This window comes from Polistes dominula, unplaced genomic scaffold, assembly GCF_049000335.1.
Source record: "Polistes dominula isolate Pdom_NZ unplaced genomic scaffold, Pdom_raw_medaka contig_332, whole genome shotgun sequence".
Lineage (NCBI taxonomy): Eukaryota > Metazoa > Arthropoda > Insecta > Hymenoptera > Vespidae > Polistes > Polistes dominula.
This window is the reverse complement of record NW_028301134.1, coordinates 54,502-126,590: the sequence shown is the minus strand read 5'-3', so window position 1 is coordinate 126,590 and position 72,089 is coordinate 54,502. Positions and strand designations below refer to the sequence as shown.

The window sequence follows — 72,089 nt, the reverse complement described above, 5'->3', positions numbered from 1 at the left end:
ACCAATTTTTTGTTACTTGTTACGTCTCGAGAAGAGATTTCACGAGTGGCCGCTGTCACCAGTTCCTACTTGAAGAGTAAGAACGAATTTAGAGATTTCTTAACCGGTCACGACCTTGCAGTCGTTTACTCGGATAAGAGAAAGAAAGTCAATGCCTGTTTTTGGGTCAGCCTGCTTATCCAGTACTTTACCCGGGATAGGCTTTACTCGCGGATACCGGAGCGTCGGACGTCAATATGTCAAAGAAAACTCAACCCTGGATGTTAACCAAATCTTTAATTCTTACCTGGTTTCCGGTGCTGGCCAATGGGAGATGTAATCCAAATATGCCGACTGAAATTGGCGTTTGAAGGAAGGGTGCAGTTGTTAAATCACAATCACAATGTAGAATAACAATATAGTATATTTTAAAATTTAAATTTAGATTTAAATTGTTACACAATAAACACCTTGTTGCACACACACAATTATTAATGAACAATGTTAACGGAATATTAATTTGGTAATAAATAAATGACTTAGGCTTGCCAAGATTTATAATAGCAATAATAACTAAGAATAAAATTTTCAAAGTCAATGACTAAGTTCTATTAAACAAGAGAGAGAGAACTTAGTAACAAAATTTAAATAAATTGATTGTAAATCAACCTAAGTTAAAAAAAATACCAAGTTAATATTCATAAATCGTCGATAATCGAATAAGATCACACCAGGCAAATACCGTTCAACTCACGAACACACGATTTAGATATACGCAGTAGTAGATTAATATAATATTACTTAAAATCAAAACTAAACGAACATCAGACAAATTTAAGAAACGTACTCAATAATTATATAAGGTGGACTTTATAAGTACACTTGGAGTACTAGAACAAAACTTAAGACAAATTTTTGACAAGTACCAAATGATTATATGAGATGGACTTATAAATGGACTTAGAAAAATATTACAAAACTAGACTACTCTTAGACAAATCTTAGACATTAAACGTACTCAATTACTGTATATGGTGGACTTATAAATGAACTCAGAAAATTAGTACAAAACTAGACAATCTTTAGACTAAGTTTAGACACGTACTCAATTACTGTATATGGTGGACTGACTTCATGGATGAACGCAGCATCGCAAGAAGCGTCCGTTTCGGAAGAGTGGGAGTACCTCCCACTTACGCAAAAATGCTTCCCCCACTACTGACTTCCACACCGTGAGACCGAAGTCAAGGAGAAGAATTCGCTGACAAAAATATTAGTTACTATCAAGCGCGAATTCTTCGAAGAGAAATAGGTATTACTTACATTGGAATTTTATCAAGCGCGAATTCTTCGAAGAGAAATAAGTATTACTTACATTGGAATTTTATCAAGCGCGAATTCTCCGAAGAAAGATAAGTGTCAGTTACATTGGAATGCCATCAAGCGCGAGCTCCTGGGACTGCGCCGTCAGCAAAAATGCACGTGCAGACAGAATATGAGTAACGAATATAATATTATAAAGTATGAATATTTTATGCACATTGAAACAATAATTTAAAAGCAATCATTCCAATATAACGTCGACCGATAAGTCAGTACTGGAAGAACGCAATGTCGGTATTACCGACATTTACTTATCGACTAAACTAGTTACCGACCGACACTGTCGGTAATGCAGATTCCTCTATGAACGACAATGGATTTTCAATACTCTATTTTATCCATTCTACAAAAGACAATTTATCGATGGTCGTTCATAAGAAACACAGAATTATCCTTACAAAGAATAGTAACAATAAAGAAAAGAAAGTGTAATTACCAAATATTTAAGTATATAGCGTGAAAACAAGGTACATTAGCGCGAACGAAAATTATCCATTATGATTGATCTAATAACTAATGTACATACGAAGTATCGAATTTATATACTAAAACAAACAGTAGGAGATATATGTATATATATATATAAAGAAAAAGAAAAATTTATCTCGCAAGGTTTACATAGTACTTATAGAACTATTTTCACGCAAAATTATACGAACTAAGGTTTAACAAATTACTTTTACACAAAAATTAAACAGACTAATAATATTCAAATACGACAGAGTTTACCAAATTTAAAACTTTTGGGTGTTGTGCACGAAATTCGAATTTAGACGTCACTGGACGTGACAGATGAGGACAATATCAGGTTTTTCCTCAGAGCAGAGCTGGGTTAGAAGGTTGTGAGCCGTCTTGCTCCTATTGAGGTTACCCTGCAGTACTCTTATCCTTTTTTGTTAGCTCTTGCAAGGGCCTCCCGGAACGCTGTACATGCCTTTGACCCGGTCAAGTGCTTTTTAGGGTCCGTTTTTTTGGAGCACAGGAAGCAAGTGGGCTCGCCGACTTTACAGTCTTTGAGCTTGTGCTCCGTGCCCCCGCAGAAATAGCAGAGCTTACTGCGGTCGGGGCCCTTGCAAGATGTGGTATGATGGCCATAGTCGAGGCAGTCGTAACATCGCCTTACCTCAGCTCCTCGCCTGACATTGCAGCTGACGAAGCCAACCAGCAATTGGCCGGCCTTCAGTAGCTTCGCAGCTGCATCTTCCTCTATTTTGACGAGGGCCAGGCGTTGCTGCCTCACGTAGGGATTCGTCAGTCTGACCTCAATTTTCCCCGAGTAATCTGGCAGGGTCCCGTTTAGGGCTTCTTTGACGTCAGCTATTGATGTGCAGCAGCCGCAGTCTCTAATCTCCAGCGTGGCTCTGGGGACCAGTTCTGTGATGTTGCTCGTGTTGCCTACTTCTTTTTTCAGGGTTTCTGCAAATGAAGCCCTGATCTCAGAAGTAGTCTTTTTGAGCTCGAGGAGAACCCCTCCCGTTCTGGTCTGCCGGACCGATTTCACATCTACCCCTGCGGCGCTGGTGTTGATGCGCTGGTGGATAGATCCGACTACGTCTGTGTAGGTTTTACCCTGCGCAGGTTTCAGGAGTATCCCGTCCGATTTTATCCTCTTCCTCAGCCTGCCCTTCGATTTGTTCGACTTCTTTTTCTCCTGCGATGGGGGTGTCGTTACCTTCTTCCCGGATTTTTCATTCTTTTTCTTTTTCTTCTTGACGACCTCCGTCCATTTAGTGGCTTCGGTCATCAGCGCCTCTTGCCTCGGTCTTTTGAAGCTATCTTCAGGGAGCTGCGAAGGGCTTGTGGCTACTCTTTTGCTTGTGCCAACATCTGGCACAGAGTTAGCCGGTAGCCGCTGAGAGACTCGCGCGGGGATCCTCACTCCCTCATTGACCCTTGCTCGAAATTTATGCATAAATTCGAGGCTGTCAATGATCTCCTCTAGTTTCGGGAGCCCTTGCTTGATGGCATTATTCACGTTTGGCTGTCTCGTCACAGCCGCCCTCATATTAGCAAGGAGGGATCTCGCTTGCGCGAGTTTCTCTCTCTCTCCATCCTGTGGTGTCTCCTTCGCAAGCTGCGAATCTCCACCTTTTTTGCTTTGCTCAGCGATCTTTCTTCCATCTTTTTTCATTTTTTTTATTTTGATTTTGATTTTGTTTTTGTTTCTCCATAAATTATATTATTACTCCAGAATGTCAGGCCGTCTCCGAACGCGGTGTCTCAAGAAGTGGGGGGGGGGTGATTACCCTCGCAACTACCCCCGTTGTTGCGAGAGCTTTTGGCTATAAGGGCGGAAATTTATCATCCGCTCTTGCCGTTCCCCTACTTCCTTCATCGACATCCTGACACTCCCGTGGGTGCGACGCGTTGACGCCGGGAGTTTCCACGGGAACTGCGCTATACGAATCATCCAGCACATCCCTTTCGGGTAGCGTCAACGTACCCGCTGGTCCTCGTGACCCTGCCGTAAATCTGGCTAGGAGCCCTTACAGGGTGCTGGCATCCAAGCCAGATGAGCCCTGGTTCTTTTTGGGAGGTTTTACTCCTCCTCCTTACGTATTTGAGATTTTTCCTTGTCTATCCCCAGACAAATTCTGTAATAGTTTTCCAAACGTTTGATTTCAGCTGAGTCGTTAAATTTAAATTCAGTGTTTGTTTGTTATATTTACAGTTTCTTTTAGATAAACATTATTAAACTGTAAGCTTTGTTCTTCATCTATTTATGTATTTAATTGTGATATGTTCTCTGTGAATGTTAACCATGTTTACCTTGTTTGATGTTTTTCTCATTTACATAGTTTGAGGTATTTATAATCTCTTTGTGTAAATGTAACGGTTGGTCGTTAACTGTTATTTTGAAAATTCTATCCATCAAGTGTAGTTATTGAAATTATGCATATAATATCTGATTTTTTCCATCTGCTTTTGGTTTCAAATATTTTGTAAAATATTTGTCGAAGATATTGTATTATAATGAGTTTTTCATTTGGCTAGAATCTTTGATACGTTATCTTTTCAAATAAAGACAAAGCGTTACTCACTTTGCAATCCTTTCCTCCTCCTCAGCATTAATTTTGTGTGGGGATTATGTTCACTTTTTTTACCTTTTTCACATTTCACATTTCTTTTTACGCGCCTATACTCGTTTCTTTGGCAGCAAGTTACGTGATAATTCTCGAATAACTTTGACGAAGAGTACGAAGTTTTCGACTCGACGACAAAGGACTTTAAGCAAATTCTAATATTATTATATTTGTTGTTAATCCTCTTACGTGACAATATGTTTAGAGGAATTTTAAATAAAGCTATTGTTATCTTCAACTTACTTTGTTTTACAGCTTTATTTAAATTTTGTTATTATAATTATCAGTTAGCACTAGGAACTCGATAGTTCATTGCCGCAAATACCAAATTCCGCCAGTGTTTCCGTCCCAGAGCGCGATCCATCTATTCGCAGTCTTCATATCCTATTTCCTTAAGACCTCTCCTAATAATATCCTCATATTATCCTCTCATTTCCACGCTTATTTTTAGCCTCAGATCTTTAAAATTATCTATTAGTATTTTAATTTAGTATCCTAATAATATCCTCTCATTTCCACGCTTATTTGTAGCCTCAGATCTTTGAAATTATCTATTAGTATTTTCACGTTATTATTAATTGATTCTTTGTTGTCTCTTAACAAAGAATACATTAACAGCAGATGACAAACTTCATTCAAAAGCAAGTAAATTACTGCTACATTTAAATTTTCCTTATTCATAGAATATATTCGATTAATTAAGAATTAAATACGTCTATTAAATTTAATTTTTATTTATTTTTATTAAAAAATATCCAAAGACATGTATTAAACCAGGCATATAAGAAAATTATATTATTTATTATAATTTACGTAATAAGGAAAATAATGGTAATTTTTTAATTAAATAAAAACATTTTTAACAAGCTAAATGCACAGCGTGAATCGGAGAAGTTTACAACTGGGCCCAAATTTGAGACTCGTAGTGTACACAGTTTAATAACCTGAGAGAGCGATACGATTCAATGCATTTTTTAGATTTTTCGTTGTTCAGATCTTTATTTAGACGAAAGTATTTAGAAAGATAAGTTTGTGGTCCAAAGAATAAAGACGAGATATGTTATAAATAATAAGGGTCTCGCCATGTAGCAGGCTATGGAGTTGAAAGAACATTTCTAGAAAATATCTCTATTAGATCTGTCATTGCATTTTACCATAACCTTTTTTCAGTCCAGCAGTATTTTCTATATGTTTTTCGTAACGTCTTTATTTCGTCTATCTTTAAAATGTTTTTTAGCAGCGCAAGAATGTAGATGTAAACAGGAAATTGAAAACCATACTAACATAAAGAATTTTATATCTGAGTTTCAAAAAAAGGATTATTTATATTTACTTTGTTTCCGACGAATTATATTTCCGTTGATAAGCATCCTACGATTTCGGTGTTTATTTAGAATAACTATCGCATTCAGCATTCCATTTTTATTGCTTGAATTTGGAAAAGTGTACTTATTATCAGATACTCAACAAAGAGAAAATACCGGTGACCTTTATTATATATGCTAATAATATTATAACAAATAAATCCTCCAATTATCGTACTCTTGAAACTGTGCATTCGTCTCATTCTCTCGAAACTTAGATTTTTGAAGGTTTCACTTCGAACACGTGTGATTAGCGCACATGGTTTTTTTTATACATCGGTCTTTTTTTTGTATTGGTATCCCAGCTCTCCTCCAAAGTTTGCGCACTTCTTGTACAATTACTAAGTAACTGGCGGCAAGTGTTTTTTTTTGTTGTCTGGTATGATAATATAATAATTTCAGAACTTGATTATTGTTTGGTAATTTGTGACCGCTAATCGTGTCACTCGTTTCACTCAAAAGAAACATTTTATCACATAGAGTCACTGATTGATTCATTTTTACTAAATTAATTAAATTAATAAATTCATTAGGTTGATTAATTTTAAGTTATATAAGGATTTATTTATTTAAATTATAATTCTGTAAGCTGAGCGTAACTGATAAAGGTTAGAGTCGTATAATTTGTCAATTTAATAAATTTTATAATTGAATCCAAAACTTTTTAATACGTACAAATGTATTAAAATAAAATAACTAAATAATTTAATTCGATACAAGTTATAATTAATAGGGAAACTACTCGAAATTTGCTTATTCTTTTTCATTGAAACACATGTTTACGAACGCTGAAAGCAATGAAACAATAACCTTTAACTATAACTTTGATCTATTGATAATAGATGGCGCAATATTAGGGTTCCATATTAAAGTTGGTAAAGGAATATTGTTCAGGATTGACATATATTGTTAGAAACCCCCTTTTGGGCTATGTAACAAGTGTGAGTGTGTCTGTAGTGGTATTGTCACTACAGCGCGTTTGTGAGTCAGGTGTGTCTGTGTTGCGTAGTCCGCGGTATTGTCGCGGGCTAATTGGTGCGGGTCAAGTGTGTGTTAATGCGTGAGTATTGGGCTAGCGAGCTCATCACACTATGTGCATCGCGCCGGTAGTCGCCTCTTGTAGTGCCTAACTGCTAGACTTGTTGCCTAACGTCATTATCTTACTTCTTTCCAATTACTATTATTATAAAGTACACATGCATTAGTATTGCTTTAACTATCAAAACATCCTTTTCAATAATTAATAATTGTACAATTATTACAATTTACTTATTTATAGCTCTTTCTGTTTTGAGTTAATAAATTAGTGAAAATATAAAGAGTAGTGTAATACCATTCGTCCGTTTAATAACCTATAATTTATTAATTCACCCTCACATACACACAATTTCCAGCGTCTTGCTCTTTTCTTAACTCAATATTATACGCATTCACTTCATAATTTTTCAGGCAGAATAAAAAAACAAATTAAATATATAAAAAAATCTACAGTTTCATTCAAAAAATAAGTGTAAGTGCATCTAGCAGGTGCATCAATGCATTTAAAAAAAAGTAAGTTCATAGGAAGGTGATATGTGATGTGCCACATAACTTGTTCTTTATGATTTTTCTCTATTGTTACTTAAAAAAAGTTATTACCCGTCCCTGTTACAAAAATCACCCTGTATATTTGTTTCTATCTATAGCTATCGCATTCGACATTCTATCTTAATTGATAAAATTTGGAAAGTGATAGCTTTTATCAGCTACCCCTATCCCAAGATCATAAAGAAGCCCTTTTATAGATATGCTAAAAATATTATAATAAATAAATTCTACAATTATCTTACTGTTTATACTGTGTATTCATCTCATTCTCTCGAAACTTAGTTTTATGAAGGTTACACTTCTAACACGTGTGATCTGCACACATGATATTTTTTTTAGAATTACCCCCACTCTTAAGAAGTTTTCATTTCAAAAATGGAAAAACAATACGCGTATCACACTTTTACCAACGTGCTATAAGACCTTATCGAATATCTTACTAGCAAGGACAGTACCGTATGAAGACGAGATAATACGGAATCACCAATGCGGTTTTAGGAAATATAGATCTTTACTATTCGGCAGATCTTGGAGAAAAAATGAGAATTTAATCAGCCGGTACACCAACTTTATAAAAATTTTGAAAAAGCGTACGATTCGGTAAAACGAGAAAAAAAGCTAGAAATCCTAATACGACAGGGTCGTACCAAGAAAATTCTACAAGGTAATACCAAGAAAATTGGTCAACCTAGTTCCAATTTGTCTAAAGGAAACTAGGGGTAAAGTGAGGATAAGTAACCAAATGTCAAAAACTTTTAGTATGCATAGCGGGTTTAAACAAGGGGACGCACTGTCACCTCCTTTGTTCAATTTAGTACTGGAATTTGCTGTCAAGTAACTGCAGAGAAGTAAAGGTGGTCAGCAGTTGAACAGGAGACAACGCAACTGTTGACATAAGTGGACGATATTGCTTTGTTAGGAGACAATAAAGAGTCATTAATTAATAGCGCGAAAATTCTAATAGATAATACAAAAGATCTGGGGTATAATTAGGCGTAAAAAAAAACCAAATATATTGGAAATTTTGTCGTCTGGAATAAAATTTTTGAATGGCTCAACAACTTCAGGTATTTAGGATCAATCATAAGCTTAACGAGCGAAATAAAACTACTGCCGGTAGTCCTTTATGGTAGCGAATTGTGGTTGCTTGAGTTACGGGACGAAAAGAAATTTAGGGTTTTCGAAAGCAAAGCTCTTCGTTAACTCTTCGGTGCATAACGCGATGAGGAAGAAGGAGAATGGAGAAAACTTCATAACGTAGAAGTACACTGACTGTACAACAAACTGGAAACTTGGAAGTTTCTTTAATTTTCATAGGGATATCGAAAAGTATTTTCATAATAATATGATTATATTTTAGGAGAAGGTTGAAGAAATTGGCAACTGTCTACTTTCTGAAGAAATTTTACGAATTATTTATTTTGTTACTCATTAGAAAGAAGCATAATTTTTTGTTCATAAATAAAAACAATACAATTTTATATAAGTTCTTTCATTTCAAACATTCATATTAGCTATTTAGAAAGAAAGTTATTCGATCAAAGAAAGAACGGAAAAAGTTTTTATATTCCTTTTCCTTTTCTTTTTTCTACGTCAAAAAAAACCGAGTTTACCTGAAGAGTTGGAAACGATCTTTTTCTTTAATTTGTTACGAGCTTTCGAGAAAAGCTCAAGCTGTTATCGACGAAACCATGCAAGTACGAAAGTTTCGAAAATTGTTTCAGTATAATCGAGTGATTTAAAATCATTTTTACAATACTATTAAAAGTACTAGTAATTAGGAAAAAAGTAATTTATTGTATTTAAAAATAAATCGATCAAATATGTTATTTATTACTTTGCATATCAAAAATTGATATAATTTTGAATAAAAGATTTTTAAAATCCGTGAGGGATTTCATTTTTTAGGATCTTGACTTCAGTGAAACTGTGAGAGTGATAGATTTGACGAAAAGTACAATGACATGTGCTGGAATTTGGCCGGAGGAAGTTCACGAATCAAAGTTTATATTCTGAACAGCTTATCTGACTATTCATTGTTTATTAGCGATCATTGATATTGCGATGAATATATCAAATGTAACATATATCGTTGCGTGTTCATTGGAATATGCATTCAACCTGATGGCTCTTTTGAAGATATGTATTTGTAGGATTAGGAAAAAATCATTAACGAAACTTTTACAAGACATCAGAACAGATTTCATCATTGATAATTACAAGAGCAGAGACGAGCAAATTGCTTTTTGAACTTACAACAGTCGTGTTTAGACACTCGATCCGATCGGTCGTGTTTGTAAACAACTGCGTAGTAGTAGTGAAAGTGTATGGGAAGCTTGTGTGTACATACATGTATACATATAATACCTACGGATATACTTATACGTATACTTATATACATATATATATACAAGCGAGTATAAAAGTTTAACCGTCAATATCTTTTAACTGACTGGACTGCCATATGGCTAGTCCAATCAGTTAAAATGGCGGAAATATCAAAACAAAAAGATCTAAAGTTAAAAATTACCAAGACTGGTACTAAATTCCGAATAAACAACGTTAATTCAAAAAACAATAACAACAGCGATCTTGAAATGGAAACAGAGCACGAAACGACCGTGGCAAATGTTCCCACAACAAGCAACAGGAAACGTAAAATCGAAGGACCTGTACAATTAAACAACATATTCAGCATGGACTACGACACCGAGGTGCAATGTAATTGGCTCTCGAAAAAAATACCGATCTCAAACTCATTCAGTCCGTTAACCGTAGAGGCTGAAGAACCTTTAGAACCTGCTAGCAAAAAAAGTACCTCTCCACCAAAACCACCTCCAATATTTATCGAAGCCCAGGTGATAGAACCACTGATTGAATTCCTAAAAGTAACTGTAGGCGATAATTACACGCTCAAACAACTCCAAAACGATCAAATTAGACTGCAAGCTGATACAACAGAAATTTATAGAAAAATTGTAATAGCTCTAAAGAATAAAAATACTAATTTGCACACGTATCAAGCAAAAAAGGCTAGAAGCTACAATGTAGTGTTAAGAGGGATTCATCCTACAGTGAAAACTGATAGAATAATTGAAGAACTCAAGGTTCATAACCATAAGGTAAGAAGGATAAATAACATTGTCAAATACGACACTAAACAGCAGTTACCATTGTTCTTTATCAAACTAGAACCCAATATTAATAACAAAGAGATATAAAAAATAGTAAGACTACTAAATACGGTTATTTCCTTCGAACCGCCCAGAAAGAAACGAGACATTCCCCAGTGTTTGCGATGTCAAGCCTATGGTCATACGCGAAACTATTGCTTTAGGATTCCTGCTTGTGTTAAATGTGCTGGTAAACATCTAACCAACAAATGCCCAGTACAAGGTAAAATAGAAAATGCAAGGTGCTCCAACTGCCAAGGCAACCATCCCGCTAGCTATAAAGGATGCATTGTAAGAAAACAACTGCAACAGAAATTATATCCTCCTCTTAGACAAAAAAACTATCCGACAGAAACTACCTTGCAAAATCTCAGTTCTAACCTTAACAATAACAACACAAACAAACAATATATAACACCTAACAAAAGTTATGCCGAAGCATTATCGCCGCAAGCTAAATCACCCTCTTTAAACCAAAATAACGATCAACACAATGAAATATCAGAAATAAGACAACTAATCATACAATCAGCTAAAAATACGGAACTTATAACAAATATGCTTGTTGAGCAAACTAAGCAATTACAGCAACAATCACAACAAATTAACACACTGTTACAACTATTAACAAACATGTTAGCTATGATGAATAATAAAAATGGCTAAAGAGTTAAGGATAGCAATCTGGAACGCCAATGGACTTCACCGAAGAACTCAGGAATTAAAAGTATTTTTACAAATCAACGAAATAGACGTCATTCTCATCTCAGAAACACACTTAACAGCTAAGTACTTTATAAAGATTCCTTACTATACAGTTTACGATACCAAGCATCCATCTGGCAAAGGCCACGGCGACTCAGCAGTAATTATCAAGGATAATATTAAGCATCACTTTCATAGTAACTGGTGCTAGGTAAAATTGCAAGCGACCACGGTAACCATTCTAACTAATAACGGTCCTTTCAAACTCTCTGCTGTCTATTGTCCTCCAAACCACATGTTAACTTTTAAAGACTACATCGAGTTTTTTAAATCCCTAAGAAATAAAGTTCTAGTTGGTGGGGATTATAACGCTAAACATTGTTTATGGGGCTCAAAAAAAGTCTCGCCCAGAGGAAAAATCCTTGAACAGGTCATACTAAAACTACACCTTAATGTCCTCACTACAGGCGAGCCAACGTATTGGCCAACTGCAATTGACAAAATACCTGATTTAATAGACTTTGCTGTAATCAAAGGACTAAATCAATCACTCTTTAAAATTAAATCAAGCTTAGATCTTAGTTCTGACCATACTCCAATTATTATAAATTACACAGGCAAACCTATAAATTTTACAAGTACACCTACACTTTGCAATAAAACCACAAACTGGAGTCTTTTCAAACGGTATATCAACGAAAATTTAACTTGCGACGTATAGCTTAAAAATCCTCTTGAAATTGAAACTGCAACTGACAACTTCACTATATTGATTCAAGAAGCTGGCTGGTTTGCTACCAAGCAAATAGAGACCAATCGCTGAAAAAAATTCCTATCCAGAACTTATATTATCTAAAATTAAACGGAAACGCACACTAAAGTATATATGGCAAAGACAAAAAACTCCTAGTAATAAGAGGAAATTAAACTCCATCACTAAAGAAGTCAAAAGACTAATATATGAGTACAATAACAAAGAATTCCATTCTTACATCAAAGGACTATCGCCGAATGACGACACCAACTATTCCTTGTGGAAAGCCACTAAAAGACTGAAAAGACCAATTTTAACCTTACCACCTATAAAGAAAGCGGATAACTCATGAGCCAAAAGTTCACAGGAAAAAGCAACAACTTTTGCCGAACAGCTACACAAAACATTCCAGGTCAATAACTCAGATCGTAGTTCATTAGATAATATTACAACCCTTGAACAACCTCTTGAAGCAAGCACGGAAGAATTTCAAAACATCAGACCCACTTCAGCAAAAGAAGTTAATAACATCATTAGAGGCATTAAGATAAAGAAAACGCCAGGATTTGACCTTATTAACGGGCGAGTTATAAAAGAACTCCCTCCGAAAGCCATTAGGATGTTAACAATTATTTTTACCGCGATACTTAGAAACAAATATTTCCCGATTAGCTAGAAATTAGCACAAATAATTATGCTACAAAAGCCCAATAAAGACCCACACTTGGTTACGTCCTACAGACCAATTTCATTACTTCCATTATTGTCCAAAATATTAGAGAAAATAATTTTAAATAGACTCCAAACTATCATCTCGGAAAAAAATATTATTCCTCCACACCAATTTGGTTTTCAAAAAAAACATACCACAATTGAACAAGTTCACAGACTTACAAATAAAATTACAGAAGCCCTCGAACTTAAACAATACTGTGCGGCATTATTCCTAGATGTAGAGAAAGCTTTCGACAAGGTGTGGCATGAAGGCTTATTAAATAAGATTAAACTCAATTTTCCAATCAGCTACTATCATTTAATCAAGTCATATTTAGAAAACAGAACTTTTATAGTAAAAATTCAAGACAGTACCTCTGATAACTAGATAATGGAAGCAGGCGTCCCTCTGAGCAGTGTACTAGGGCCTACCCTATACACGCTTTACACAGCAGATATCCCCACCACAATAAACACTACACTATTCACATTTGCAGACGATACAGCTATACTAACAACACATGAAGATCCCGCTATAGCATCTCAAATATTACAAAACCATATTCAGCTGCTTGAAGAGTGGTTAAAAAAATGGAAAATAACAATAAATACGGATAAATGCGTCCATATAACCTTCACGTTAAGGAAAAAAGCATCACCTTATATCACACTGAATCATATCGTAATCCGACAAATGAAAGCTGTCAAATACCTGGGTTTGCACATGGACTCCAAACTTACCTGGAAACAACATATAAATAAAAAAATCCAGCAAATTAAGCTTAAAAGGAGAGATATGTATTGGCTTACCAGCAGGCAATCTAAACTATCACCTGAAAACAAATTACTGCTATACAAGGCAATAATCAAACCCATTTGGACTTATGGTATACAACTCTGGGGTATGGCAGCAAAGAGTCATATTCAAAAACTAGAATCACTACAAGCTATAATCCTTAGAACAATAGTTGATGCCCCGTGGTACATACGCAACGACGAGTTACGTAAAGATCTAAATATATTATCGGTTTCTGATGAAATAGCCCGATTATGCGAAAATTACAAGAATAGACTTGATCAACATCCCAACGTTACTGCAAGTAAATTATACTTATTCGATCAACCCAGAAGACTTCATAGAAAACATGCAATAAACCTACTACGTAACATATAATTAGTGTGTAATCCATTAAATCAATTGTACTAACAGATATATTCGATACTTCTCTGCGGGTTAAGTATCCACGTGCTATATTTACATTGTAATAAACTAATTTACCGAATGTCCAAACTGGACAAATTGTAAAGAAAAGTGGTCGTAATAAAAAAAAAAACTTACAACAAATTTAGTCAGAAATTTGTAAAATTGACCTTGATCGTATGTTTTCTTTCCTCTTCGACGTACTACTTTATGTCTTTGGTGATGAATGTAGAAATGGGTAATGAGTTTTATATCCATGTTAATCAATACATCAATAAATATGCTTCCTTTACATTCCAATTTTATTCATGTGTAATTTTAATCAAGCAACATATTGTGTTTGTTTTGAAAAAGATCTGGTCTATTTTTTTTTTGATAATTAAAAATATCTTAACGATTGACAAATTAATATTTTTACTGATATATTATCATATAATGATATATGATATAATATGTTCCCTTCTTTATTAATATAAAACAATTATTTTATAAACGTGTTACCTCATTAAAAGATATTAATAGGAGTATATTTTTATAAAAAGTGTGAAAATAAATGACGGTCAGAATCGTACAGTTTTTATTTAATAATGGAGTCGTTTTAATTGATTAAAGCTTATAAACAGGGTCATATTTTAAAAGTATATAATACTCACCAAAAAAGTAAAAATTGTTTATTTATTACAATTTTTTGTAAATAAACTCAGTATTTGTTAGAGTTTAATATTGTAAGCAAGTCTTTTAACAACATATTGAACGTACACAATTTACTTATAAATACATAATTCAAGATTTTCAAGATAAGCTTATTATGAAAATAAGTAAACATAATATTTAAAAATAATATTATTGATATCTAATCTGTTTTTCTTCCATTTAATGCAGTTTTGAATCATAGATTGACGCACACTTTTAAATATTCCTTGAACTGGTGTATTTCTAATAAGTGAATTTCTCTATGTAATTTCAGTATGTTATCAAGAAACTCGCTAACGATATTAAATGATAACAAATAATAAGAGTCTATTTATATCGATAAGATTGCTTTTTGGATTTATGTCAATTAGTCAAATAAAGAATGATATAATTAATATGTCGAATATAACTATCAGCTCAATACGCTACTACATTTTCGATTATATCTAAAATTCCCTTACTCGTTACATTTAGTCATTCAACATTTGTTCGTACATATATTTTCTGTGAGACTCATTCGTTTCTTAAGATTATAATTTCTAGAAAATTGTCGATTTTCATCGGGCATATTTGACTTTTTGCTTTTTGGCCGACTTTGGCGGCGTTCGATTGTAGGGGTTAGGGATTAGATAGGTGGTCCGGGCCCTATTATTTAAAGCTTATTCTATTTGTTCAGCGGCATCGGCCTTAAGGTTATTCTCTGAGATTTTAGAAAGAATCCTGTTTTTTAGAGTTCTATCTGTATTATAGTTTTTGTCTTATCGCTAAGTTCCATATGACTGGGAATAGACGGAAGTTCCCACTGCTATATGCATGACAGAAATCTTTAGTAAGGATTTTATTTCAGTTTGATACGTTCCTTTGCCTATGCTCTATGAAGTTTATGATGCTATTAAAATATACTAGTTTTATTCATTTATTTTCTATTTCCTGTGTTCTTCTATCTTTCTGGTCCTTATACCGAAAGGCAAAGGTAAAGGATGAAGTTCATTTAGTGTTTGAAAAATAATGTTTGTATGAGGAATAATTTATAGTTATCTTATATGTCTTGCGAGTGATATTCCTGCTAATAGTTCGCTGTAATATTTGGGATAAAAATCAAGTATTGCGCGTAAATGATTAATTTTGATTATGTAATACTTTAGTAAATGTTTTTATTTACTTTTATATTTACTACTAAAAAACGATTTCTATTGTCATTTATGCGAACTACTAGAGTAATGTTTTCCGTAACACAACTTGTACTATTGCGAAAAAATTTAGGTAAAAGAATCGTGGCAGGACATCATACTATAGATTGATTGACAATTTAAAAGACAAGACAAATTAATAATAAAGTAATTAATAAGTAATACAATGTAAAAGTCAACGGTGGAAGTAAGTTTGTATAGATTTTTGACTAAACTGAGCAATCAGAAGGCTGACGAATGAATGTCGATTTTTTCCCTTCCATCGAAGAGGTTTTTATCTTCGGCAGCAATATCCGACGTTGTCATCGTAATTTTTTCCTATTAATTGAATTGTTTGCCTTCATTCCTGATTTTGATTTCGTTTGCCTATATTAGTCGACGGTTTTCGAATTTCTCGTTATTTTAGGGCGACGAATAGGCACTACCTAAGACAACGTAGATACATAGTTAGAAATATTAGTGTTCTTTATAGTATCATGCCGTGTGAGGTTGAGGGGGACCTTCTGATGGATTTTTTTGTGACAGCGTAATTAGTGGTTTAAATGAGCTACGCTACAAAACAATACTGTGGCAATAATAATGAGATATTAGAAAGAAACTCTCATATTTCGACTTTTGATAAGATAGAAACTAGAATTTTAAGTTTGCCTGTGTACAATTAAAAAAAAAAGGTCACAAGTATTAATATTTTAATGTTTTATAAATATTTTTTTTCAATTCTCAGTTTCTAAAAGAAAAGATCGCACAATTAAAAAATTACAGAAATTAAAAAATAGATAAATTTTTATAGGGGCTTGGGGCAATATGCAATATTTTTTCAGGAAAGGGGACGATTGGACAAAAAAGCTTAGGAACCAATGAACTAGACCATGAGTAAAACCATATTAGTAGTTTACATAAAAAACAATTATTTACAATAAATTAGTTCAAATAGAAAACTATGTTACGTAGCAATAAATAAGCAAATGTACGAAAAATCTAATAATTTTATAATCATCATTTTTTCACTCTTACTAATTGTTTAGTGAGACAATTTTTACCGTACAAATTACGCATTTGTACCTCTTTTAATTAAATGACTTTATTAAAGGTATATTAAATGAATTTTATTTCTTTACACACAAATATTTTTTAAAAACTTCTTAACATACAGTGCAAATTAATAATAATAATACCATACAATTATATTTTATAGGTACATGATCTCTCTGATTATTTAATTCTGCATTCTCTTTTTATATTCACTATTCCATGTTTCTATACCTACTGTTCGGACCAAAAGATTCTTCAATGAAAATTCCTCTGATCACTACTTATATGCTATGAAGTGGAGAATAAAGGATTAGATTAAGGTGTAAAATAAAACACGTGGTTGAGCCAAACAAAGAAACAATGTCCTTTTTATTGGCTCGTCAGGGAAAAGCCTTGCGGCATAAGAACCCTGGATGTATTTTAATTATAACAAGAAAAGTCTACCACGTGGTGTAACCACGTGGGAAAAATATCGTTGATAGAAATTATAATAGTGGAAAGATCTCACCTCTCGCTCTCCTGAATTATAGCAATCACGACCTTAAGGGTTGTGATGTCGAATAGGCTTGCCTTCACAAGACTTAAAGATTAAGGTGATCTTTCGTTGTCCTTTGTGAATTCTTAAAGCCCTTTGTCCACTGTGGCCTCTATAATCCGTGAAGATGTGTATTCGTAAGCGTCCGGTGAAGAAATAGAAAGAATATCCCTTTGTACCGTCCCAGCAGGGCGTACGCACTAGTGGATGGAGAAGTGGGGAGGCGAGAGGTGGGGGTAGCTAGAGGGGCGCTTCGGTGGCTACTGGTGGTTGATCGATGCTCACGATGAGTATCGATCTAGAGTTTTGATGGAGGTGGACGCGCGCGAAATTTGAATACTGCTAATTACCGTATGATCCTTTTGGATCGTACACCTACACACATATTAAAATCGTATAACTAAACCAGTAACGTATTTAAAAGACAGAACTAATTATCCTATATTCTTGCCAACTATTCTAATATGTAAAATGATGGATAACTTACTTATTTTTCACTATTATTGTTTTTAACGTTCTAAAAAAAAATATGTTTAATTTCACAGTATTTGATTTTTTATAAAAAATTTTATTCAAAATTCGTGACTACACCAGTTTTGCTAAATTTTACAGAATGTAGAATTTTTCTTCTAAAAAAAATGTGAGTTCAAAAAATGTAATATTAATTCAAATAACAGAAAATTAATAGAAGTTCTCTAGTATATTGTTAGATATTAAATAAAAAACCATTGATTTATATTTCTCTATTTGAATTGTAATAATTTAGCATGATTTTTTTTTTTTCAAAATTGATCGATGCTTTAGGTACAGGTAACTCTCCAACAACACGGTAGATAGGTTCCTAGAAAATGCCGTGGTTTGTGCAACCGTGTTGTTTAAGACCCAGAGCCAATGCGAAAAGGGGGGTTACGTTCCGATATCTTTAAAGTGAAAATTTCTTTAGAATAGAGAGTGATTTGCAAAAAATGAAACACGGTCGGTCAGGAAACGGAGTGGTAGACGGCTAGACAACAGCTAGGATATTTACTAAGAAGAGAAATAGAGATAAACATATAGGATTGAGCCTGCGAAAGAATGAGACATTATATAACTATACAGTATTTTTCCTATTCTCGGTCTCCTCTTTATGCTATGCTTCGTAGTTATCGCTCCTGGTTGTATATGTATGTGTTTGTGTGCGACTGCATACTACAAAGCGTGGACACATATTATGTCGATACTCGAAATGTTTTGTAGGTAGGAGCGATAGAAGGGTAGAAGAATAAACAGAGATAAGCACGTAGGTATGCGACAAAAGTATAAGGACTAAACCAACCGACGGTCGAAATAAAGAAAGCAGGTGCGTGGTCTGTTTTTTTTTTTTTACCAAACGTGTCATTTTATTCTAGTTAAAAATGTTTCTTTTTTATTGAAAAATTAGTAGTAAATTCTTTATTTCGCAAATATTATAAATATTTATGAAATATATAGAATATATAATAATTTTATTTTCTAAAATATTTAAAGAAAAGAAAAAGAAAACTTTACTTAAACTTCTTGCATCTTCTTCCCTCTTTAAAAAATCTGTAATTTTACTTAACTTTTTGTTTCTTACATGGTCATTGTAAATTTCTCTGTATGAGAGAAATAAGACAGTTTTGATGCTCCCTTTTGAATTTTAAGCTTCTTTTGCTTTAAAAATAAATGACTCGAAATTTCCAGCTAAGCTTAGGGCTCCTTGTAATATTTTAAATGTTAACTTATTAATTGCACAATCTTCATCAGTGCTAGTGTCCTCAAGATCGATTTGATTTACAGTTTCAGATGCTATTTTCATCAAATCCGCTTCGTCAACTTCTTCTTCCACTAATAACCCTTTAACGTCCTCAATAGCCATATTCACTAAACTTTCGCCTCCAATTGATTTATCAAGTTCTAATATGACACCAATTTTATTTTGTGACGATCCACGCACATTTTCTATTTCAACTGAGGAGGACCATTTCTTCTTCAAACACGCATTTAACGTTGATGTTTTCAGTTCATAACAGCGTGAGACAATTTTGTTTTCAGGCCATGAAAATGAAAAGAAATACTTTCCGCAACACTGTATTCTTAGGTAAGCCTCGCCGGGGCTGTAAAAGTACAGTGTTGTAAAAAGGTTTTTTGAAAGAAAACCGTTTTATAGGATGCCGCGTTGTAGAAGGGTTCCTGAAATTATGAATTGCGAGACTGTGTTATAATATGCGTGTTATAGGAAGATTTTCTTCAATTTTTGAATCATGCTATAGCGTAACCGTATCCCGAGATACCGTGTTGTTGGAAGGTTACTTGTATACGATTTAAAATGATACTGGATTTATATTTTAAAGATAAATAATTCAATAAAAATAAATAAAGTAAGAGATATTGATAATTATATCAAAGTAATCTCAGATCAATTTGCAATACTGTAATTAAAATGTCATAAATTTTCAAAAATTACCGTTTAACTTTTATTTACATAAAAGAAATAAATAAGTAATATAAATATAATAAATCAATTTGCAGTTATATGTCAATAAAAATTTTCAACACATGAAAGCTTTTCTACTATATCATTATCTAATTATATTTTGTATTTTTTATTATTATTTGACCAAAATTAAAATAATATAATTTAAAATCAATATTTTTTTTCATTTTAAAAATATTTTTTTTTCAATTATAAAAAGAAAAAGAAAAATTTTAATAAATGAACCTAGCATTTTATTGTTGTAAATACCAATTCCTATTAATTTCTTCACTTTCTCGGTTCAATAATAATTATACCAAAAATATTCATTTATTGATGTTCCAGTAATCTCAAATTCATCTTATAGATACAGATTACCGTATAGAGTTTGGCTTCTAATCGAGCCTACCGATGTGATAACATACGTCTGTCTTTGTTGTTATCAATTTTTAATTGTACCCAGCATCGTCTTTGTTTACGTTGGTACCGACTGTCTTTTTATTAGTCTAGTACTTCATGTAAGTGGATTGTTTTCTGCTCTCTCTTGCAAGGTTAAACATGTATTGGATGATCCGAAAGATCGACAACGTCGCATGAAAAATGTAATTGTTAGACATGTTCGAATTATTAGGTGAAAAATAAAAAACCTTTTTTCTCTCTTTTGTAATTTTCCATTTAATATTTACTACTCACGCGATCCTGTGTGTTTGTTTCAGATTATCAGAATCTCTAGAAGACGAATTTAATTTATTGATTTTGCAACAAATAGTAGGAAATACTTTTCAACTCTGTCTTTTGGTATGTGACACGATTGCAGTAAGTTTCTGGATAGTTAAAGAGTACCTAATATTAATAATAAGGAAAAAGAAAGTATATATTAGGTTGGCAATTAAGTGATAGCAGATTTTAAATAAGAATTAGAATTCAAAATTTTTGCTTAAAAATAGAAGTTTATTCATTTAGGTACTATCCATTTTTGTTGATGACCTCTTGCCATCGGTCAGGCAGTGTCACAATGCCACGTTCAAAAAATTTTTTATTTTTGCTATCAAAAAACTGAATAAGGTTTAATTTGTTATCGTTAGCGTTATTAAAAATTTGACCATTTAAGAAGTACTGCATAGAACGAAATAAATTGTAGTCTAAAGGCGCAAGGTCAGGGCTATATGGTGGATGTGACAACACATCTCAAACATATCCAATATTTTTTGACGAGTGACCAAAGATGTGTACGGCTTTGCATTACCATGGTGGAAGAAAAGACCCTTACGATTTGCCAATTCTGGCTTCTTTGCTTGAATTGCAACGCTTAGTTTGGCGAGTTGTTGAACGTAAAATTCCTTTATAATTTCACCAGACTGACAGCATAATATTTTTTTGGTGAATATCTGCTTTTTATGTCGTCTGTGCTGGTTCATCTTGCATAAACTACGATCTTTTCCTATTGTTGTTGCTATAAACTATCCATTTATCGTTGCTAGTAATTAGTCTATTCAGAAAAGAATCAATTTTGTTGCGTTTCAGAGGTGAATCACAGATGCTAATGGTTGCGCTAAATGAATTTCCTTCAGCTACTGAGGGATCCATATAACGAGTTTCTTGACATAACCAAGCTTCTTAAAACTTTTTTCAATGCATGTATGCGATACATTAGGCTTCTCTACAATATCACGTGTTGTGCTATGACGATCTGAATTGATAATGACCTTGATATGGGTCTCATCGACTTCAATTGGATGGCCAGGGATCGTTGAGTATTTTTCAATGAGAAATCCATAAAAGGAAATAGGGTATACTAATTCTGATATTTCCTTTCCTTCAAGACTTCATTGCCATATATTGCACATAACTTTTTGTGTGCTTGCGGTTCGTTCTTGCCTTTTCAGAAATAATATAAAAAAATATGTCTGACGAGAACGTCTAGTTCTTTTATTTTTTGATTGGGATAAAAACAAAACTAAGGAGCTAATCGATATAATTTTTTCACTAAACTAAAGATAGACGTCTAAACAATAAGCAAAAATATAGGTTAGGTACTCTGAACAAATTAACGAAACAAAAGAAAGTGTAAACTCCATCTGTCGATAAAATCCGCAAAGCTTTAGTTGCAAACCCAAAATTATAAAAAAAAACGAAAATTTAGAATGAAATATTTAAGCCGTTTATTTTGAAAGTTGCCTAATTCCATTTATGTTCCAATCGAGATATTGAAGGGTTTGCGTTTCAATGCAATTACTGCTTAAGTGTATCTAAAGGTGATTAATTTATAGTTCATAATAAAATACTGTCAATTATTAAGGAAATAATGTGTGATTTTTAACCACAAATAAAGGAGTTAGGTCATTGTCAAAATCAGAAATCGCATTTGTTATAAAATTTCGAAAGGACTTAAGTCCATTCAACATATATTAGGATGCTTCAAATTGAAAAAAAAAAATACTCAATTTATTTTTCATATCTTTAAAACACTTCAGAAACATAATTTTTGCATTTCAAGAAATTTTTTAACTACATAATGCACATAATTACAAACATAACCTACAAAACAATTTACTACTCGTCTACATTTTGTGTGTGTGAAAGAGATTTAAAGAAATTATGATGTTCCGGTGGTATATATTGTAGTATGTCAATTATATCCTTGAATTTTGCTGTTGTAATTTGCCTGATATTTTTATATAGTAGTGTCAATACAATATTTTCGGACTTTCTTGGTCTACTTCGACGTGGTGATAAATTTAGGACTTTTAAATTTTTTATTCTCATTCATTGATGTCTTATAGAAAATTTGATACGGTTCATTTGACAAAACGCATCAAACATATTTTTTATTTAGTTTATTGATTCTTCATCAGAATTCTTTACCCTTTTTAAAATTGCGTCTCGTAATAATTCTATTCATACAAAATCTTCTTGTCTTATTTTATTTACAATACAGTTCAGTAAAACCTGTTTTTGTGCGGTCCTTTCTTATGTGATCCTATATTTGTGCTATTTTTTTCGTGCTATTTTTTTTATACGGTATGTGAATTTTAGCGGCGTTAGCACCAGTTTGATGTTTCCTATCAGTGTAAATATACATGTGTAATGTAATTAATAGAAATGTAACCAAAAACGCGTCCATTTTATTATCTGAAACTACTGCGCTCGCACATAAGATCAGCAGAGAGGGCATTTGTGAAATCCGAAAAAAATAATTGAATAATGGAGTTAGAACTTCTATTCTTTATTTACCTACACCTTCTGGGCATTCTATATATAGATTGCCTCGGCAATGTACTATGCTCGGATTACTACATTGACAGTTATATCCACTAGATGTTTAAAATAAAGCGTTATATATGTAAGTATACTTTAAAGACTGTTCACCATACGGGCAGAAAAGTGTAAAAAACAATAGTTACGCCTTGGAACAGTCCACAAACGTTTTTAAACTGATTTTTATGAAATAAGTCTTATTATAATAATAGATTCTTTTGCAAGATTTGGTCGCAAAAATATACTTATTTTATAATTAGATAGATCCATTTAACTGCTCGGAAAATAATATTTTCTACAAAATCTTGTTCATTAAAATCGATGAAGGATTTTGTCAGAAGCATTTAGAAGTATAAATGCCTTTTTCTTCCCTCCGGGCGAAAAGCGTCAACTTTTCTCCCACTGTTCAAAACGAAGTTGCCGCTTTCCGCCTACGTCGAGCAGAAAAAATTTATACTTACCATGGGCAGTAAATGAGAAAGCCTCAGAGCACATGTTTGTTGACCTCAGCTTCGCCTCTTCCAACAATTACATGTACTCTGAGACATTTCTTACTTTACCTCCCTAGGTGAGTAATATACTATTTTCTCACCCATGAATCGAAAGTTCGCTTTTGCACCCTGTTTTCAGGGACGAAAGTGCCACATTCCCGTCAGCTTGAACCTGTTTTCAGGGGGCGAAAGTGACACATTCCCTCCCGCTTGAATGTTGTAATAGATTAGTACGCATGCTTCAATTTTTTAGCGCATGCGAACTAGTTTCTTAACCTTAGAAAAATGTTTATATATTTAATTTATTACTTATTAATTAATCATTAATACATTTGAGATTTTTAAACTCTGAATGATCAGAGAGAGAATTTTTACTTTTATCCCTAATGATTTAACTGAATGCTATTTTTTTCTATTGACTATTATATAAGTATTAACATATTTATATAAAAAAAATTGTCGGATATATAAATAATGATATTATGGTAACATGTGTTGTCTCATAAATTTCATATTTTTTTTATTTTTATATTAAAATGTTTTTTTGTTTTGTTTTTTTATATTTTATTTTATTTATGTCAACACTACGGCTATTGAAGCGCTACATGGCGTAATAAAAATTGTCCCCCTATATCTAAATAACATGAACAAATATTATTGTTAAAATATGGAAAAAATGGTATATTAAATAATATTTTAAATATTTACAATAAATTAATAAATTAAATAAATCATAATTTATGCAAAATCATAGGAATAACTATGTATTTTATTTTTTTCAGAGTACAGCTGAAGGAGAAGGGAGAATGCTGCTTCCGATTTTTCTAATCGTCAGCTGCGTGTTCAGTACACTCTTGGCCTACTGTTACATGCGGGAATGTCTTATAAAAGAAGTATTTAGTTTTTATTAAAATTTTATTATAAATAATTTTTGTTCTAATAAGACATTAAATAATATTTTAGAGCTCTATTCTGGGTGATGCTTTTCATCATTGCAATTGGTACGACATCACAATGTAAGCTGTTTAAGAATTATGTTGTAAAAAAATTAAAGGTTTTCTTATACGTAACAAAATCGTTTGCAGGTTTTAAAAACTTCAATGGCATATTTCTCGGTACTACGAACATTCGCTTAAACATAAAATCAAATCGGATTGTGTGAATTCAGTATATTCAATAAACTGAATGTTTATAATTGTTTATAGAAACACGCATTACATATACATAAATATAAATATATACTTTTTTCAACATTAATAATTTAATGATGAAAGGAAAAGTTAATGAAATAAATATTTCATGTGCAAATTGATAAGTTGTTAATGATAAAGACCTGTTTTTTGTTTTTCTTTATTCATTATGTTTCTATAGAGCTATCAATGTTAAGAAATTTAATTTTAATTAAAGTCTGATATATATAAACAAACTGTTAGGACTATATTACAGATCTTGAAGAAATAGGCTACAAATACTGCTAATGGAGAGGAGGTCGCGTTCAGGAACGGGAACATTGTGGGGATTTAGTATTTGCGGCAATGAACTTTTGAGTTCTTAATGCTATATTTAATAATAATAATAATAATAATAGTCCCCGTATGGGTTCCGGGGTAGAATAGACCAAAGGTATTTTCTGCCTGTCGTATAAGGCGACTAAAAGAAAAACCCCCAAAAAAATGGAGACAAGAAGTAAAAAACGCCTTGGAAAAAAACCGCTTCCTGGGGAACGCCAGGGCATGCCTGGAGCCGATGCTGGGCAAAGCAGCATACAGACCATCGGTGACAATAGTCCGAACAGGCGGGACATTGTCGGGCAACCCGAAAGTGAGACAGCCGAAACCGATAATGAAAGCAGAAGCACAAACAGAACACAAGAACAACACCACTCAACACAAAACACCACAAACCCAGCAATGGATGCTTTGCAGACACATCCTGCAACCACCAAAGCTGGCAAACAGAGACAACGCATAAAATGGTCAGATGAAATGAACAGAACCGTCATGCGTTGCTATTACACCGCAACAAAAATAGAAAGGATAGATTCAGGATATAGAACAGAAATGCGCAGACTTTTCACAACACGATACCCAGAACTAGAACCACACATAACAGAACAAAGAATAATAGATCAAAAACGAACATTTCTTATAAACAACAGAATACCCGCCAGCGAATTACAAATAATCAAAGAAGCAGTAGCACACGTACTAAGCAAACCAACAACCCAAGACACAACGAACATACACCCCACAGAACAAGACCAGCAACACCAAAACCCAGAACGCAAAATAAGCGACGAAACACAACTAACAACAATCAGGAACACCTAACAACATAACACCACACAAAAGACACGAGAAAGACAGATACAAGAAAACACAAATCAAAATGATACAATAGAGATCCAAAGAGCACTACAAACCAACATAATAATCTGAAAAAACAGCGACCCTACTAAAATAAATAGAATACCAAAACTAATATACAAAAAAGACACAACACACCTAATAAACACCATAAACAACGCATTAGCACAACACATAAACGAAAATACGACAATACAAGACATACACATGATGATATATGCAGCAGCTATCACAACAAAACAACAGAATAAACAAAAAATACCAGAAGAGACACCAAACAACCAACAAAAAACCATAAATAAACATAAAAAACCAAAATGGCAAATCCGACTAGAACAAAAACTACACACCATAAGGAAAGACATAGGTAGACTAACACAAGCAATAAAAGGTAATATGTAAAAAAACATAACAAAATACATCAACACACTCATGGACATAAATAATAACAATTACACAGTCAACCAGCTGCTGGACACGCACAAACAAAAACTTGCCGTATATGCAGCAAGACTCAAAAGATATAACGAATCATCGAGACAAGGAAAATCGAAAACAGAACATTCTTAAACAGTGAAAGAACATTCTAAAGAAAACTAAACACAGAACAAGAAATAAGACGGATTCGGATTTGAGACACCGAAGCGAGTAGACGTGTCACGCGCGAGTTAGAACGCGAGTGTAAACTCGCTTTTGCAGTTTTTAAACTGCTTTTGCAGTTTGAAATGCAAGAACAATCCAACAACATGGCTTCTGACAACAGGGATCAACTATATAAAACTGCACTACAAAAAAATACAGCATCATACGCCAATGTTACCCTCTCAATACACCAGTCCAAAGAAAGAACAAGCAATAATACTTGACTCAATCGAAGATTTTTCTAATGATGATTATATTGATGGTTTTGTCACGTCCAGTGACGTCTAAGTTCGAATTTCGTGCACAACACCCAAAAGTTTTAAATTTGGTAAACTCTGTGGTATTTGAATATTATTAGTCTGTTTAACTTTTGCGTAAAAGTAATTTGTTAAACTTTAGTTTGTATAATTTTGCGTGAAAATAGTTCTATAAGTACTATGTAAACCTTGCGAGAAAAATTTTTCTTTTTATATATATACATATATCTCATACTGTTTGTTTTAGTATATAAATTCGATACTTTGTATGTACATTAGTTATTAGATCAATTATAATAGATCATTTTCGTTCGCGCTAATGTACCTTATTTTCACGCTATATATATACTTAAATATTTGGTAATTATGCTTTTCTTTTCCATATTGTTATTATACTATGTAAAGATAATTCTGTATTTCCTATGAACGACCATCGATAAATTGTATTTTGTAGAGTGGATAAATTGGAGTATTGAGAATCCATTGTCGTTCATAGAGAAATCTGCATTACCGACAGTGTCGGTCGGTAACTAGTTTAGTCGATAAGTAAATGTCGGTAATACCGACATTGCGTTCTTCCAGTACTGACTTATCGGTCGACGTTATAATGGAATGATTGTTTTTAAATTATTATTTCAATGTGCATAAAATATTCATACTTTATTATATTATATTCGTTACTCATATTCTGTCTGCACGTGCATTTTTGCTGACGGCGCAGTCCCAGGAGCTCGCGCTTGATAACATTCCAATGTAACTGACACTTATCTTTCTTCGGAGAATTCGCGCTTGATAAAATTCCAATGTAAGTAATACTTATTTCTCTTCGAAGAATTCGCGCTTGATAAAATTCCAATGTAAGTAATACCTATTTCTCTTCGAAGAATTCGCGCTTGATAGTAACTAATATTTTTGTCAGCGAATTCTTCTCCTTGACTTGGGTCTCACGGTGTGGAAGTCAGTAGTGGAGGAAGCATTTTTGCGTAAGTGGGAGGTACTCCCACTCTTCCGAAACGGACGCTTCTTGCGATGCTACGTTCGTCCATGAAGTCAGTCCACCATATACAGTAATTGAGTACGTGTCTAAGATTTTCCTAAGATTTTTCTAGTTTTGTAATAATTTTCTAAGTCCATTTATAAGTCCATCTTATATAATCATTTAGTACGTGACAAAAATTTGTCTTAAGTTTTGTTCTTGTACTCCAAGTGTACTTACAAAGTCCATCTTATATAATTATTGAGTACGTGTCTTAAGTTTGTCTAATATTCGTCTAGATTTGATTTTAAGTGTTATTATAATAATCTACTACTGCGTGTATCCAAATCTTGTGTTTGTTAAATATCGTGTGTGACCTGTTTCGATTATCAACGGTTTATGAATATTAACTTGGTATTTTGACTTAGCCTGATTTACAATCAGTTCATTTAAATTTTGTTACTAAGTTCTCTGTCTCTTGTTTAATAGAACTTAGTCATTGTCTTCGAACATTTTATTCTTAGTTATTATTGTTATCATAAATCTTTGCAAGCCTAAGTCCTTTATTTGTTACCAAATTAATATTCCGTTAACATTGTTCATTAATAAGTGTGTGTGTGTGTGCAACAGGGTGTTTATTGTGTAACAATTTAAATCTAAATTTAAATTTTAAAATATACTATATTGTTATTCTACATTGTGATTGTGATTTAACAACTGCACCCTTCCTTCAAACGCCAATTTCAGTCAGCATATTTGGATTGCATCTCCCATTGGCCAGCACCGGAAACCAGGTAAGAATTGAAGATTTGGTTAACATCTAGGGTTGAGTTTTCTTTGACATATTGACGTCCGACGCTCCGGTATCCGCAAGTAGAGCCTATCCCGGGTAAAGTACTGGATAAGCAGGCTGACCCAAAAACAGGCATTGACTTTCTTTCTCTTATCCGAGTAAACGACTTCTAGGTCGTGACCGGTTGAGAAATCTCTAAATTCGTTCTTACTCTTCAAGTAAGAACTGGTGACAGCGGCCACTCGTGAAATCTCTTTTCGAGACGTAACAAGTAACATAAAAATTGGTGACAGCGGTGGGATGGCCCAAAATTGGTGGGATAGCCCAAAATTGGTGGGATAGCCCAAAATTGGTGGGATAGCCCAACAATACGGTTTGGTCACCTCGCGATACTCGTAGTTTGTCGGATATTTGCTACGGTTTACTTACTTGGACTTACGGATTGTTTCGTATAAATTTTGTTTTTTTTTTTGTTTGTTTGTTTAAACTAAATTTTTACAATTTAAAATGGCATCGGAACGTGCACGCGCTGGAGCAGAATCTCCAATTGGAACTAGTAGGGAATTTTTGGATAAGGAAAGCGAAATCAGACGAAAGATGGAAGATATAATGCTGATTCAAGAGCAGTTAGGCAAAGTTCAAATAGAAATATTTAAAAGACAGGAGGAACTAGACAAGAGGGAATCGGAAATCGAAGCACAAAGGCGGGAACTAGCGCGAAGAGAGCGCAGATTAGAAATTGGGGGAGGAGAGAATCAAAGATCAGATGATGAATATTCGGGTGACTTCCGAGGATTTGGGGGGACGCGTACTCCGGTGGATTCATTTATCACAGTATCCCGGACGCCCGGTGTCTCCCGAGGCGGGTCGCCTCGCCCGGTTCCCGTGCGAAGACGTTCGATAACGCCCGTCGACGATATGGATAAGTATAATTTGGAAATGAATCGCCTTAGGCGAGAGAACGAGTTATTAAGGAGTACATTGGCCTCCTCACGACCGCCAACCCCACAACCGCGAAGCGGTTGCCCGTCGATTAAAATTCGTGAAATTACGGAGGGGGGTTCCGAAGTTTGACGGTCACAATATTTCCGTAAACCAGTTCGCGAGAGCATGTAAGAGGGCTCTCGATTCGTTGCCCGAAAACTATTCTGACGAATTAGAAAACTCGTTAACAAGATCGTTGATTTCGAAGTTAAGTGGGCATGCTTACGTCGTTATTGAACATATAAAAGTGACTCGTGTGGAACAATTAATAGAGCGTTTGAAGGACGCGTTCTTACCATCGTACGGCGCAAATTACTATCGCGGACAATTGGCAACCGAATTTAAGAAACCAGGAGAACATGTCCTTGATTATTTTAGTAGAATCCGCGATTTGACGCAGTCGATCATTGACGAAGAATCGAAGCAGTTAGGTAGATTAGAACGCTCCGTAGAACGAAAAATAGAGGAGGAGGGTTTAGACGCCTTTATAAGAGGCCTTTCTCCTGAGTATCGCACATCATTGCGTTTTGAAAAATATCACGATTTTAGCTCAGCGTTGGTTTGTCTTTTAAAAATCGATAAACAGATACAGGCTGATGCGGCTAGGAACAAGTTGTCGGTCATTAAAGACAGTAACCCAAAAGTAAGGGTGATTAGACAGGTTGTTGTATGCAACTTTTGTGGAAAGCGCGGACATAGTGAAAACTATTGTTGGAAAAAGAATAGTAAAGGGAAAGATCGCAGTGAACCGAGCGGAAGTAGAAGTAATTCTCCTCGAAACGTTAGGAGTTCATTTCGGAAACGATGTAATTATTGCAAAAATTTTGGTCATTTTAAAGCTGACTGTAGGAAATTGAAATACATCGAGAATAAACGCAAGGCGGGAAACGGGGAGGGGGAAGCCGGTAACGGACGCGCGTCGGGTTCCCCCTCCGGGTCCGCGTCCACCAAGTCCGACGGCAAAAGCAGGACCGTCGACATCAGGAAAATAATGTATGAACCAACGGTCTCCGCTCCGCTTGTCACGTGTACCTCAAAACAGCTGGCGGGTACCGTGACATTGTTAATTGACACTGGCGCACAAGTAAATTTGATTAAGATTAATAAATTACAAATGGACCTTAAAATAAATAAGTCTGAAATTTTACATTTAGTAGGAATTTCCCCCGGTGGTCATTTGACCCTTGGATCTACTAATATTTGCATGTTCGGGGAGTATGTAAAATTTCATTTGGTTAGGAATGATTTTCCTGTCGAGACGGACGGTATTTTGGGAAATGATTTCTTGAGGTCAAGGTCAGCTCTGGTTGACTATGAGAATAGATGCCTCAGATTTCGGAAAAAGGTAATCTCATTTATAGAAGAGGAGAGAATTAATATTCCGTCTCGTATGTCAAAAATTTGCTCTATTCATATTAATAATGTCGAAACTACAGAGGGATATGTCCCTCGTTTGAATCTTCAGCCCGGAGTTTTTGCAGGAGAGGCTTTAGTTAGGAACGTAAACGGAAAGGCGTATATTAAAGTAACGAATACGACTTTTGAATCCGTTGATTTGACAATTCCTAAAGTAGAATTATTGGATTATAGTATTGGTACTCTTCCGAATTCAGCGTCCAATACCTCTGATCCATCCGGTTTCCTACGCAATATTCATACAATATTTGCCTCCAACTCCGCTGATCCAATTCCAAAATCAGATGTTTCGAATTCCGTGTCACCTTCCTCACCCTCCAGGGTTGAATCCGTGAAATCCCTCTTACGCCTTGATCATCTGAATACGGAAGAGGCAAAATCTGTTTCAAAATTAATTGAGTTAAACGCCGATATCTTCCATTTGCCAGGTGAACCATTGGGGAGCACCAATGTTTTGGAACATAAAATAACAACAGCTGATAACGTTCCCGTGCATACTAAACAATATGGATTTCCCCCGGTTCACAAGGAAGAAATTAGGAAACAGACTTCAGAAATGTTAGTTGACGGGATAATTAAGCCGTCCATCTCTCCATATAATTCTCCTATATGGATTGTTCCTAAAAAGGCGGATTCAAAAGGTAATAAACAATGGCGCATGGTGATCGATTACCGGAATCTTAATGAAAAAACAGTAGGTGATGCATATCCTTTGCCCAACATCACCGAAATTTTGGATCAACTCGGCGCGGCTAAATATTTTTCTACTTTCGATTTGAAATCCGGATTTCACCAAATTAGAATGCATCCGGATGACCGCGAAAAGACAGCGTTCTCGACCCCGTATGGTCATTTCGAATTTTGTAGAATGCCTTTTGGCTTGAAAAACGCACCAGCAACCTTTCAACGGTTGATGGATCATGTCTTGACCGGTTTACAAGGCGAAGAAATGTTTGTTTACTTGGACGATGTCGTTCTTTATGCAAGTTCACTTAACGAGCATGAGATAAAATTTGGTAAGCTCGCTCGCAGACTTCGTCAAGCAAATTTAAAATTACAGCCCGACAAATGCGAATTTCTGAGACGGGAGGTAATTTATTTAGGACACATTATTGGGGAAGACGGTGTAAAACCGGACCCAAAGAAATTAGAGGCAGTCCGTGAATTTCCGCGTCCGAAGAATGCAAAATCAGTTCGTCAGTTTTTGGGACTCGCCGGTTATTATAGAAGGTTTATTCCTGCCTTCTCTAAAGTCGCCAAACCGCTAGCGGATTTGTTGAAAAAGGATGTTTTGTTTTGCTGGGAAAATGCCCAGGAAAACGCTTTTTGCTCGTTACGTGATTCTTTGTGTAAAGAACCAATCTTGCAGTATCCAAATTTTGAATTGCCTTTTAACGTAACGACAGACGCATCCGGCTATGCAATCGGTGCCGTGTTGAGCCAGGGTCCTGTTGGAAAGGATCTGCCTATTTCCTATTGTTCGCGAATTTTGAATCAGGCTGAAAGAAATTACTCCACAATTGAAAGGGAGCTTTTGGCAATAGTTTACGCGACAAGTTATTTTAGGCCATATTTGTACGGCAGAGAGTTTGTTCTGGTAACCGATCACAGGCCGTTAGTTTGGTTAAAATCAGTAAAAGATCCTACATCTAGGCTTGTTAAGTGGGGTCTTAAATTGGCGGAATATTCATTTAAAATCATATACAAGTCTGGAACTGCAAATTCGAACGCAGATGCGTTGTCGCGAAATCCGGTGGAGAGTAAAAACATTCTCCCAATAAATATATTCGATTCAGACGACAGTCTTACTAACTTTGACATTGGACAAACTGCGGACGACGACGGGGACTGTGACGTCAACGAGACAGCTGACAGAGTGACTGGTCTTACTTCATCGTCATCTGATACAGTCGATCCAGTTACAGGGACGGTAACGGACGATGAAGGCTCTGACGTCGACGATACGGATGACTCATCCGCGTATGACAGACTTTACTCCCCGCAGACTGAGACCGAACATAATACACATTTAAGAATGCTGACAGACAATGTAGGAGTCACAAGAGATTCGCTAAATTTAAGACACGATAATTTAGTTATTTTTACAGATCTGGTCGGAACTCCGTGTGACGAAGGGGCAAAGACTTTAAGTAAAATACGTAGGCTTCCGAAATTTGAAGAACTGGTGCTGGGACGCGCTAAAGTGGTAAAATTCGGCAAATATAAGCTAATCGCGATCCCCATTAAAGAACAGGCAATAAATGCCACTAGGTTCGGAACGCTGGTTGAAGCTATTGGGTCTTTGCTATCCGTCACACGCGAGCTTGGGTTATCATCAGTCAGCATCTCGAGGACCCAAGGTTTGGACGGAATATCGTGGTTACGAATCTTGAGAAAAATTATTAATACATTCGAAAATGAAAACTGTAAAATAGTTGTTTGTCATAATGAGGTATCTATTCCAGAGACAGAAAGGAGGGAGGACATTATTGCGGAATGCCACTCCTCGCCTATCGGTGGTCACAAAGGTGTGACAAAAACGTATAATCGAATTCGACAAAAATATCATTGGCCAAATATGAAGAAAGATATTCAGGAATTTATAAATATTTGTGAGAGTTGTCAAATTAAGAAATTAGTTAGAATTAAATCCAAAGAGCCAATGATATTAACCGATACGCCAGGAGCGGCATTCGACAAGATTGCCATGGACATCGTGGGCCCGTTACAGGAGACAAAAATGGGTAATAAATATATACTCACTATTCAGGATGCTCTAACAAAATATTTCATTGCAGTACCTCTAAAATCAGTTACGTCTGTTGACATCGCAGAGGGATTAGTTCATAACTTTTGTAATATTTTCGGGGCTCCACGATCAATTTTGACAGACCAGGGCACAAATTTTACAAGTTCTTTACTGAGGGCAATATCAAAACAATATAATTGTAAGCAGATTAAGACCACTGCATTTCATCCGCAATCGAACGGATCTTTGGAACGCTCTCATATTGTCCTTATAGAATATTTAAAACATTATATTAACAAAAGAAGCGAGTGGGATAAGTGGCTCACTCATGCAATGTTCGCCTACAATACTAGCACGCATGAGGGAACAAGATTCACCCCTCATGAATTGGTTTTTGGTAAACAGGCAAATGTGCCATCAGTAGATGTTATAACTGGAATCAATTTAGAAGATACCTACTTAGAATATTATTTGGATTTAGTTAATAAAATAAGAACCGCACAAAAGGCGGCAAGACAGAACTTGGTGGGAGCTAAAATTAAATCTAAATATTATTATGATAGAAATGCTAGAGGTCAAAAGCTTAAAGTTGGTCAGGATGTCTATCTTTTGAAACAACCAACGTCTAAATTGGGAAACCAATATACCGGTCCCCACCAAGTCCTAGAAGTGCTACCCAAAAATAACATCAAAATTAGTTATAAAGGTAAAAGTAAGATTGTTCATAAAGATAAGCTAAAATTGTCGAAATCTAAAGGGTAGTCTTCTTTCGTAAATATTTGTATATTAAAATATTTTGCTAACATATTTGTTTTGCCACTGACTGTACATTATCACCAGGAAGGATGAATTCCAATGTTTGCTACGTCATCCTTTGTTGCGTCACGACGGCCTTCGCTCTCTTGGGTTACGACTGTGGTGGAAATTCTGCCAACATCAGCACAGTATCATTGCTGGAGACCGGGGAGTGTAATCTACCCGTGTCATCGCCCAACAAGTCGGTGACGTACGTGCAGCTGTTACAGCTGACAGACTATGATAATGTGCGCGTATATCAGTGCAGAGTGGAAATAGACAGAACAATTTATTACTGTGGAATGAGTTCGCATATCTCAGCGGTTCATAACGGTCGACGCATTTATTTACTCGAAGTGTCTTCGAACGTTTGTAAAAGTATGATAAATACCGGTACACTTTCGTTGAACTCATTCACACAGATTAGTGGACTACGTGTTAACTCGACAGACTTTCGAAGTGTTACGTTAGCGGGTTCTATTACCACCGACGGTAGGTGTCAAGGCACCCAATATTCGGATACCGACGGTACGTGGGACAGTGTGGTTGTTCAAAGTGTAGTGCGCACAGACATTAGAATATACACGGGAATAGTGAAAAGTGGTGAGAACTTGATTTCTCTTAGGGGACGTATATCGTGTACTTTTTCAGAGGGAACGTGTTTTACAGACGAAAACGGTTGTGCATTTTGGACAGTTGTTCCCGGTTCGTCGTGTAATTTTGAACGATATACGGCACTGTATGAGGGGTCCGCCACCAAAGTGACGTCATCAATCGCAATCTCACATATTACAACGATGTACTCGGTGACGGAGGGAGACACTGCCTTCGCGTTGATGGGTAAAAACGAGCTCCACATTTGCGGGTATACTCTGGTCACTACTGAACATCCCAAACTTTTTATCCTGGAAACAACAAGTGGTCATACGTTTACGTCAAAGGCAAAAATAACACCCGAAAATATGGATTTGTTTGCCTATATAAATTCAAAGTTCGTATACGTTGAGAAGCACCACCGTGACCAGCTGGAGTCTCTCTATATAAACATCTTACAACAGAAGTGCAACCTAGAACAACAGGTTATTCGAAGCGCGTTGGCATTTGCGAACATTCTCCCAGATGTTTTTGCGTACACGGTCATGAAGAGGCCGGGGGTACATGGCGGTGGTGGCCGGTGAAGTCGCGCATATTGTCAAGTGCACCCCTATCCCAGTGAAGATAAGACATTCGGAATTATGTTATAGAGAACTTCCCGTGATATATCAAAATTTAAGTGTTTATTTAAAACCAAAGTCGAGAATTTTAGTTAGAAAAGGTACTGAAGTACCGTGCAGCGCACTACTGCCACAGGAATATTTGATCGAGGGAACCTGGTATCAGCTGCTACCAAAGCCAACATACGTAAAGGATCCTCAAGTTCTACTGCCAGACACGGATGTGGCCTGGAGATACATCGATGCGGGATCGCTCGCGACTAGCGGGATTTATACACAGGCGGATTTGGACGATCTCCGGGACCATGTAATGTTCCTGTTGAGCAACCGTCTATTTTGAACACTATCGCGAGAGGAGCAGCTGGACATAAAGTGAAAGTTGACACGTTAAATCTTGTGGATTTTGTGGGTGAAAAAGGTGTTAGTGAATTGGCAGAAAGTGTGACCTCTAAGCTTTGGAATGGTCTTTTGAAATTCGGAACAGTCAGTTCTGCTATTCTTGGAATTGTGCTTATTTTTAAAGTAGTGAAATTGATCATAGACTCTGTTCTTCGAGGGTACGCCCTGCATACAGTTTATGGTTGGAGTTTACATATGTTGGGTGCAGTTTGGGGCTCAATCACGAGCCTACTCCTCCATTTGGGGCGCGGGAAGGACGCCCGGCCTACTCAAAATTCGGACAATGGAATTGAACTTCAGTCGGTGCGCACGGAGACACCAGAACCTTCGAGCAGTGACTCCGGGGCCACCCAACCTACCTTGGATTCGAGAGGCTGCCAGACAGAAAATACACCTGGTAAGCGGGTTCAATTTCATATGGATGACGAAATCACTCAGAAATTTCGTTCGTTGCGAAAACCACGGGAGTAAATCCCATGGTTCTTCTTCTTAAGGGGGGAGGTGTCACGTCCAGTGACGTCTAAGTTCGAATTTCGTGCACAACACCCAAAAGTTTTAAATTTGGTAAACTCTGTGGTATTTGAATATTATTAGTCTGTTTAACTTTTGCGTAAAAGTAATTTGTTAAACTTTAGTTTGTATAATTTTGCGTGAAAATAGTTCTATAAGTACTATGTAAACCTTGCGAGAAAAATTTTTCTTTTTATATATATATCATATATCTCATACTGTTTGTTTTAGTATATAAATTCGATACTTTGTATGTACATTAGTTATTAGATCAATTATAATAGATCATTTTCGTTCGCGCTAATGTACCTTATTTTCACGCTATATATATACTTAAATATTTGGTAATTATGCTTTTCTTTTCCATATTGTTATTATACTATGTAAAGATAATTCTGTATTTCCTATGAACGACCATCGATAAATTGTATTTTGTAGAGTGGATAAATTGGAGTATTGAGAATCCATTGTCGTTCATAGAGAAATCTGCATTACCGACAGTGTCGGTCGGTAACTAGTTTAGTCGATAAGTAAATGTCGGTAATACCGACATTGCGTTCTTCCAGTACTGACTTATCGGTCGACGTTATAATGGAATGATTGTTTTTAAATTATTATTTCAATGTGCATAAAATATTCATACTTTATTATATTATATTCGTTACTCATATTCTGTCTGCACGTGCATTTTTGCTGACGGCGCAGTCCCAGGAGCTCGCGCTTGATAACATTCCAATGTAACTGACACTTATCTTTCTTCGGAGAATTCGCGCTTGATAAAATTCCAATGTAAGTAATACTTATTTCTCTTCGAAGAATTCGCGCTTGATAAAATTCCAATGTAAGTAATACCTATTTCTCTTCGAAGAATTCGCGCTTGATAGTAACTAATATTTTTGTCAGCGAATTCTTCTCCTTGACTTGGGTCTCACGGTGTGGAAGTCAGTAGTGGAGGAAGCATTTTTGCGTAAGTGGGAGGTACTCCCACTCTTCCGAAACGGACGCTTCTTGCGATGCTACGTTCGTCCATGAAGTCAGTCCACCATATACAGTAATTGAGTACGTGTCTAAGATTTTCCTAAGATTTTTCTAGTTTTGTAATAATTTTCTAAGTCCATTTATAAGTCCATCTTATATAATCATTTAGTACGTGACAAAAATTTGTCTTAAGTTTTGTTCTTGTACTCCAAGTGTACTTACAAAGTCCATCTTATATAATTATTGAGTACGTGTCTTAAGTTTGTCTAATATTCGTCTAGATTTGATTTTAAGTGTTATTATAATAATCTACTACTGCGTGTATCCAAATCTTGTGTTTGTTAAATATCGTGTGTGACCTGTTTCGATTATCAACGGTTTATGAATATTAACTTGGTATTTTGACTTAGCCTGATTTACAATCAGTTCATTTAAATTTTGTTACTAAGTTCTCTGTCTCTTGTTTAATAGAACTTAGTCATTGTCTTCGAACATTTTATTCTTAGTTATTATTGTTATCATAAATCTTTGCAAGCCTAAGTCCTTTATTTGTTACCAAATTAATATTCCGTTAACATTGTTCATTAATAAGTGTGTGTGTGTGTGCAACAGGGTGTTTATTGTGTAACAATTTAAATCTAAATTTAAATTTTAAAATATACTATATTGTTATTCTACATTGTGATTGTGATTTAACAACTGCACCCTTCCTTCAAACGCCAATTTCAGTCAGCATATTTGGATTGCATCTCCCATTGGCCAGCACCGGAAACCAGGTAAGAATTGAAGATTTGGTTAACATCTAGGGTTGAGTTTTCTTTGACATATTGACGTCCGACGCTCCGGTATCCGCAAGTAGAGCCTATCCCGGGTAAAGTACTGGATAAGCAGGCTGACCCAAAAACAGGCATTGACTTTCTTTCTCTTATCCGAGTAAACGACTTCTAGGTCGTGACCGGTTGAGAAATCTCTAAATTCGTTCTTACTCTTCAAGTAAGAACTGGTGACAACGGCCACTCGTGAAATCTCTTTTCGAGACGTAACAGTTTAGAGAATATTATAAATCCTCTGGAAATACGCTACATTTCTAAAATATCTGACGCTCGTGTATGTATATTTTTATCCAGTGAAGCTTTAGTTGATACTCTTTAAAAAAAACTGTGCAAGTTAAAAAAATGAAATTAAAAGTAAGACCGTTAATTGAAAAAAATAAAAGAGTAGTAATATCTAACGTTAATCCGGTCATTCCGAATTCAGTGTTACTCGAAGAACTTAAACATGCGGGCATCAATCCAGTATCAAACATACATAGCTTAAGAGCAGTGTTCTGACCAAAAGATTCTTCAATGAAAATTCCTCTGATCATTACTTATATGCTATGAAGTGGAGAATAAAGGATTAGATTGAGGTGTAAAATAAAACACGTGGTTGAGCCAAACGAAGAAACAATGCCTTTTTTTATTGGCTCGTCAGGGAAAAGCCTTGCGGCATAAAAACCCTGGATGTTGTTTAATTATAAAAATGAGAGTCCACCACGTGGTATTACCACGCGGGAAAATACCGTCGATATAAAATGTATATAATGGAAAGATCTCACCTCTCGTTCGCTTCGCTTACGTTCCTTAACTAACTTAACTTAACTCCTTTGATTTCGATATGTATTCACAGGCTTTCTATAATGGACTACAAGAATGTCCTTTTGTACTGGCCCCACAGGGCGTACGGACTGGGTGTAAGAAGTGGGGTGGCGAGAGGTGGGGGTGACTAGAGGGGCGCTTCGGTAGTTACTAGTAGTTGATCGATGCTCAATATGAGTATCGATCTAGACCTTTAATCGATGGAGGTGGATGCGCGCGAAATTTGAATACTGCTAATTACCGTATGATCCTTTTGGATCGTACATACTCCCCCCGTTGAGAGTGTAACGATCAATGATATTCTTAATACATGTGTTGTGTTGTGCGCTGATTATCATCGATTTACAATACTTTCGACCTAGGTCATTGAATCAGTTAAGTACATCGCTAGTTGTATAAGTTATTGAACATGTTCATTCGATTGTGTATGATATAACGCTAGACGTATTCGCTGAATCGCTCAGCGTATTTTTGCTGACTTAGTCAGCATTCTCGAATTATCGCTGGCCAGGCGACTTTCTTGTACGTACAAGGGAACCGTTGGGTCTTAAAGACAATGATTTAACAATGAACAAATAGTTGTTACATTGTGCTTGACAATTCCGTTGACCGTCTTTACGGTGACCACTCGTACTACATCGTCTTCTCCTGGATGTATGTTCACGATCCGGCCTAACGGCCATCTCATACAAGGTTGATTCTTGTCGATGAGAACGACGACGGTATCCTTTTCGATTTTCTGCTTGGGTTGTATCCACCTTTGTCGTTTCTGCAGTTCTCGTAGATACTCAATATGCCAGCGTCGCCAGAAATCTTGTCGCACTTTCGTGATATGTTTCCAGGAGGACAGTCGATTGGCTGGAGTTTGAACATAATCTTCCTCCGGTAATGTCGTAATAGGTCTTCCAACTAAAAAATGTGCGGGTGTTAGTGCTGTCACGTCATTCGGATCTGACGAGATGGGGCATAATGGGCGTGAATTTAAATAGCTTCGATTTCGATCGCGAAGGTAGTTAGTTCTTCATACGTGAAGAGAAGTTCACCGACGACCCGTTTAAAGTGATGTTTGAAAGATTTGACCGCTGCTTCCCATAAACCGCCAAAGTAAGGTGAGAGGGGTGGATTGAATTGCCACGATATCCTATGATCTATCGCGAAATCACGGACCTTAGTTTTATATTCGTTCGATTCCATCAGGGCGTATAGTTCCCTTAACTGGTTATTAGCCCCGACGAAGTTGGTTCCGTTATCAGAATAAACGTGATTTGGAACAGCTCTTCGACCCACAAATCGCCTGAACGCGGCCAAGAAAGCATCCGTAGTCAGATCGCTGACTAATTCAATGTGTACCGTCTTTATAGTCATACAAATGAAGATACACCCGTATATTTTAACGCGACCCTTATTACGGTATTTCTTTTCCTTCGCGTAGATCGGCCCGAAAAAAATCTACTCCGACATGGGAGAATGCAGTGGTTTCCTGCACTCGAGAGCCTGGTAAATCCCCCATTTTATATCGGATGCCGGATGCACGGAATGGAATGCAACGCACGCAATGACGTACGATTCTTCGCACTTGATTCTTACCGTCGAGAAGCCAAAACCGTTGTCGAAGAGCATAGAGGGTAGTCTGTATGCCAGCGTGAGAATTTTGTTCGTGGAATTTTCGGATAAGGAGATCAGTGACGTGATGATGTGAGGGCAATAATATCGGACATCTCTCATAGAAACTTAAATTCGCGTTTCGAAGTCGGCCCCCCACTCGAGCCTTCTTCGTCGAGGATCGGATCTAACGCGGCTAGTCTTGTGCTCTTGACTCCCCCCCGCTGTATCTACTCTTTCCCTTTCAGCGTGAAATTGTTCGCCTTGTACGATCTTTAAAAACGCGTCGTTCCGTTTCTGTTATTTCCGCCGTCGACAATTCTCCCTTATACGAGTTAGTTTTAAGCCATCGTCGGCATCGAGCTACAATTTTCAATAATCGCGCGTAATCGGAGAATCGCTGAAATACATTTCCGGATTCGATTCGCGTCGTTAAAACCGACAATCCCTTTACGTCCGGTAATTCAAAAATTCCCCTTTCCGTCCCACTCTTTCTTCCCCCTTCCTACATGCCTCGTTCCTCAAAAAATCGCGCGGAAGTTGTCCCCAAGATAAAGCGTCCGCTGGGTTGTCCTCGGATCGCACATGTCGCCATGTGATATTTTCACAGATATCATGTATTTCGCGCACGCGATTCGCCGTGTATAATTTTAACGTATTGGAGTCTCTTTTCAGCCAACCCAGTACAATCATCGAATCGGACCAAAAGGTTATCTTGTCAGGTTTCAATCCGCCGGCAGTTCGGACTTCTCTATATAATCGCGCGAGTGCTAATGCTCCGCATAGCTCTAAACGTGGTATAGTGGTATCCTTAAGGGGAGCGACACGACCTTTCGCGCAAAGTAGACGTATATATGTGTTACCGAATTTATCTCGCGATCTTACATATAAGCAGCCGCCGTAACCAGATTGACTCGCGTCACAAAAACCATGCACCTGCACGTCAATCGGGTCGTCGAGTGTGATGTGTCTTTCTATCGTTAAACTGTCAATTAATGTCAATTGTTCTGCGAACTTTATCCACGAGGTGTGTAACGTATTGGGTACCGATTCATCCCAGTCGATGTGTGTTTTTCAGCAGTCTTTGATGAGAATTTTGGCTGTTAGAATGACGGGTCCTAGAAGTCCGAGTGGATCAAAGATCTTTGCGACTTCGGATAAAATTCGTCGCTTGGTAATTCTTTCGCGAATATCTACTGGCGCGACGGAGTAAATTAATCAATCATGATGTGCGTTCCATGAAATACCGAGTGTCTTTAAAATAGGATTTTCCCTCAGAGCAGAGCTCTACATCGATGTTTTTTTTTTTTATGTCTAAATTTTCGAGTACTGGTCGGAAGTTAGACGCCCACTGTCATATATTAAGACCGCCTCGTTTTAACATTTCAATAGTCTGATCGCGTATCCTTCCGAGGGTTTCGATATTATTAGTTCCCGTAATGAGGTCGTCTACGTATAGATCGCGGTTAAGTATTTCGGCTTTGAGTGGATAATTAGCCCTTTTATCCTTTGCGAGTTTTTTGATGGTTCGTATGGCAAGAAACGGTGCTGACGCTATTCCGAATGTTACCGTATTAAGTTCGAACGTGCGAATCTGTTCGTTATGTCACCAAAATATCCGTTGATATTGACGATCGTCTGGATGAATCCATATTTGCCGATACATTTTCTCAATATCCGCTGTTAATACGTACCGATATGTCCGGAATCGTAATAAATGTTCTACTAATGTGTCTTGTATTGTAGGTCCGACTAATAAGGTGTCGTTGAGAGAAAGTCTCTTATCATTTTTCGCGGAGGCGTCGAATACGACCCGTACCTTTGTTGTCGTGCTAGCTGATTTGATAACCGCGTGGTGGGGAAGATAGCAACTTCCTATAGGTTCGTTTTTAACGATCGACATATATCCTAAATCGATGTATTTATGTGTAATCTGTTCATATTCCTTCCGGAGTTCGATATTCGCGTGTAATTTCTTCCGGAGATTACGGAACTGACTATACCGCGTAGGTGACTGTAATCGTGGCTTTCTTCGCCGAAGGGAACACGCACGATATATCTTTACGATTCATAGTGTTTCGCAACTTAGACATAATGACTTTGCCTTCTATTTTGTTTACTAAATTCGATCGCGTTATCTTAGGAACGATGAGTAGCGAAAAGTTCCGCCTATATTTATCGTCTAATGATCGAATGGTTATCTCGATAACGTCTTTTGATCGAGTTCCGGTATAGTTGATAGCGTGCATGGAACTCGAATATGATTTGATCAGTAAGTGTGACTCTTTCGCGAAATTCTCAGTAATGAAGTGTGCGGCGGCACGCGTATCTAATACCGCCCGACGTTGTCTGAGAGTTCCGTCTCCCTTTCTCTACACGATACATGATGCTCAGGAGAAATTGATTCGGTGCACCGTGCGAATTGACATGAGACTCGGTGTTAGCCGCGTGAGGGTGGGTTCATTGCGATGTCGACGCGGTCTCCTTCTTCGCGAGAGTGTGGCTCTCCTGTTTCGTGATCTCATGCTCGTCATTATCTATATGTAATGACGTGTGATGGGCCTGGTGACATATCCGACAACGCGAGGCTCTACATGGTTCCCGGTGCTTCCGTAAACAATTCTGGCATAATTCGTACTGTTGAATCGTTGTCAGTCTGTCCTGTATCGTCATGTCATAATATCGGGGGCACCGGTATACAAAATGTTCATCTCTTTTGCAAAGAACACAATTAGCCAGAGTCTGAGTATGGAACGTACGCGTTGTATAGGTATCCTGTCGCTTTCGCGGTCGTAAAGTCATCGTCTCGGGATATCCACGTTTTGCGCGGGGCTCGAGGTTCGCGGACGTTGATGACGTTTTCAGCGGAGCACACGCACGCGCATATCGGGTTAAAAAATTAAAGAATTGCTCGATAGTCGGATATTCGTCGGAATCTATCGTTTATTCCATTCTTGTAGCATTTCGGGGGGTAACGCGCGTTCAGCGAGGCGTACTGGCCAGACCACCGAACTTACATTATATGTCTCGAGTGTGGAGATGTGAGAACGCAGTTCGTTCAAGAATGCCGTTACGTCCTTTGCTGATCCGGCCTTCGGTCGGGATATGTCGATTAACGCGTCGATTACCCGAGCTAATAGTATCCGTGGCACATCGAACGCCTTCAGTAAAGCTCCCCATGCGTCCTTATATTTTTCCCCAGTTAATTGATAATGCTCGATCGTTTGAAGGGCTTCGCCGCGAAGGCAGTCGCGAAGGTATACGTGTTTTTCTAAATCCGATATATCACTACGCGTGTCTACGAGGGTTAAAAAGCTGGATTTAAATGGGATCCATTTCCCTATATTCCCGTCGAATTGCGGGATCTCAATGCGCCGTAATGGTATTTGTTAATCGCGGGTTTTCGTGATATCGTTGCTTTCGTCAGCGTTATTCGGGTTGTTATCTGTAGCGGTATCGTTTGAATGAAGTTTGTCTCCGATCGCGCAATATCTCTCTATGATTGGAGTTAAACTATCGACTCCTCCTGCTTCGTTGATAGCAGTAACGCACTTTTCATACAAGGTTTCGTATTTCTCCACTAGTGGTGCAAGTCGTTCGTAACGCCTTTTTTATTTCCTGCTTATTTAGATTTCCTTCATTGATTAGATTTTCGACGTGCGTTAAACCCAATTCTAAAACTAGCCGTTTTTGTTCGAGCTGTCCGAGCTGTTTTTGCGATGCCATCACGAACCGTTATTAATTATTCTACTTTTCGAAATCCACTCAAATTAATTTACGGTAATATATAAAAATCCCCTTTATATGAATGAATGACCGCGCGTTGAGTTCTCGATCGCGTGGTGCGGCCCTGAGGCTAGATTGTTGGAGGGGGTATACCGTATGTATAGTATAAGAGGCCGTTGAAGGGGGTATACGATTGTCGCTAGCTATATGCCGATAGATGGGATGTCCGGCGATGACGTCACGGCGTCTTCGTTCTAGTCGACCGTTCAAATAAAGGAAGGTGGCGTGGCGGTGAAGCCGCCGAAATCTTATCGTTCTTTGTACGAGAATAAAGCGTTTTCCGAGATGGAGAATAACATTCGATTATATATCGTGTATCCGTTCAAATTTAGAAATTAAGTTCTTTTTCGATATTGAGATGTAAATTTTACAGAGAAAATGAGCGTAATGCATAGATATATAAGAAATTGCGAACTTCTACGGGGTTCGAAGACGCAATTTCCCTTGAGATATATATTAGTAAATGAGGGTGTGTACGCATAGGCGTACGCACGGGTAATTAAAACTACTTATCTCGCTTCTAGATTTTTCGTGATGCTGCCTCCGCTGAACGGTGTAGACGTTCAAAAGATGGCGGACTCCCTCGACTTCGTTGTTCTCTAATCGGTTTGCCCGGTGTGGTGATAGTCTATTCACTGCTTCGTAAATCAGAAGTCGGGAACTCGCACCTCACAGGAGGCACCAAAATGTTCTGACCAAAAGATTCTTCAATGAAAATTCCTCTGATCATTACTTATATGCTATGAAGTGGAGAATAAAGGATTAGATTGAGGTGTAAAATAAAACACGTGGTTGAGCCAAACAAAGAAACAATGCCTTTTTTTATTGGCTCGTCAGGGAAAAGCCTTGCGGCATAAAAACCCTGGATGTTGTTTAATTATAAAAATGAGAGTCCACCACGTGGTATTACCACGCGGGAAAATACCGTCGATATAAAATGTATATAATGGAAAGATCTCACCTCTCGTTCGCTTCGCTTACGTTCCCTAACTAACTTAACTTAACTCCTTTGATTTCGATATGTATTCACAGGCTTTCTATAATGGACTACAAGAATGTCCTTTTGTACTGGCCCCACAGGGCGTACGGACTGGGTGTAAGAAGTGGGGAGGCGAGAGGTGGGGGTGACTAGAGGGGCGCTTCGGTAGTTACTAGTAGTTGATCGATGCTCGAAATTTCGAATGAAAAAATCGATGATCCGAAATTTGAATACTGCTAATTACCGTATGATCCTTTTGGATCGTACAAGCAGGATTAATAAAACCAGGCAGGGCACACATTCTTTCGTTTAGACGACAATGTTACATAAGAGAAGAAGAAGAAAGTTTATTACTAGAATCGCTTCAAATCAGCTTTGACAACGTTACGTATTGAATTTTTTTAAGCACAGATACAACACATTGTTTTCTATGTAAGCAAAGCAGCCATATAGCTAAGACGTGTAATAAATACAGTGAAGACGTAAGTATGAATACGAATAACAACAACGATACGTTAACAGCAGATAACTTGACGGACGCTTTGAAACCAAATAAACTTGTGAACACATTGAAAAGGCCACCTTCTTCTACTGTATCAGAAGTAACTACAGAAAATCAAGTATTGTATGACACAGCTAAAAAACTCTTAGAGAAACCATCTAAAGAATGGTGCTTACCTAAGCCTAAGCCCAAAAAAACAAAAATAGTTCATGATAATTCGAATGACTCTAAGTCAGATATGTCAGATGTGGAAAGTAATATAAATCATCAAAAGGCACTTTTACCAGCAAAATTAGCACTGGAAAATTCAAAAGAAAAATGTATTATTCCCTTTACAGAATTTGAAGAATTTTTCGCTGCTTCATATGGCGTTAATGACATTATAGACTTAGCTAAAAAGTACACTGAAAACTCAAGACGCTTAGCTGATATGATAGATAAAATTTATCCTCACGTTATACATCGAAGTGCTAGATCAAGGCTTAGTAGAATTAAAAAAAACTTTTAAGAATGTAAGTGCTGCCTTATACAATTTTAATACTTATTAAAATGGCTAAGTTGTGTAATAAAAATTTAAAAAAATACTATACTGGAACTGTCACTCTATTTCTGAAAAAGAAGAAGAAGTACGTCACTTGCTAACTGACTTAGACATTCTAATATGTGTCGAAACATGGCTCACCAAAAACATCGAATTTCCTGGATTTAGAACATTCCAAAAAAATAGGCTACATTTAAGAGGAGGAGGTATACTAATTTTAGTACGCAAAAACCTGGTATGCTATGAAATTAAAAATTTAAGAGTGCCGGACATAAGTGTTGAATTAATGGGAATATGTATTCAAAATGTTAAACCTGCCATTGATATATTTGCGTGTTATAGAGCCCTAGGTGGAATCTTATCTGAGTCACAGTGGGATACGGTTATTAATAATATAGATAATACTAAAATTACTCTCTTCGCGGGAGATTTTAATTCCCACCATAAAATCTGGAATTGTCCCCAAAATGATTCTAATGGTGAAAATTTACTAGAAAGTATTAATAAATCTAATCTTTTATTACACAATACAGATACTATAACATACATTCGCGAACCAATTAACTATACATCCAATTTAGACCTCATTTTTTCTAGTATTAATCTAGCTGATAAATTACATGTACAGGTCAAAGATGAAACTTGTGGCTCCGATCACTTTCCTGTTAATATAGACGTAAATATTCAAAAATCGGTTTATAATAAAAAAAGTTTCAGACTTAAATCTATGAAAACTAATTGGACCCTATTTCTAGAAGTATTGGAATTAAATTATGTAAAGTTATTTACTGTAGAGTATGAAAGCTCTAATGCAAGCTCAAAATATTCAATTCTCCCTGATTTAATAGGTAATGCACTTCAAAGAAGCACTCCAGAGAAAAAACTTGTCAATAATAATATACACAGAAATCCTGTTTCTTGGTAGGATCCAGAGTGTGAAAAAGCCTTAAGACTCAGAAAAGCTTCTTTTAAAAAATGGCGGTTTTCCAAAAGTATGAATGATCTTATAAATTATAAAAAGAACTGTGCTATTGTAAGACGTTTATTCAAAACAAAACGTAGAGAAAATTATAAAAAATTTGCAGAAAAAATCAATATACATACTAGTCAAAGCTACGTTTGGAATACTTGTAAAATAATGAAAAATAAATACACAAGAATAAGGCCTTGTCACACAATAGAAAACCATTAAACCGATGATAGTTTATTAGGCACAGCCTTAAATAAAATTAGTCCATCTTGGTGCTATACTGATCCTAATTTTTTACCAAATTGTGAAAAGAATGAAATGCTTAGTAAATCATTTAATTTCTCAGAACTTAATATTGCCTTAGATAGTAGAAACATTCATTCTAGTCCGGGTATGGATGGAATAGACTACGAAGTGCTAAAAAAACTACCTGTAAAATATTAACTTATCCTATTAGACATATTCAATGAAATGTATAGTACTAATAACTACCCTGTTTCTTGGACAGACGTATATGTACATTTTGTCAAAAAACCAGATGGTACAAGCATGAGACCAATAAGTCTAACGCAGTGTCTATGTAAACTCTTTAAAACGTTAATAAAAAATCGTTTGCAATGGTGGGTTGAGAAAAAAAATTCTTCCAAAAAGCCAAATCGGATTTAGAAAAGGGCAATCAACATCAGATAATCTATTAGGTCTAGCCCTTCAGGTAGAAGAATCATTTATTAACAAAAAAGACATTTTAGCTGCTTTTCTTGATGTCAGTGGAGCATTTGACAATGTTAACATTGAAATTCTATTACTTAAACTCACACAAATAGGCTGTCCACAAGAATTGACTAAATTTATAAAATTTATTACATTCAAAAGATCAATATACACTGATAAAACAGGTAATGAAGCTAGAAAAGTTTATAAAGGAGTGCCTCAAGGTGGTGTGCTTAATCCCCTACTATACTGTATATATGTTTCTAACGTTATTGATAGGATTCCAAAAAGTGTAAAGATATTACAATTTGCAGATGACATTGCACTTTACTGCAATAGAGGTTCTTTTGAAACAAGTAAAAGACTGCTTGAAAAAGCGTTAAAACAAATGTTCGAAAATCTTTGTGAACTGGGGCTCTCTTTAAACGAGTTAAAAACCATTTTTATACATTTTAACAATCGCAACATTAAGCCTGGCGAAACTAAAATAATTTTTAACAATACGATCATAAAATCTAGTAACTACGCACGATTTCTTGGAGTTTTATTTGACTATAAATTAACATTTAAAGAACATGTAAATAAAGTATTGAACAAATGTACAAAAGCAATAAATATCATTAAATTCTTGCGAGGTACTAAATGGGGTGCAGATCCTGAAACTCTAATTATTATGTATAAAAGTTTTGTACGATCAATCATTGATTACGCTAGCTTTGTCTACTTTCCTATACAAAAAACTCAAATAGAAAAACTAGAAAAATTACAATATATGGCTATAAGACTGGCCTTAGGATACAGAATCAGCACCCCAACTAATATTCTTATCTCCGAATCAAAACTAACCTTTATACAAGAACGTACTATATATTTATGCAATAGTTACTTGTACAAGATTGCCTCAAATACTAGTTTAAACATATTTGAAAATGTTTTTGATTTTAAAAAACAGATAGAATGTAAAGAACATTTGCTTGTAAATAATAAACGTATTTTTGTGAATTGCATAAAAAATATCAATCAAGTAGACTCTCTTATATTCAAAAGCGACTACTATGCCTGTTACAAGCATGCATATGATATAATAATAGGTGATATAAATATCGATTTCGAATTTGGTAAAAAATTAAAAAGTTCTAATGATCCTAACTTGCTAGTGGACGAACTTACTAAAGATAGAAATACGTATGCAATATATACTGATGGAAGTAAATCAGAAAATTCTAACTCTGTTGGTAGCGCTTGCATCTGTCCGAAATTAAATATAAGTATTCTGACTAGCACCAACAAACATGCTTCAATATTTACTGCTGAATGCATAGCCTTATCGAATGCAATCAAAATTACTTTGAATCGTCCACACTGTAACTTTTTAATTTTTACTGATTCTTTAAGCACTTCAGTTTCATTAAAAAATTGTAAAAATAGTGTACATACAAACCCTTATATATACGAAATCAAAAAGAAAATCCTTGCATCAAACAAAAAGCGCAATGAAAATTGTAAAATTAAGCTTGTCTGGGTACTGTCCCTTATAGGTATCAAAGGTAATGAAGAGGCTGATGCTAAAGCTAAATTAGTATCTGGAAAACTTTTCTCAACTCATGTTAAAATTCCGTATACTGATTTCAAAGAACTAGCAAAAAAAAGCTTTTACGGCCACTAATAACATAATTATTGAAGAAGGACGTACAAAAGGTTTTGAATTTTTCCAAAAGTATCATAACACTAAAGCTAAACTTTGGTTCAAAAATAAAAAATTACCACGTAAATTTATAGCTACAATTAACAGATGTAGATCTGGCCATTATAGTTTAAATGCATCGTTAACAAAAATCAATGTCACTAATGATCCGTCTTGTAATTGTGGTTACCAACAACAAACTCTTGACCACATATTTTGGCAGTGTCCTCTGTATGAGGAACAACGAAAAAAGTTTAAAAAGAGGCTTCACAAAGTTAAACTAGCCCAACCTCTAGCATCTTTTGTTTTGCTCCATTTTCCTACAAGGTATATTTGTAATAGTTTCTGTAATTACCTCGAAGACTGTAATCTTAACTTGTAGGCATGCGATTATAAAGTAATGTATTTGTATATCTTCTTTTTTCAATAAAATACACAAAATAATCTCTCTTTAGAGATTAAAATTGTTTATATAAAAAAAAAAAAAATGAAATAAGACCCATACAACCAACTAAAAAAGAAATAACCACTTTCTGAATACAGATATGGTCAAACACAACAGAACACAAAACACACGCAACATGGATAACAGACGAGAAACAGAAATATGAAGACATGCCAGAACAAGCCGAATACAAAATAACGGAAGACAGAGCTAAAAAACAATACGCAGCACACATAATTAAGAACACCCAGGACCAGATCACATACAAAACTACTGGTACAAGAAATTTACAACCACACATCCATACCTAACACAGCAGATAAATAAGATAATAGAGGACCCCCAAGAACTCCTGAGGTTTCTAACCGAAGGGATCACTTTCACAAAACCCAAAAATCAAAATACTGAAAACTCAGCAAACTATAGACCCATTACGTGCCTACCAACACTATATAAAATAATAACAAGTCCAATATGCCAGCAAATCGATACACACCTCACAAAAAACAATATAATCTCAGAAGAACAAAATGGATGCAGAAGAAATAGCCATGGATGTAAAGAACAACTTATCATAGACAGTATAATAATGAACCAAGCAAGAAAGCAGCAACGAAACCTACACACATGCTATATAGACTACAAAAAAGCCTTTGACTCAGTACCACATACATGGGTTTTAGAAATTCTAAAAATATACAAAAATAAACAAACATACACAGCAATTCCTAACACACACCATGTCAACATGGAGAACCAGAATCATATTAAAATCACCAACGGATACCATAAGAACGGAAGAAATAAAAATTAAAAAAGGCATCTTCCAAGGAGATACACTAAGTGCCCTATGGTTCAACATGTGCCTAAACCCATTATCCACAATATTAAACAATAGTAAATATGGATTTCAAATCAGAAATAACAGACAAACGCAGTACACAATATACCACTTAATCTATGTAGACGACATAAAACTATATGCAGCAACAGGAACACAGTTAAATACACTTTTAAAAATTACAGAAAACTTCACATCTGACATAAAAATGCAATTCGGAATAGACAAATGCAAAACAACACATATCGAAAGAGGACAATGGATCACAGACGATACACAAAAAACATTACAGAACGAAACACTACAAAACTTAGAAAAACACGAAACATACAAATACCTCGGCTTCGAACAAAATACCAAGATAAATCACACAGAAATTAAAAAATACTTACAAAAACAATACAATCAAAGACTCACAAAAATACTTGAAACCAAACTAAACTCAAAAAACCTCGTCAAAGCAATAAACATATACGCAATAACAGTCCTTACATATTCCTTCGGAAATTGGTCAAACACAGACTTAGATGACACCAATAGAATAACAAGAGCACACGTGACAAAGTCACTAAAACTACACCGAAATCATGTGTAGAAAGATTAACAATAAGTAGAGAAGAAGGTGGTAGAGGAATAACAGACATAAAAGCGTTACATAATAGACAAATAAAAAACTTACGTAAATACTTTCATACAAAAGAGACACAACTACATAAAGCAACAACGAAAGCCGACAAAAACTACACGCCACTAAATCTATCGACAAGCAATACAGACATAGAAAACTATAAAGACATAGACCATTCACAAAGCAAAATAAACGCATGGGCCACAAAACAATTACACGGAAAACACTACTACACAACTACAGACGAAAATATAAAAAAAAACGACACATACGAATGGCTAAAAAAAGAAACATCTTCCCAGAAACCGAAGGATTCCTAATTGCAATACAAGATCAGGTAATCTCAACAAAAAACTACCTTAAGTACATAATAAAAGATATAAACATACAAGTGACCAATGCCGGAAATGCAAGTTAGTACCCGAAACAATAGAAAACATAACAGGGGTTGTAAAATACTAGCAAACACCGAATATACGGAAAGACACAACTCTGCAGCAAGAATCATACATAAAGCAATAGTGAACAAATACAAACTGGAGAACACTACAACAACATACTACAAATACACACCAACAACAATAATAGATAACGAAAAGTACAAACTATACTGGGACACAACATTACACACAGAAAAAACAGTAAAACACAACAGACCGGACATCACATTTACAAACAAAGAAGACAAAACAACATACTTAACACTTTGACTGCCACGCCGAAATCATCTGTTTTTCCCAAGACGCCACGGCATTTGTTTAGCGTTTTGTAAAAAAGTTGAAAAGCACCGGTCACCAATGACCACCGTGGCGTCACGGGACAAACCGTTGCCGGTCATATATGACCAACATGGCAGTCAAAGGGTTAATAGACATCTCAGTAACAAACGATATCAACATCACACAGAAATACAGAGAAAAAATAGAAAAATACACACCACTTGCACAAGAAATACACAGAATATGGAAACAAAAAAAGGTACACATCATACCTTTCATCATATCAGCAACATAAATTACATCAAAAAATTTTAAATCACATCTCACACAACTACAACTAGACCCAAACATACACCAAGAAATACAAAAGGCGGGTATATTAAAAACACGCAACATAACCAGAGCCTTCCTAAACTCTGAAGATTAAAGCTGTCAGACCTGGCAAAAGGCCTGTCCGACACGCTAATATGCCCGAGAAATCGGACAATCCACCCTGGGTTCCGACCGGAAGAAAGATCCGGTGGCCCATGGCAGTGGCGAGGATTCTGAGGGCCGCAGTAAGTGCAAGATCTCGATGCAAAATAAAATATCACGAAAAAGCGAGAAAAAAGATGAAACAACGGGGCAGATTTTCCTAGACCCGCAGAAACAAAACAGAACGGCGAGTGTATCGAGTGTAGGAAGCGCATCGAGCTACACCTCTGTCACAAACAACGACGACAGACAGGCAAAATTAAAAACGGTACAGGCCAGACAACAAAGACTGGACATTACAGCGCTACAGAAACAAGACCTGACGGAACTGCTGACGATTATACAGACGGCAGCAACAAGGATGGCAGAAGCAGCTGCCATCCAAAAGAATATGAATATAACCGTCAAGACAGGCATAAAGACGATCCTCGAAGCCGCTGATGTCGCGCTTAACAAGTGTGCCACGGCGGTTTTGAGGCAGCGGACATTCGACGGCGACACAACCACGGATACAGAAACAGAGACGAACAAACGGGAGACACCACGAACAAAACGGAAAAGGGAGACGACCGGGACCACTCCGGAGTCCGCACAGAAAAGGACCCCGCGAGTGGAATCAGCCGCCGCCTGGCAGACGAGACGAAGGTTCACGCCCGGCCTGAAAGGCACAGACTGATCAACAAGCAACCAGGACTGGCCGTACTGGTCAAGCCCGGCAAAGATAAAACGTACTCAGACATAGTACGGAAAATGCGAGAGACAGTAGACCCGACCAAAAACAACGTGACGGTCAAGACTGTAAGAAAAACGAGAGTCGGACTGTGCCTCATTAAGATACAGAAAACAACGGACGGACGAGAAGACTTTCGTCGCGCGCTTCAGAACGCTGTCGGCGATGACGGCAGCGTAAAAGCAATGACCTCCCGGACTCAAGTGGAGATTATGGACCTGGCCTGCTTCTGTGAGAACAGAAGACGTGATACAGGCACTACGACGAAAGACAGGACAGGACGGGGACTTTGGTACCCATATTTTTGGCCCGAACCGGGCCGAGCAGTACACGGTGGTCTGCGATCTTGAATCGCAGGAAGCCAAGATTCTGCTCGGATGCGGTCGAATCGGGATAGGATGGGTCCATTGGATCGTACGGAAACGACTCAAGGTGACGAAGTGCTACAAATGCATGGGCTTTAGACACACAAAGACGAGCTGCAAAGGACCAGACAGAACGAAGAACTGCAGGAAATGCGGTGAGACCGGACATTACGCGACCGACTGCAAAAACAGACTGAGCTGCTCTCTGTGCGCCGAGGCAGGACGCACGGATGCGTCAGGGTTGCGTCAAATACAGGAAATACGCCGACATACAGACGACCGGGATACGGTAACTCTATCCCAGACGTAACAATGACCTCAGACAGACTGCTGACAAAAGTAAGACGATGGCGGGTGATCGAAGATTACACGGCCAGCGACCACCAGTACATCGCCCTTGAGTTAACAAGAAAGACAGCAAAGGCACAGAAAAGACAACGACAACTTCAGCGGTGGAACACGAACAGACTCGACACACAAAGGCTTTCAGAGGAACTGGCGACAACGCCGGCCCCGATCGCCAGTGTTCCCCCGGATCTGACCGGCCGGATCAGGGCGGAAAGACTTACAGACGAGACAGCTAAACTAACAGAAAGGTTGTGTGAAAGTACGATGCCGAGGAAACACCTCAGACGAAACAGACAGCCACAATACTGGTGGACGAACGAAATCGCCGAACTGCGGAGGGGTTGCCTCGCAGCACGCAGAAGGGTTACAAGAGCTAAAGGTAGGCCTGAGAGAGAAGCACTCCAGGCCAATTACAGAAAAGAACGTAAAAGACTGACTAACGCTATCCGAGACAGTAAGACGAAGTGCTGGAGGACGCTCTGCGAGGAGGTGGACCGCGACCCGTGGGGTGCCGGTTACAAGATAGTGACCGGCAAGCTGGGGGCTCGGGAACCACCTGTACTCAAGGATGCGGAATCCATGCGGCGCATCGTGGACGGACTTTTCCCGACACACCCGCTGCGAACAGAAACGACAGACGAAGACGGGACAGCGGCGGTTGTCGCCTTCACAGCTGAGGAGCTCTTCAGAGCGGCTAAGGCGATGAAGGTTGGCAAGGCGCCGGGACCAGACGGTGTGCCGGGGGAGGTTGTACGGCTGATGGTCAAACAGAGGCCGGACATCTTCCTCGACCTTTACAACACCTGCCTACAGACAGGGACTTTCAGCGATCGGTGGAAGGTGGCGAGGCTGGTCCTCATCTCTAAGGGTAAGGGGGACCCCAGCACGCCATCGGCCTACCGGCCGCTGAGCCTACTGGACACGACGGGAAAACTTTACGAACAGTTACTTAGACAGAGAATCACAGGGACGATTGAAGCTGGGGGAGGCCTCTCAGACCGTCAGTTAGGCTTCCGAAGTGGTTGGTCGACCGTTGGAGCGATCCAAAGGGTCGTTGACACCTTCCGGGAAACAGACAGATACTGCCACGCAACGCGACCTATCGTGTTGCTGGCGACATTAGACGTTAGGAACGCCTTCAACTCGGCCAGGTGGGTGGACATCTTGCAAGCGCTCAAAAACGCTTTCGGGGTTCCACCGTACTTGCTCCGGGTGGTGAAGGATTACCTACGAAACAGACGACTGACGTACGAGACGACAGAAGGACACATGACGAGACAGATCACCGCTGGGGTTGCCCAAGGATCTATCCTCGGACCGGATTTTTGGAACGCGACCTATGACAGCCTGCTCAGACTGGAACTCCCGCTTGACGTATCTCTCGTCGCATACGCCGATGATGTAGCGGCGGTGATCGTGGAGCGGACCCCAGAGCTGGCGCAGTTAAAACTGAACCAGACAATGAGACGAGTCGGACGGTGGATGACAGACCACGGACTGCAACTCGCGACGGAAAAGACAGAACTGCTGATCCTCACAAGGAGACGCATACAGACGAGACTACCCATGTCGGTTGGGACAGAAACAATCGAGACCAGGGGGGGAGGTCAAGTACCTGGGGGTAACCCTAGATACGAAGATGACCTTCTGGCCTCACATACAAAGGACAGTCCAGAAGGCGGCCGAAAGAGTAAAATCTTTAAGACGCCTGATGGCAAACACGAACGGACCGAGAACAAGGAAACGGAGACTACTGATGTCGACAGCCCACTCGATCCTCCTGTACGGGGCAGAGGTCTGGGCAGACTCCCTGAAGACAAAGAAGTACTGCCACGCAATGATGACGATACAGAGACAGAGCGCGCTGAGGATCGCCTGCTCCTACCGGACAGTCTCTGCGCAGGCTGTTCTGGTCGTGGCAGGCGTGATTCCCATAGATCTTCTTGCTTTTGAGCGCAAGAGGATTTACGGAAGAAGCGCAGACACAAGACTACAGGACGCAACATCGACAGAAAGGGACAACACTATGCGCGCGTGGCAACAACGCTGGACGGAAGAAAGAACAGGCAACTGGACAAGACGACTCATCAAGGATCTAAGACAGTGGACGAAACGAGACTTCGGGGACGTAAACTTTTACGTAACACAACTCCTGACAGGACACGGGTACTTCCGACAATACCTCCACAGAATGAACAGAGTACAGACACCAAACTGCACATACTGTGGACACGAACGAGACGACGCGAAACATACCTTCTTCGCATGCGACCGCTGGACTGACCTAAGACGGAGACTCGAAGCGACCGTGGGAGACATCACCCCTGACAACATTGTGGAGGTGATGCTCCACGGAAATGACTGGTGGCAATTAGTTGCCACATATACGGAGACTATTCTAAGACGGAAGAACGCGGACGGCTGCCTGACATGAGGGACCTGACGCAAGACGACAGACTGAACGACACACAGAACACAACAGACGAATAACAAAACGACACACGGACAAGACCCCCAACCAGAAATAATACTAAAGTAATCCCTGATTGGGGGGAGACGCGGACGACTACGCGGACAGAAGTGGATTTTCCCCTCGCCTGAACAAGGAAAGATCAGGGGAGGGGGTTTAGCTGATATGCGTTTCGGACGAAAGGACGAGACGAGAGTTCAGCACACGGGGGTCGACTATGCTTCTGACGTCGAGGGGCGATCCTCGGCTGCGGGGGCAGGGCCGACGCCTATGGTCTATAAAAGATTTGCCCTTACTTTTTACCACGATAAAAAAAAAAAAAAAAAAAAAAAAAAAAAATAATAATAATAATAATAATAATAATAATAATAATAATAATAATAATAATAATAATAATAATCATGTTTGCAGATCACACGTGTTAGAAGTTAAACCTTCAAAAATCTAAGTTCCAAGAGAATAAGACGAATGCACTGTTTCATGAATAAGATAATTGTAGGATTTATTTATTATAATACTAGGGGTGCCCCGGCAACGCGTTGCTGTGGCTAATAAATATATAGATAGATCTGAATCTACGAACATAACATTTGTCTTCTTTTTCTCTTTTTTCTTAATATCGAGCCAACTGCGCATGAGCGGTAACATAAGATCACCACTTACTTCACATCATATAATTTTACATTGTCTGAATATAGGCACATAACATTTGTCTTTTTTTTCTCTTTTTTCCTAATATCCTTTTAAAGGAAAAATAATTATGGTGAGTCACCCTTATCACTCAGGGGTATAAGAAATATACAAAAAACTATTCTCATACCTACTGAATATACACAAAAAATTTCATATAAATCGGTCAAGTCGTTTTCGGAGATATAATTTTATATATATATATATAATATTATACAATAAGAAACACTGTGACGGGGGGAATTTTATAGAGATAAGATTTCAATAAAGTTTTTAAGAATATTACAAAAATATTTCATAAAATGTTGCAGAAAGGTTTTCAACCGTTTTTTAAAATTATTTTTTTAAAATGTTTTTTAAATCATGTAGGTATCTTTTAAATAATATTTCTCAAAACATTTTTAAAAACTTTCTTGAAATCTTTTGCGATATGTTCCGGAAACATTTCCGAAATATTTCAAAAAAATATAATTTTTCGCCACACCTTGATGAAAAAAAATAACAAGAAAACCTTGCAGAAAACTTTTGCAAAGATTTCACACAATATTTCAAAAAAGATTGTAAAAACATTATGAAAAATATGTCAAAAACATTTCAAACATATTTATAGAAACCTTTAAGGCCGGCGATACATGTAAACGCCTAAATTTTGACCGTTTTTCAGAGGCTTATTTAAAATAGAAGGAATAAATGAATCGTTTTTAAATTTAGCATGTTTAGTCATTACATATAAAAATATAAGAATCCGATTTTTTTTCAATTTTTTTTTTTAAAATGGCCGCTGTAATAACCAAACTTCTGAGGCCCTCGCGGCGAAACGCATCAATCATGGTAATTTTTAGCTTTAGTTGCAGCACTCTAAAATTTAAAAAAAGGGTCAGAGCGTGTTAATAAAACATGTATCTTCTAGTTAAACTAAGGAAAAATTAGGAAGTAAAAAAATCGTAAATTGGCACGACTCAGACAAAAAGCTTTTTGACCCTTTTTTTAAACGATTTTATGGTCAAAAATGGCAATTTTTGAAAATTTTGGTGGCATTTTAACAATTCAACTAGAAGCTAATACTATAAAAAAAATGTGTGCTAAAGTTCATAAGAATCGGTAGAGAACTTTTTGAGTTATCTTGCACGTCAGTTTGAAAAAAGTCGTTTTGAGAAATACGCGTTCAAAGTTTAGCGTACGCGTCTAGCGCCGAGTTAAGGCGGAACACTTAAATGAAATTTTAATCAATAAATAATGCGAATTTCATTCTAAAAATTTACGGGCATATTTTTGAGATATTAAACTAACTATTTATGAAAAAAAAAATTCGATTTTTTTTTATTTTACTTGTATCGCCGGCCGTAACAAAACATGACGATAAGGTTTCACAAAATCTTCCAAAAACCTTCTGTTGGACGAGCGCCTCAATGCCAAACTTATGAGGCATTCTTATGAAGTATTTATCAGTAACCCTGAATAGCTTAATTGGTTAAAGAGCAGTCGCGCCCGGGAAGCGAAAGATCCGTGGTTCGAATCCCCGTCAGTCCAGTCAGTCAGCTTTCCAACTTTTTTCACGAATCCCACACAGGGGGCTCAGCCGGGATAGAGGGTCTGGATCGCAACAGAGATGCGGTACGGTGCACATCGTGCTCCCACAACAAACGTTAATAATAGTGATTATACCCTCATTCCATAGTGATTATACAAGTGTGGTGATTGACAGATTGGTGATACGGGGTCATAGCTATTCTCTTTCTTTATTTTTTTCTTTCTTTTTTTTTTACATTAAAAACAGCCTAGTAGCAGATAACTGGCGGGTAGGTCGGCGTCCAAGATGGCGGCACCCGGCAACGCAGGCGTAAACACGCCATCGAAAAAATATTATGGGACCTGAGCCCGGATTAACCGCTAAGGTGAGACCCTTGATTCAATGGAGCTAGACAAAATATTCAAGGATATAATAGCAAAGAAAGAACAAAAAGTCCAACATATCCAGGCCGAATCTAGTTGCGCGGAAAAGGAGGAGTTCTTTAGCATTCATGTCATCTATGAAGGTGAAAGAAGGATGGGAACAGCCTAAAAAACCGGCCAAGATAAGAACTAAAGCGGAAAGAACCGAGGATATTAAAATTAACAACATAGTACGCCACGCTGGCACAAGTGGACCAGCAAGAAAGAGACACACAGAGCCAACAGGCGGCAAAACAGAGAACCGCAGAGTCGGGCATTGAAAATGAGCCACAAAATGCGACCGCCAGTGGGCAGGACAGACGCGCGAGACCACCACTTATATTTATTATAGGTGATGACGTCAAAGAGACTACTAGGGCGCTGGTGGCGAAAAGTATAAAGAGCAAAAACTTTCTGATAAGGCAAAGCAATAGTAGCCACACTATAAAAGCGATCGACAGCGAAACTTACGAGCTGATTAAAGAAAATTGAAAGAAAGTAAAGTACAATTCTACTCTTATACGGCCAAAGAATTAAAACCTCAGTCTCTGGTGCTGAAAAATTTCCAAGGAGGCTACAACAGCGAAGAAATAAAAAGAGAACTAGTCAATTTGCAACTCCTCAATGTTGCAATAACCAAAGTTATTGCAATGCCATGCAAAAGATCAAGCTTTAAACAAAACCATTTTATAGTACAAATGAGACCTGAGAGTAATAAGAGAGAGCTGCTCAAAGTAAAACAACTGCTCAACCAAAATACGCGGTGGGAGCAGCTGATTAAGAAGGATATAACGCAGTGCAAAAACTGCCAATGAGTGGGACATACCTCCTCACAATATCAAATGGATTACAGATGCGTCAAATATGGAAAGAGCCATGAGCGTGGCATATGTGAAATCGGCAAAATCGACACAAGAGACTAGCAGTCATGTGCGAATTGCGGAGAACACGGACACCCAGCGTCATACGCGGGATGCCCATATAGGAAATTCGCGACGGCTCACTGGAAAGCGAGTAAGCGAGAAAGAGCAGACAGAATAAGAAGACGGATAACAATTAATAACAGCCACTAACGAAACACGGCGACGAAGATAATGAGTGATACGAAGGCATAGCTTTCGCTACCAAAAGCAAGACACAACCCTCAGACGGAAATAACACGGAACGCGTGGTTCAAAACAGACCCAATTCCCAGACTGACAGTACAGCAAGACTCCGAAAAGGGCCCTACTGGTGTACCATCCTGGGCTAGCGAGCTAATGAAGGGAATGCTAAAAGTAAGGGGAACAGTTTAAAGGCTCAACGCTAAATTCAGCGAAATTGAGCATATAGAAAATAAAGTCAATTTCCTATTCGAACAACTAGGATACAATAATGAATAAAACCCCGCAAAAAAATAGGAATAAGAGATTTATTCAAGAAAACAAACAGATAGTTAAGATAATAGCAATCAATATTAACTCAATCCAACACAACTACAGAAGGCTAGAGCTATTAACACTACTAGAGGGTATCTCTCCGGATATTGCCCTAATTTCGGAGACTAAACTCAATGACAAACACGTAATCACATACAAAACTACGAAATAATAAGATCGGATCGCCCGAACTCCACTCAGGGAGGGGGTTACGGCTATTATAATAAGAAAGGATATAAACGATTAGGCCATTAAATACCCATCATCATAAGGTAATGAAATAATAGAATACACAATAATAAAAATTAAATTGAACAATAGTCCGCCCAAAGACTATTATAAGATGCGCAATACAAATTTTTGAAGAAAATTAACTGTTCTATAAAAATGGTGTCTTATGTTTTAACGATTAAATTAAGCGTTCAAAAGATATTCAGAGACACAAATCAGTACGCATGAAAGTTTGATGATGAATATCTTTTGAACGCTTAATTTAATCGCCAAAACATAAGACACCATTCTTATAGAGCAGGTAATTTCCTAGAAAAATTTGTATTGCGCATCTTATAATTGTCATTTATTGTCGAGTTATAAAATTCATAAGCAAAAATGAGATTTGTCTAAAAATCATCAAATTTAAATCTTCAATATCATTCAAATCGTGAGGTTTACGGAAAAAGTATAGAAAACCTTTTTTGTAGAGCATTAAATTTCCTACAAAATTTGTTTTGAACATTTTTTGTACAATCAATAAATAATGAGGTATGAATTTTAATCTATTAGACTGAAAAAAAAATAAAAAACTGCGATGCGGATGATCTTCCTATTAAAATTAAGAGCTTACATTGGGTAAGAACTCTTTTAAGGTGTCTAGGAAACCATTTTTGCGTGGCACTTAAATAAAAAAAATCATTTTTTTGACCAACCCTACTGTGCCCTGCTGTAGTCCCTCCTCAATGTTGAATATTATGCTCGAGGTGTGAGCGCCATCCCAGGTCACGAACGTTTTGCCGTGTATCATGTCCCATGTGACTAGGATCAGCCACGTTGGAAATCCCAGTTTTACTAGCTTAAGGGGGTCATCCCATGTGATGGGCTCAAAAAATCGATTTTTTTTTCATAAATTGCTTTCTTAACATGCCTAAAATATGGTAGTAAAGTGATTTTTGAAAATTCGAAGTCGTTTTAAAGATATAGCAGGTAGAAGAAAGAGCGTTTCGGAGCGCTAAGTTGGCAGTTGGGGTCCGGGCCTATTGTGTGCCGTCGACTTTATACCTAGCCCCCCTTTTATACATATATACATTTATACAAGCTTAGACAAGTTTCTACATGCTTAAACAGAAATTTCTATAGTTATTAAATATTTTATCGAAGTTATTTTAGTCTTGGTTGAACTTCGAAGAGTGCAACAACTACAAATTATTTTTTTTCATAATAAGTGGACGGAAAGAAAGTACAAGTGGAAATGTTCATCCCGGTCGTAGTAAAAAAAGAAAGTTTAGTGGAAACCGTTTTACTACCTAAAAATGAAACGGCATTTACATCAGCTTCGGCGAAAAAACTTCAAAATAGCATGAACATAGAGGTTCCCATCGCTTCGAATTTCGCGTATTGCATTTTGGAGTTTGTTTCTGTATTCGTGGCAATTTCTAAAATGGTAATATGTAAAACTTGTAAAAGTGATGTGTCTATTTCGCAATCAAGTTTCCGTGGCTTAGGTTTTAAAATCATTTTATCGTGTGAGTGTGAAAAACAGACAGTTATAAACTCAGGCCCATTGATCGAGAATGCATTTGAAGTTAATCGCCGGTTTTTATTTGTGGTGCGATTATTAGGAGTTGGTCACGAAGGAATAAATCTTTTCTGCAGCTTCATGGACATATGTTCGGGTATTGAGAATTTAACTTATACTGCACTACTGAAAAACATTCATATTGCCACATCTTCACTGTGTGATACTTTATTATCATTCGCTGTGACGCAAGAAGAAACTATGAATAAAGATTCAGGAAAACCACAAGATGAATTGATTGTGTAGGGTGACGGTACTTGGAAGAAAAAAGGCTTTTCATCTCTATTTTAAGTTTCTACATTGATTGGAAAGTACACTGGGAAAGTTCTAGATGTCATGGTTATGAGTAGTTTTTGTGGTGCATGTAATTTGTGGAAAAGTAAAAAAAAAACGGATCCTTTAAAGTACGAAATTTGGTATGAAACGCATGTAGATGAATGCACCATAAACCATTCTGGAAGTTCCGGTAAAATGAAAATAAGTGCCATCACGAAAATGTTTTTGAGGTCTATGGAAAAATATGGCGAAAGTATCTTACATACATCGGCGATGGTGACAGTAAAACTTACAACGGGATCCTAGATGCTAAACCGTATGAAGATACTGTAGTAACAAAAAAAGAATGTGGGCCAAGTAGAAAAGAGAATGGGAACACGACTTCGTGCTGTTAAAAAGGATAAAACAAATTAAGGACTCGGTGGAAAAGGACCAGGTAAACTTACTGATAAAGTTATTCAAGAAACAACGAAATTCTACGAATTAGCTATTCGACGTCATCCAGATTCGCTTGAAGATATGAAAAAGGAAGTCAGGGCAACGTATTATCACAAATGTTTTTCAGATGAAAACTCTCAACATCAATTTTGTCCAGAAGGCGAAGACAGTTGATGTAAATAGCGTAAGGCAGAAGCTAAGAATAAGCTCAATTTCATCACGATAAACCACCTCTAATACCAGAAGTACAAGTAGCTATCAAACCGGTTTTCGAAGATTTATCGAAAGACGAATTATTAATTCGTTGTTTTGGAGCAGAGACACAAAACTATAACGAATCTTTGAATTCGTTGATTTGGACTTTTGCTCCAAAGCATCTTCATTCTGGCCCTAACATTGTTAAAATTGCTAGATACTTATCAGTTATCATCATTAATGAAGGTTTTGAAGGTGTTTTAAAAGTAATGTCGGTTATGGGATGCCCCAATGGCCGCGAAGCCCATACGTATGTTAAAAACGTGATGAAAAGCGAAACTCACGTTCTGAGCGACGCGTAAGTGATGTCGTTAAACAAGCCAAGATTGACTCAAGAGCTAAACAATCTGCTTTAAAAGAGTTTGAAGAGGAAGAGGAAGGAATACTCTATGGACCAGGTATCGCTGATTGAGGGTAAGTTGAGATTTTCATAGTTTTAAATGGACTTCAAACTTTAAACGCGTTTTTCTCGAACTGTCTTTTTTGAAACTTTCCTCCATTGTATCACAAAAAAAAGATTGACTGAATGACTTGAAATTTATAGGGCACACTCAACAAATGTAAACGCTTTGAATAAACTATTATAATTCAAAAATTTCTGAAATTTCGATTTTTTTATAGCAAAAAAACAAAAAAACAAAAAAACAAAAACGCAAAATTCGCAACTTTTATTTCAAATGTCTACTAAAAGTCTAATTCTTTGTATATTTATTTGATAATAGTACATTCCGTGCATTTAGGCTTACAGATTAGAACGCCGTTTTTTTTCGTTTCAGATAAGCCAATCAGCCGGAATCGTGAAGGAAGTGCGAGCTCATTTTTTTTCGAGGCGGGGCTGTTCAGAACGCTGTAACTCAAGTTCTACACAATATTTTTTAGCTTCAAATATATATTTATACTCGTCGAAATATATGGTAATAAATGATAGTAACTTAAAGCTCTATCTATTGTCACGTCCAGTGACGTCTAAATTCGAATTTCGTGCACAACACCCAAAAGTTCTAAATTTGGTAAACTCTGTCGTATTTGAATATTATTAGTCTGTTTAATTTTTGTGTAAAAGTAATTTGGTTAACCTTAGTTCGTATAATTTTGCGTGAAAATAGTTCTATAAGTACTATGTAAACCCTGCGAGATAAATTTTTCTTTTTATATATATACATATATCTCATACTGTTTGTTTTAGTATATAAATTCGATACTTTGTATGTACATTAGTTATTAGATCAATTATAATAGATCATTTTCGTTCGCGCTAATGTACCTTATTTTCACTTAAATATTTGGTAATTATGCTTTTCTTTTCTTTATTGTTACTATTCTTTGTAAAGATAATTCTGTATTTCTTATGAACGACCATCGATAAATTGTATTTTGTAGAATGAATAAATTAGAGTATTGAGAATCCATTGTCGTTCATAGAGGAATCTGCATTACCGACAGTGTCGGTCGGTAACGAGTTTAGTCGATAAGTAAATGTCGGTAATACCGACATTGCGTTCTTCCAGTACTGACTTATCGGTCGACGTTATATTGGAATGATTGCTTTTAAATTATTGTTTCAATGTGCATAAAATATTCATACTTTATAATATTATATTCGTTACTCATATTCTGTCTGCACGTGCACTTTTGCTGACGGCGCAGTCCCAGGAGCTCGCGCTTGATGGCATTCCAATGTAACTGACACTTATCTTTCTTCGGAGAATTCGCGCTTGATAAAATTCCAATGTAAGTAATACTTATTTCTCTTCGAAGAATTCGCGCTTGATAAAATTCCAATGTAAGTAATACTTATTTCTCTTCGAAGAATTCGCGCTTGATAGTAACTAATATTTTTGTCAGCGAATTCTTCTCCTTGACTTCGGTCTCACGGTGTGGAAGTCAGTAGTGGGGGAAGCATTTTTGCGTAAGTGGGAGGTACTCCTACTCTTCCGAAACGGACGCTTCTTGCGATGCTGCGTTCATCCATGAAGTCAGTCCACCATATACAGTAATTGAGTACGTGTCTAAACTTAGTCTAAAGATTGTCTAGTTTTGTACTAATTTTCTGAGTTCATTTATAAGTCCACCATATACAGTAATTGAGTACGTGTCTAAGATTTGTCTAAGAGTAGTCTAGTTTTGTAATATTTTTCTAAGTCCATTTATAAGTCCATCTCATATAATCATTTGGTACTTGTCAAAATTTGTCTTAAGTTTTGTTCTAGTACTCCAAGTGTACTTATAAAGTCCACCTTATATAATTATTGAGTACGTTTCTTAAATTTGTCTGATGTTCGTTTAGTTTTGATTTTAAGTAATATTATATTAATCTACTACTGCGTATATCTAAATCGTGTGTTCGTGAGTTGAACGGTATTTGCCTGGTGTGATCTTATTCGATTATCGACGATTTATGAATATTAACTTGGTATTTTTTTTTTAACTTAGGTTGATTTACAATCAATTTATTTAAATTTTGTTACTAAGTTCTCTCTCTCTTGTTTAATAGAACTTAGTCATTGACTTTGAAAATTTTATTCTTAGTTATTATTGCTATTATAAATCTTGGCAAGCCTAAGTCATTTATTTATTACCAAATTAATATTCCGTTAACATTGTTCATTAATAATTGTGTGTGTGCAACAAGGTGTTTATTGTGTAACAATTTAAATCTAAATTTAAATTTTAAAATATACTATATTGTTATTCTACATTGTGATTGTGATTTAACAACTGCACCCTTCCTTCGAACGCCAATTTCAGTCGGCATATTTGGATTACATCTCCCATTGGCCGGCACCGGAAACCAGGTAAGAATAAAAGATTTGGTTAACATCCGGGGTTGAGTTTTCTTGACATATTGACGTCCGACGCTCCGGTATCCGCGAGTAAAGCCTATCCCGGGTAAAGTACTGGATAAGCAGGCTGACCCAAAAACAGGCATTGACTTTCTTTCTCTTATCCGAGTAAACGACTGTAGGGTCGTGACCGGTTAAGAAATCTCTAAATTCGTTCTTACTCTTCAAGTAAGAACTGGTGACAGCGGCCACTCGTGAAATCTCTTATCGAGACGTAACAAGTAACAAAAAATTGGTGACAGCGGTGGGATAGCCCAACAATACGGTTTTGTCACCTCGGGATACTCGTGGTGTGTCGGATATTTTCTACGGTTTGCTTACTTGGACTTTCGGATTGTTTCGTATAAATTTTGTTTTCTTTTTTGTTGTTTAAACTAAATTTTTACAATTTAAAATGGCATCGGAACGTGCACGCGCTGGAGCAGAATCTCCAATTGGAACTAGTAGGGAATTTTTAGATAGGGAAAGCGAAATCAGACGAAGGATGGAAGATATAATGCTGATTCAAGAGCAGTTAGGCAAAGTTCAAATAGAAATATTTAAAAGACAGGAGGAACTAGACAAGAGGGAATCAGAAATCGAAGCACAAAGGCGGGAACTAGCGCGAAGAGAGCGCAGATTAGAAGTTGGGGGAGGAGAAAATCAAAGATCAGATGATGAATATTCGGGCGACTTCCGGGGATTTGAGAGGACGCGTACTCCGGTGGATTCATTTATCACAGTATCCCGGACGCCCGGTGTCTCCCGAGGCGGGTCGCCTCGCCCGGTTCCCGCGCGAAGACGTTCGATAACGCCCGTCGACGATATGGATAAGTATAATTTGGAAATGAATCGCCTTAGGCGAGAGAACGAGTTATTAAGGAGTACATTGGCCTCCTCACGACCGCCGACCCCACAACCGCGAAGCGGTTGCCCGTCGATTAAAATTCGTGAAATTACGGAGGGGGTTCCGAAGTTTGACGGTCACAATATTTCCGTAAACCGGTTCGCGAGAGCATGTAAGAGGGCTCTCGATTCGTTGCCCGAAAACTATTCTGACGAATTAGAAAACTCGTTAACAAGATCGTTGATTTCGAAGTTAAGTGGGCATGCTTACGTCGTTATTGAGCATATAAAAGTAACTCGAGTGGAACAGTTAATTGAACGTTTGAAAGACGCGTTCTTACCATCGTACGGCGCAAATTACTATCGCGGACAATTGGCAACCGAATTTAAGAAACCAGGAGAACACGTCCTTGATTATTTTAGTAGAATCCGTGATTTGACGCAGTCGATCATTGACGAAGAATCGAAGCAGTTAGGTAGATTGGAACGCTCCGTAGAACGAAAAATAGAGGAGGAGGGTTTGGACGCCTTTATAAGGGGCCTTTCTCCTGAGTATCGCACATCATTGCGTTTTGAAAAATATCACGATTTTAGCTCAGCGTTGGTTTGTCTTTTAAAAATCGATAAGCAGATACAGGCTGATGCGGCTAGGAACAAGTTGTCGGTCGTTAAAGACAGTAACCCAAAAGTAAGGGTGATTAGACAGGTTGTGGTATGCAACTTTTGTGGAAAGCGCGGACATAGTGAAAACTATTGTTGGAAAAAGAATAGTAAAGGGAAAGATCGCAGTGAACCGAGCGGAAGTAGAAGTAATTCTCCTCGAAACGTTAGGGGTTCATTTCGGAAACGATGTAATTATTGCAAAAATTTTGGTCATTTTAAAGCTGACTGTAGGAAATTGAAATACATCGAAAATAAACGCGTGGCGGGAAACGGGGAGGGGAAGCCGGTAACGGACGCGCGTCGGGTTCCCCCTCCGGGTCCGCGTCCACCAAGTCCGACGGCAAAAGCAGGACCGTCGACATCAGAAAAATAATGTATGAACCAACGGTCTCCGCTCCGCTTGTCACGTGTACCTCAAAACAGCTGACGGGTACCGTGACGTTGTTAATTGACACTGGCGCACAAGTAAATTTGATTAAGATTAATAAATTACAAATGGACCTTAAAATAAATAAGTCTGAAATTTTACATTTAGTAGGAATTTCCCCCGGTGGTCATTTGACCCTTGGATCTACTAATATTTGCATGTTCGGGGAGTATGTAAAATTTCACTTGGTTAGGAATGATTTTCCTGTCGAGACGGACGGTATTTTGGGAAATGAATTCTTGAGGTCAAGGTCAGCTCTAGTTGACTATGAGAATAGATGCCTCAGATTTCGGAAACAGGTAATCTCATTTATAGAAGAGGAGAGAATTAATATTCCGTCTCGAACGTCAAAAATTTGCTCTATTCATATTAATAATGTCGAAACTATAGAGGGATATGTCCCTCGTTTGAATCTTCAGCCCGGAGTTTTTGCAGGAGAGGCTTTAGTTAGGAACGTAAACGGAAAGGCGTATATTAAAGTAACGAATACGACTTTTGAATCCGTTGATTTGACAATTCCTAAAGTAGAATTATTGGATTATAGTATTGGTACTCTTCCGAATTCAGCGTCCAATACCTCTGATCCATCCGGTTTCCTACGCAATATTCATACAATATTTGCCTCCAACTCCGCTGATCCAGTTCCAAAATCAGATGTTTCGAATTCCGAGTCACCTTCCTCACCCTCCAGGGGTTGAATCCGTGAAATCCCTCTTACGCCTTGATCATCTGAATACGGAAGAGGCAAAATCTGTTTCAAAATTAATTGAGTTAAACGCCGATATCTTCCATTTGCCAGGTGAACCATTGGAGAGCACTAATGTTTTGGAACATAAAATAACAACAGCTGATAACGTTCCCGTGCATACTAAACAATATAGATTTCCCCCGGTTCACAAGGAAGAAATTAGGAAACAGACTTCAGAAATGTTAGTTGACGGGATAATTAAGCCGTCCATCTCTCCATATAATTCTCCTATATGGATTGTTCCTAAAAAGGCGGATTCAAAAGGTAATAAACAATGGCGCATGGTGATCGATTACCGGAATCTTAATGAAAAAACAGTAGGTGATGCATATCCTTTGCCCAACATCACCGAAATTTTGGATCAACTCGGCGCGGCTAAATATTTTTCTACTTTCGATTTGAAATCCGGATTTCACCAAATTAGAATGCATCCGGATGACCGCGAAAAGACAGCGTTCTCGACCCCGTATGGTCATTTCGAATTTTGTAGAATGCCTTTTTGGCTTGAAAAACGCACCAGCAACCTTTCAACGGTTGATGGATCATGTCTTGACCGGTTTACAAGGCGAAGAAATGTTTGTTTACTTGGACGATGTCGTTCTTTATGCAAGTTCACTTAACGAGCATGAGATAAAATTTGGTAAGCTCGCTCGCAGACTTCGTCAAGCAAATTTAAAATTACAGCCCGACAAATGCGAATTTCTGAGACGGGAGGTAATTTATTTAGGACACATTATTGGGGAAGACGGTGTAAAACCGGACCCAAAGAAATTAGAGGCAGTCCGTGAATTTCCGCGTCCGAGGAACGCAAAATCAGTTCGTCAGTTTTTGGGACTCGCCGGTTATTATAGAAGGTTTATTCCTGCCTTCTCTAAAGTCGCCAAACCGCTAACGGATTTGTTGAAAAAGGATGTTTTGTTTTGCTGGGAGAATGCCCAGGAAAACGCTTTTTTGCTCGTTACGTGATTCTTTGTGTAAAGAACCAATCTTGCAGTATCCAAATTTTGAGTTGCCTTTTAACGTAACGACAGACGCATCCGGCTATGCAATCGGTGCCGTGTTGAGCCAAGGTCCTGTTGGAAAGGATCTGCCTATTTCCTACTGTTCGCGAATTTTGAATCAGGCTGAAAGAAATTACTCCACAATTGAAAGGGAGCTTTTGGCAATAGTTTACGCGACAAGTTATTTTAGGCCATATTTGTACGGCAGAGAGTTTGTTCTGGTAACCGATCACAGGCCGTTAGTATGGTTGAAATCAGTAAAGGATCCTACATCTAGGCTTGTTAAGTGGGGTCTTAAATTGGCAGAATACTCATTTAAAATCGTATACAAATCTGGAACTGCAAATTCGAACGCAGATGCGTTGTCGCGAAATCCGGTGGAGAGTAAAAACATTCTCCCAATAAATATGTTCGATTCGGACGACAGTCTTACTAAATTTGACATTAGACAAACTGCGGACGACGACGGGGACTGTGACGTCAACGAGACAGCTGACAGAGTGACTGGTCTTACTTCATCGTCATCTGATACAGTCGATCCAGTTACAGGGACGGTAACGGACGATGAAGGCTCTGACGTCGACGATACGGATGACTCATCCGCGTATGACAGACTTTACTCCCCGCAGACTGAGACCGAACATAACTACGCATTTAAGAATGCTAACAGACAATGTAGGAGTCACAAGAGATTCACTAAATTTAAGACATGATAATTTAGTTATTTTTACAGATCTAGTCGGAACTCCGTGTGACGAAGGGGCAAAGACTTTAGGTAAAATACATAAGCTTCCGAAATTTGAAGAACTGGTGCTGGGACGCGCTAAAGTGGTGAAATTCGGCAAATATAAGCTAATCGCGATCCCCATTAAAGAACGGGCAATAAATGCCACTAAATTTGAAACGCTGGTTGAAGCTATTGGGTCTTTGCTATCCGTCACACGCGAGCTTGGGTTAACATCAGTCAGCATCTCGAGGACCCAAGATTTGGACGGAATTTCATGGTTACGAATCTTGAGAAAAAATTATTAATACATTCGAGGGTGAAAACTGTAAAATAGTTGTTTGTAATAATGAAGTGTCTATTCCAGAGACGGAAAAGAGGGAGGACATTATAGCGGAATGCCACTCCTCGCCTATCGGTGGTCACAAAGGTGTGACAAAAAACGTATAATCGTATTCGACAAAAATATCATTGGCCAAATATGAAAAAAGATATTCAAGAATTTATAAATATTTGTGAAAGTTGCCAGATTAAGAAATTAGTTAGAATTAAATCCAAAGAGCCAATGATATTAACCGATACGCCGGGAGCGGCATTCGACAAGATTGCCATGGACATCGTGGGCCCGTTACAGGAGACAAAGATGGGTAATAAATATATACTCACTATTCAGGATGTTCTAACAAAATATTTCATTGCAGTACCTCTAAAATCAGTTACGTCTGTTGACATCGCAGAGGGTTTAGTTCATAACTTTTGTAATATTTTCGGGGCTCCACGATCAATTTTGACAGACCAGGGCACAAATTTTACAAGTTCTTTACTGAGGGCAATATCAAAACAATATAATTGTAAGCAGATTAAGACCACTGCATTTCATCCGCAATCAAACGGATCTTTGGAACGTTCTCATATTGTCCTTATTGAATAT

At 37.2% G+C, this 72,089-nt stretch overlaps 3 protein-coding genes across 3 annotated transcripts; 2 read left to right on the top strand and 1 right to left on the bottom strand.

Moving 5' to 3' along the window:
• Positions 1 to 39,878: 39,878 nt before the first annotated feature.
• LOC149031004 (uncharacterized) lies at positions 39,879 to 40,841 on the bottom strand. Its single transcript, XM_089177050.1, has 3 exons — positions 40,785 to 40,841; positions 40,375 to 40,684; positions 39,879 to 40,282 (listed from the first exon to the last, which is right to left on the bottom strand). The coding sequence occupies exons 1-3, from the start codon at positions 40,839 to 40,841 to the stop codon at positions 39,879 to 39,881; spliced, it is 771 nt and encodes a 256-aa protein (XP_089033176.1).
• A 10,450-nt stretch (positions 40,842 to 51,291) lies between these two features.
• On the top strand, positions 51,292 to 51,987 carry LOC149031003 (uncharacterized). Its single transcript, XM_089177049.1, has one exon. It carries the CDS (start codon positions 51,292 to 51,294, stop codon positions 51,985 to 51,987), a length of 696 nt encoding a protein of 231 aa, XP_089033175.1.
• Positions 51,988 to 62,322: 10,335 nt separating this feature from the next.
• LOC149031002 (uncharacterized) lies at positions 62,323 to 64,268 on the top strand. Its single transcript, XM_089177048.1, has 4 exons — positions 62,323 to 63,200; positions 63,339 to 63,487; positions 63,650 to 63,832; positions 63,880 to 64,268. Exons 1-4 carry the CDS (start codon positions 62,632 to 62,634, stop codon positions 64,227 to 64,229), a joined length of 1,251 nt encoding a protein of 416 aa, XP_089033174.1. The 5' UTR covers positions 62,323 to 62,631; the 3' UTR covers positions 64,230 to 64,268.
• The last annotated feature ends 7,821 nt before the right edge of the window (positions 64,269 to 72,089 follow it).

Coding starts and splice junctions, on each gene's coding strand:
- LOC149031003 (XM_089177049.1), top strand. CDS start 51,292: ATGTCAACATGGAGAACCAGAATCATATTAAAATCACCAACGGATACC.
- LOC149031004 (XM_089177050.1), bottom strand. CDS start 40,841: ATGGGGGATTTACCAGGCTCTCGAGTGCAGGAAACCACTGCATTCTCC. Junction 40,685..40,784: donor CTGCATTCTCCCATGTCGGA/GTAGATTTTTTT, acceptor ATGACTATAAAG/ACGGTACACATTGAATTAGT. Junction 40,283..40,374: donor TCACTTTAAACGGGTCGTCG/GTGAACTTCTCT, acceptor CCATCTCGTCAG/ATCCGAATGACGTGACAGCA.
- LOC149031002 (XM_089177048.1), top strand. CDS start 62,632: ATGTTCATCCCGGTCGTAGTAAAAAAAGAAAGTTTAGTGGAAACCGTT. Junction 63,201..63,338: donor CCACAAGATGAATTGATTGT/GTAGGGTGACGG, acceptor TTTGTGGAAAAG/TAAAAAAAAAACGGATCCTT. Junction 63,488..63,649: donor TATGGAAAAATATGGCGAAA/GTATCTTACATA, acceptor AAACAAATTAAG/GACTCGGTGGAAAAGGACCA.